General features: G+C 32.7%; 4 protein-coding genes across 4 annotated transcripts in view; 1 reads left to right on the top strand and 3 right to left on the bottom strand.

Moving 5' to 3' along the window:
* Positions 1 to 1,503, bottom strand: part of LOC145005862 (Ribosomal L5P family protein) — a 1,716-nt gene extending 213 nt beyond the window's left edge. The window contains exons 1-3 of the mRNA XM_078964979.1: positions 1,211 to 1,503; positions 426 to 626; positions 1 to 292 (exon numbers count right to left, since the gene is read on the bottom strand). The exon at positions 1 to 292 is cut by the window's left edge and continues 213 nt beyond it. Of these exons, the coding sequence (XP_078821105.1) occupies positions 1 to 292; positions 426 to 626; positions 1,211 to 1,462 (745 nt within the window). The 5' untranslated portion in view covers positions 1,463 to 1,503. The remainder of the gene's footprint in view (positions 293 to 425; positions 627 to 1,210) is intronic.
* A 4,196-nt stretch (positions 1,504 to 5,699) lies between these two features.
* On the bottom strand, positions 5,700 to 11,259 carry AN (NAD(P)-binding Rossmann-fold superfamily protein). Its single transcript, XM_078963649.1, has 7 exons — positions 10,584 to 11,259; positions 9,039 to 9,198; positions 8,801 to 8,931; positions 7,688 to 8,362; positions 7,564 to 7,611; positions 6,184 to 6,297; positions 5,700 to 6,098 (listed from the first exon to the last, which is right to left on the bottom strand). The coding sequence occupies exons 1-7, from the start codon at positions 11,199 to 11,201 to the stop codon at positions 6,024 to 6,026; spliced, it is 1,821 nt and encodes a 606-aa protein (XP_078819775.1). The 5' UTR covers positions 11,202 to 11,259; the 3' UTR covers positions 5,700 to 6,023.
* A 38,494-nt stretch (positions 11,260 to 49,753) lies between these two features.
* LOC145005327 (uncharacterized) lies at positions 49,754 to 53,883 on the top strand. Its single transcript, XM_078964406.1, has 3 exons — positions 49,754 to 49,904; positions 51,502 to 51,577; positions 53,219 to 53,883. The coding sequence occupies exons 1-3, from the start codon at positions 49,899 to 49,901 to the stop codon at positions 53,668 to 53,670; spliced, it is 534 nt and encodes a 177-aa protein (XP_078820532.1). The 5' UTR covers positions 49,754 to 49,898; the 3' UTR covers positions 53,671 to 53,883.
* Positions 53,884 to 67,647: 13,764 nt separating this feature from the next.
* Positions 67,648 to 71,810, bottom strand: LOC145003797 (RING/U-box superfamily protein). The gene is made up of 9 exons (XM_078962711.1): positions 71,502 to 71,810; positions 70,898 to 71,162; positions 70,715 to 70,816; positions 70,055 to 70,137; positions 69,837 to 69,953; positions 69,533 to 69,635; positions 69,038 to 69,455; positions 68,073 to 68,302; positions 67,648 to 67,910 (listed from the first exon to the last, which is right to left on the bottom strand). Exons 1-9 carry the CDS (start codon positions 71,633 to 71,635, stop codon positions 67,803 to 67,805), a joined length of 1,560 nt encoding a protein of 519 aa, XP_078818837.1. The 5' UTR covers positions 71,636 to 71,810; the 3' UTR covers positions 67,648 to 67,802.
* Between the last annotated feature and the right edge of the window lie 279 nt (positions 71,811 to 72,089).

Genomic DNA, 72,089 nt, shown 5'->3' with positions numbered 1-72,089 from the left:
ACTTCTTGCGCTTAACAACAGCGGTGGGTCCCGCACCCTCACGGAAGGGCATCCCCATTAAAGCGAGAAGTTTGTAGGCTTCTTTGTCTGTTTGAGCGGTTGTTGCTATGCAGACATCCATTCCACGTGGTTTCCCAAGGGCATCATAACTCAGCTCAGGGAACACACTTTGCTCCTTTAACCCGACACTGTAGTTACCATGCCCATCGAAACTGTTAGGGCTCACACCTTGAAAATCACGAGTTCTAGGAAGACCCAAGTTTATCAATCGGTCAAGAAACGCGTACATCATCTGTCAAGGGTAAAGTATCGTATTTTGCTATCATTACTTATCGGTAACTGTGTGTTGTTATTTATGGGTAAAGAAATGCAAGAACATTTTGTTATTAGAGAGAGGTTACACTTGAAAACTAAAGGAAACTTACATTTCCCCTAAGGGTGACAGCGATTCCAAGTGTTTGATTTTCTCTGATCTTAAAAGTGGCAATGGGATTCTTTGCTTTTGTTTTGACAGGCCTTTGTCCTGTGATGAGTGCCATGTCATTTATTGCTGCATCAAGACCCTTGCTGTTCTGTGCAGCATCTCCAATACCACAGTTCACTACAATCTTGGAAACCTTGGGGACCTACCAATACCATGTTTCACATATAAAATCAAAAACAATTATATACCACTTTCTTAATTTCAAATTTGTGTTAGATGACTGATGAACAATAAATAGATCAAATTTTGAATGTTTAGAGCTCCAAATAGATGTCAGCACTTCTGGATAACACATTACTCACATTAAACTAACAAATAATCTGAAATTCAGCCAAAACGCCTTGAACCTCATTAAGTTGAGCGAAATCAATATTAATTTTCAACAATCACACAAGTTTCAAAAGAAAACTACAGGCTAAGAACTTACACATCACTCTAAGTGAGTGGCATTCTCCCTATTTTCTGAAAGCGATTTCACAGGTAATATTGAATATATTGGCCCTAATGCACAACAGAAAGATAAACACATAGACTAAAACATCGAATACATGATTCCTCGTAAGCTCAATTAGGTAGGTAAAACTCAGTACTAGTTTTCATCATTAACACTATAATCACTCTAATCAGCATTATCGCTAGTTTATACAAGCAATTTCATAAGTAAAATTGAAGATATTAACCATTATGTGCAACAGAGAACGGAGAATAGAAATTATAATGATATACCTGAAGAATGTTAGTGTAATTAAATTCTTCCTTGAGCAAAGGAACAATCTTCTCGAAGTACGACGTTTTGAGACGATTAACCTTATCCGCTTCCGATTTGTCCACCAACACTATCCCAGCCGCCGCTTCCGCCCTGACCGACAAACCACCGTACCGGTTCCCGCACAGTGGAGATAAGCGTACGGAGTTGCCTGGAGAAACCGCCGGGAATTGAGAGATGAACGAAGAGGCTGAGGATTGCAGAAGCGCCATTGGAAGTATGTTTGTGCTATGCCGTGTGGATAGAGAGTGATTTTGATTAAATAAAATGTGGAAAATATATGATTTTGGTCCCTTAAGTATTATAAAATGACCTATTTCTTCCTTGTAATATCATTTGATCATTTCATTCCCAAGATAGAGGGAGGTTTTTAGTTGCTAAATTGTATTAAACACTAGTAGAAGCTGGAAGGAGCAAAAAGTCATCTGAGCGGAGTTTCAACATTTGATTTTGGGTAGAAAATATAATATATATATATATATAAACTGATAAGCAGGGATGTCGACGGGCAATCTTTCACCCTAATAAAGCTTCGCCCATGACAAGGATATAAAGATAGCCAAAGTAAAACCAATTGACTTTTAAGTTTGTTATTTTTATCATTTTATGATGTAACCAAGACTAATTGAGATAAAAAAAATCATATTAAAATTTTTACATCTAAGCAGAAGACAAAAGAACATAAATAATTCTATCAAAAAGCGAATCGAGATTTTAAAGATACAAATATCGAGCATCACTAAGAGTTGCAAACGAATCAAGCTTTTTTCAAGTTGTAGTAGAAATATGTATTTCGAAATATAATGAGTAGAATTGTATATTATAAGAACTAAACTTAAAGTCTTGAAGTATTTTGAAGCTTTTGGCCATATGGCTCATTGAGCTCAAATCGAACATAGTTATCATCTCAAGCGTCGTATGGTCGAGTTTGGCGATGCTTGATTGTATCCCTGATAACATGTCTAATCGTTTCATAAATAAGTCAATAGTATTGAAGCTTTTTTATTTAGGATCATGAGCCGATCTTTAAGAATAGTACGATACTCCACAAGAGACATATGTTGGTCAAGCCCATCTATATAGATAACTAAAAGAAAATCTTGAGCATGTGGCGCTCATTAGGGATGAAAGTGTGTACAAACCCGGAACCGGAAAACCCGGAACCGGTTAACAGGATTTTGTAGAATCAGAAACCGAACCGTTATATAGGAACCGGTTTCGGTTCGGTTCCGGGTATGGTTTCCGGTAAAGTGGGTCTAGAACTGAAAAACTCGGAAACATCAAAGTAGGTAGGTTGGAACCGGATAAAGTGAGTTTAGAACCGAAAAACATGAAAAACCCATAATTTTTTAGTAATTACTTACTACTTAGTGGGTTGAGCTTTGAAAATTTACATATTGATATCCTGAATTTGGGGGACTGTAACTCATTGAATGTGAAACTAAAATTAACAAAATTATAGTCTAAAATTATGTACAAACTCTAAAATAGACTCTGGAAAAAACCGCATGTCAATCTGACTTTAAATGAATGAGATATGCATGTGTTAACATTTTCACATAATACAAAGTACAAAAACAAATAGCTGAAAAATTGAAAAATTTTCAATTATTGAATGTTCAACCAAAAATGATAAAATTATAGTTTAAACTCATGTACAAACTGTAAAATACAAGTTGGAAAAAACCACATGTCAATCCGACTTCAAACGAATTAGATATGCATGTTTTAAAACTTTCAACGAATACAAAAAAAACTGAAAAACTAAAAACTTTCAGCTTTGATATCTCGACTTTGGGGGATTGTAAGTCAATGAATATAAAAATAAAAATGGCAAATTTATAGTCTAAAGTCATGTACAAACTCTAAACTACATGTTGGAAAAAAAACTCATGTCAATCGGAATTGAAACGAATGATATATGCATCTTTTAAATGTTTCACAAAAACCGGTTCCGGTCCTAAAAGTGGTTCCGGTTCCGAACACTGGTTCTGGTTTTTAGACCCGGTTTACCCGGACCCAATGGACCCAAACCCGGATAAAGCCAATTTTTAAACCCGGAACCGGAACCTGTTTTATATATTCCGGTTCTAACGGTTCCGGTTCCGATCCAGTTTTTCGGTTCTAAATCTCATCCCCAGTGCTCATAGACACTCGAAAACTGTTGTATATCGAACCGTAATGTCGAAATGCACTTTCATATCTTCGACAATTTTACTAAAAATGACACTCGCCAGTGTATGTTGAGATTTAGGGGATGTCCTTATTAGTGAAATTGTTAAAGTCAATGCCCGAAAGCTTGTTACAAAGAGAAGTCAAGGCACAAGCATAATAAGAACATACCACATATGTCGTTATCCCGTAAGATGTGGTCTTATATGAGGAAGTCTTTACTGTCGACTACAAACCCAACCCACCAAACCTAATGGGTATGGAAATAATTCATCATTGTATGTCACTGAAGAAAGGGTCACCACAAACCACGATGTCCTCAATCTCCCCACGCAGTCCTTTGTCAAAGAGCAATGTCATCTCCTCTATGTGAATGGGTTGACATGTCATCAACCCAAAGAAAATTTTAGCAATACCCCATAAAAGACCGAAGCAAAAAGGGTTCACTCTGGGGGTCAGACAATTGTGGAAGAAGGCACATCAAATTCACAGTGTTATCGACTCTCTTTATGGCTAAGATGGTAATGAAACTAACGTCTCTACTAACAACTCCCCCAAAAAGTTTCACTCCCAATGGCGAACTCCCAATGCCAACCAGGAAAACCCCCTTAGGAAGCTTCCTATCATCACACGAGGCTCAAAATAGCTCTGTTTTCTTGATATTCAACTAAATGCCCAATTTTGGACAAATCATCTTAATGATGTCCAACGCCTTGGCCATCTCCTCCGAATCTCCAATAATTGTTCCATCATCAAGGTACCATGCATGGAGAAGAAGTTTGCATTGTCTCTAATAGTATGTAAGAGCAGTTGCAACACAAGAGCAAAGAGAAGGCGGTCCTAAGGGGTCTCCTTGTTGAACCCCAATGGTGGACCAGATATGTATGCCTCCTAGATACAATCTTGTTGCTTGACTATATAAGAATTCTACCAACAAGGATATAGAAAGACACCTCAATTTACAAATCTGTCCACAATGTTAAAGACATTGGAGAAGTTAACGATAAGCATGAAAGAGATTCGTCGTCATGACACTCACTCAACACCTTGTTGACGCTATGTAATACGGTCTCAATTTCACGTGCCACTTCAACCCCGATCCGAAAATCATTAAGATACTTGATCATTTCTTTACCAACACCTTTCATAACCAACTTGAAGCTCAATTGCTCTAACATATTTAAATTACTGTGGCATTTGGTACGTTATAATCAAATAGAAAATGTAATATAACATTAACATGGAATGAAAAAAAAAATGTATTTGTTTGCCATAAAAACAAAATGGAGTAGATATCACGGGATGTGATTACTTCTACTTGCTCGATTTTCATTCCATAAGGAATGGTTTTTTCTCCTTCTTTGATGGAATGGAATGTTATACCATAATTATAAATTATTTTTACGTATATAATCTTTAATAACACTAATTCAACTATTAATAAAAAAAATTCCAAATGTAACCAAGTTTTCTTATAATTGAATTTCAAGATTTTATGGTATTTTTTTTTCATAAACAAAAGTTTAAAATGATACATAAATTTAACTATTTAAACGACATGAAATATGTTTGTATACAAATCTATTTAAGTCTCGTCGTGGATATAGGTGGTGCCCTCCTTCCCTGGGGTTAAGAATTCAAGTTTCATCATGGACATAAATGGAATTAAGTGTTAGTTTAGATGTAGATTATATATTTATATTTGCTGGTTCAAAAAAATACAAATCTATTTAAGAATATATCTTTACTTGATTGAATTTTTTTTTAAATAAAACAATTGATTTATCAGTTTAGTTTTATTTATCTTTCTACTATATATTACAAACAACTATGAATTAATCATTTTATTCCTTCAAACACTACAATCAAGTGCAAGTTGTTAGCCGCATGAGTACCACCGAACACACCCTTACTAAACACAACACAATACAAACATAAATACATCATTGTTAGGCAACCAAACGAAACGAAAATATAAGTAAAAAATCAAAAAATTAAAACCAGAATGGAGGCTTTTGCTTATTGCTGCCCTTTTATGACTTTTGGAAACGTGAAACTCCATTACATAAAGCAAAAGTAGAGGATTTTATTACAATCTTATATTTGGAAGTCTGAAACAACCCTGCTTTTTTTTTTTTTCTGGTTGATTTGATCGTGAATTGTCAATCGCAGGAACATAAGTTTAGGGTTTAACGGTTTATGTTATTAAGTAATAATCAATTAAGAAGACCCAATTAACAAAAGTAAAAGTTCATTTTAGTTACATAATACTAGTAATTACTAAACACTTTTAAGACTAAATTGAAAAAAAAAAGGTATTACAAACAAGCTCATGGCAAAGAAGAATACACGAATAAAATGATAAACAACTGGGTATGGGAGAAGAATGGTAATGAAATCAATCATACACAACAGGGATGGATCACAAGTGGGAGGGAGTAGGGACACTTGACAGACTTACAGCCTGTGACAACTTTTATGTATGTAAATGTAAATTGTAAAACATAAAGTTTCACAAATTTTACCTTCAAAATGGTAATTGGTAATTGGTAAGGTACAAAGAATGCACCAATCAAAGTCGGGTTGTTTACTTTGGTTAGTTTAATCAAGCCAGCGAGTAATTCCATCCTCATCTCCTACGGTTGCTAGAATCTCCACACGTACATCTAAAACAGCCTGCAATTTCCATACATACAAATACATTATTAAATTTAAATATTGTTGTGTTATCAGATGATGTAACATTTTTAGTACTACTTACAGATGGATTTCTACAGTTCACAAGTCTACATTCCTCCAAAGACCCTTCAAAAGTCCAGCTCTCCCACACGTCGAAACTATGACTAGCAAATACGAATTCCATTCTTCTGTTTATCTGTGCATGGTTGAAATTAAAGTTATATTTCTTCACATAATTTATATATAACCTTGTCATGGAACAACTTAAATTAATCAAGCTTTCATTCTCCAACCCAAACAACTCTCAAGTCTCAAGGGAAGTTCAATTATATCAACAAGCTATGAATATGATTGCTCCTTTTGTTTCGTAGCTGAGGGCGTGTTTTGTGCATAGATGACAACGGGAACTGAAATTTAAAACCCTATTCTGTGGAATATGAATTAATGATTCCATTAGAATTCATCTTCATCGCAAACCTTCAAGTTCCTTGTTTCACGGAATTCCCATTCCTAGGACTCCATTCTTCATTTTTTATTTTTTTTATTAAAAGGCCAAAATACCCTCACTATATATTAAAATGAACAGAAACAAAGATTCAGTTATAATAAATAACTTTAGGGACATTTCTCACCTTCCTTTGTTCCCAACTATCTAAACTTCCAGCTCATCCCCAAATGTCTCCAATTTAGGGAAGCTGAAACACCCTCTCATTTTTAGAAATCCTTAATGTTTACTCCTTCCTATTTAAATATTCAACTTGTGTAATACATGGGTATCTAAACTACTATCATAAAACAAAAAATTAAGTATTGCTCAAATCTGTATTATTGAATTTCATTCATTTCCAGCCAACCAAACAGGAGACAAATTATGATTATCTCAAGAGTAAATAAAAAATTTCCGTCTCTAGGTTAGCTGATTATTGCAACTTTGGTCCTAAACAGTTATTTTGAAATCTTGGTCCTTAAAAGTTCTCTTGCACGTTTTTGAGGTTCTTGTAACGTTTTTGGTCCCCAAGAATATCTTTTTTTGGCAATTTTGGTTTCAAAAATACTCAGTCATTTTACTTGGAAAAGAGACAAAAACATTACAAAAAAACTCAAACAAGAACCAAAATTGCAATAGGATAATTTTTTGGGGCCAAATTTGCTATACTCAGGGACCAAAATTGCAACTTACTCAATTTTACTTATATAAAAGAATTTGAAAAATTATAAAACATTAATTATTGAATTCCATCCTATTTCCTGCCAACCAAATGCCTGACAGTTTATGACTCTTTCAGACTCCCATTCCTTTAACACATTCCATTCCTTCCGAAAACATTCTACTAACACAAAACCCCCTAAATCTTTCTATTAGATTCCAGGCATTCCTTAGTTCCTTTTGTTGAAAAACTTGATATAACAATAGTTTAATCATAAGAATTACATTCTTGTTTAATTCAAAGTAGAAACACACCTGCAACAATTTTCCACCAGCAGTGAAAGATCTTAAGCCAATCGTATCCTGCACAATAAACAAATAAATATTAAGAAAAAAATCAAGTGACATCAATTAAAAAACACACTCCACAACCACAAACCTTGCTTCTAAAAACAACAAGAAACTGTGCTGCTGGATCTCTTTTGGTCACATTCAACATCGTGTCCAAAAACCAGCCACCACCTTGAGCTCTCTGCCTAGACACATGAAATGCAGCCCGATCTCTTGCTTGCAAAGAAATAACACACCCATCTTTTAACATCTCAAGTGACTTTTTACTACCAGATTTTACTGGTGTTCTTTTACTTCTTGATTCATCATCAGGGGAAGCAAACTGTGAACTGGAACTCATGGCAGTATCATCTTCTTTTTTTTCTAAACTTTCACCAACTTTATGCATGGATTTTTGACGAGCATGTCTTTTTTTAGCTTTTTTACTGCGTTTGACTTCGGATTGAGGGGAAGTGGTTTGTGATAACGTTGACTCTGGCAGTTGACTTGAAGATGCCGATGATTGCTTTTTGTTTATATTTAGATCATCTGTTAGTTGAAATGTGTTGTTGTCTTTTCCTTGTTTATCACTTACTTCGTCTTCATCTTCATGGAGTGTTTTGTCTTCCTCTTCATCGTTGTCTGAAACGGCGTCTGTGGGGATGACATCATCCAAGAAGAAAGTTTGTAATATGGAGACGGCTTTTTCACGAATTTCCATCCAAACTTCTTCACTGTAATCTGCACTACGCGGAAGTATCAAAACATTGGGCATCTCGCGTACCTGTATGTTCATGTTTCGTAAAAACTATAGTTAGTATCCTGTATTATTACAAGAAACATAGCAACATACTTTCATTTATTTGGGTATTATAGCAACCTACTTTAATCTTCTTCTATTACAGCTTTGTACTTTCTGTTTTTTTTCCTTATTAAGGTACTGTACTTTGAAAAGTGTACCAAATTATAGCATTTTACTTTCAATTTGTTTCGTATAAGGACATTATACATTCAGAATTTGTTTCTTATAGGTAGATTTTTCAGAGTGCAACGTTGTAATAGGAGGAAATGAAGGTAGAATGCTAAAAAAACAAATCAACGAAAGTACGATGCGATTTAGTGCATGCAAACCTTTAATTCTAAGCAAATTTTAATTGGTCAATACTTTTAGTTTGCATTGCATGTTGTGTGATTTCTCATACCCTATGGTTATTCATCTTACCCATGCTTCCATCCACTGAGGCCCTTCGGCTCCATCAAGAGCACACCCTGCAAGTGTGCCATCAATCAAAAGCTGTTTTACTGCACAATCATCCAATAATTGGCTACTACCAGTATTTACTAGAAACGCCCCTGTATAAAATAAACAACACCCTTGTAATTAGTCCAGAAAAAGAAGCATCCTTATATCCTTTTCAAATGATAGAATATTTTTAAAAGAAAAAAACAAAAAACAATACCTGGCTTGACATGCTGCAGGGCTTCGGCATTTAGAATCTGAATTGTATCGTTTGTTAGGGCACAATGGAGTGAGATGAGGTCACTTGCAGCAAGTAAATCGTTGAGAGTGTCCATCCTCCTGGCAGCAGGAGGAAACCTGCTTAATCTTTTTCCTTTTTCCTACAAAATGTAAATATGAATAAGAAAGAGGTAGAAACCATATTTATGATACCAAAATATCTCTATTGACATGGACTCGATTGCCTATGATACGACTATATATCCTTGGAGAATGTAATAACTATTCACAATAATAATAATTAACATCTAAACTGGTAAATTATGCTACAAAATTTGTAAAAGTAAGCTTTCACTTTGCAGCCTGCATATTATTATCAGTTGAATCTTGATTGAATTTCAACCCACACCCTTCTCTCTAAGATACAAAAATACTCATCTCAATAAATCACACACTTGTAATGCAGAAATGAGCCATATCACATTATCCATACATTATTCTTGAGCAGTACAATAATTCAGTGTCAAATTTCCAAAAACCAGGTAGGCTATCGCAATACTGCCATACCTAATTAGATTGCAACAGAAGATCTATCATCTATGCACTTAGCTACCTTCTCTTGTAAACTACCTATAGAAAATTCCATTATGTAATTCCAGGCACAAGTTACCAACATGTCATTAATCATGTATCATATAGATGATACATAAGGACAAGGCTAAGTGAAGCTAAGACCATTTAATCGGATCTTAAGTGCTTATCTTAGAAGTTGAATAGTAATATTAATACTTTTATATTTATGATAGAATTGAAGTTCATATGGTACGAGTAAGACCATAGTAGTATGATGTTGATAATTTGATGCAATGTCTCCTGTTACTTTTTCAAATGAAAAACTAACATCCATAATAAACTTCATGAAATCCTACTTAATTATCGTTCAATCCTGCTTATTATGGTTAAACAACTATCAAATAAATGAGAAAGATCAAAGCTGGATAGGCAACTCTGATAACTGGGTGGCTACTGGCTACACAATCTTACTTTCAGAACTCTGGAGTTTAGCTAAATAAGTCTATTTAATTGCAATAAACAAGACACTAGCTTAAGGAGCTAAAATAACATAATCGATTGCTAGTTGCTACAACCAAAATCTTCCCTCTGGTAACTAAAACAAAGAGGTCGCTGGACCCTGACCTGTGTCGGAGTGAAAGAAATGACACTTATTCAGTTGTGGGCTTGTGGCTAATAACAAATTCACATAACCAATCTACAGTGGAACAGCTAAAGGTTCCATCAATGCAGAATCTTGATTCCCAATTGACTCATTAGAATGAAGTGACGCAACGTGCCTATTTGATCTTAAGCAACCTAGACCTCTATTAACTTTATAGCTGAACACAAGCCTGACAATTGCAACATTGGAGAATCAATTACGCTCTGTATTAGTAAAAGTTCACAGTATATTCCAATTATAGAAGGAAATATAGCTAAGGAATGACTGATTAATGAATCAAATCCTAGTGTGATTATAAATAAATAATACCTCATTGACATCATGATAGAGCACACTAATCTTAAACGCCAAACTCCGAGTAGCCAAAGACTTGGCAGAAGCAGACCGGCCAATAATCCCTAGCACAAGGCCTCGGCACCGCCGCATTCCACGGCAAAGTGGCTGAACTGACCCGAGCCATCCAGATGCCGAAAGCGCATGGCGTGAAAGCAAGTGTGTGCGCCGAAGTAGCCCTAGAAACAAAGCCATCACAGTATCAGCGACCTCCTCGGCTCGCGACACGTCCACGTGTACAAGCCTACCAAGCCCTAGGTCAGCGGCGATAGCAGAATCTACGGAGCGATCAGACGAGCCGAGGCATAGCACGATCTGCCATGGTCGGAGCCGGCGCTGAGCGGCACGTGGTAGAAACGCGAGAGAGTGTAGAAGAACAGCTGCAGCAGACTCGATCTTCGCCTCTGCTAGTAGACTCAGAGGTACGTGCTCGACACGTGCGATGCCGGCCAGGTATTCCTGTTCGATGCTCGCGTCTTCGATGCAGTTGAGAGTGACCACCAATGGCAGCGAAGGCTGCGGTGAAGAATTGCTCCGGTATGACATTGTCGCCGGCGATCTGGTTTCCAGATCTCTCTTCGCCGTCGTCGACATTTTTGTTCGCTACTTGCAGTAGTGGGGAGAGATAGTGCGTGTTCTTCTTTTTGAAACCTATGTTTTTTCTAGCACAGGTCCTTGAATTATTGAATTATTTATTTTAGGCTCTCAAAGTTTTTCTGTTAATGCGAGTACAATAGAAACTTGGTTTGCAAACGGCAGTCTCTTAGGGGCATAGGTGGAATTGGACGTAACAGAATACAAGATCATTTGAAGTAATGTTTGACAGATATGAGACTAGAACTAAACGAAACAAAGAGCAAGTCAAATGGGACTAAACCTTCATATTTTAATCCCACCCAAAAACATAGAACAAAGTGAAACAACAACATTAAAAATAAAATTAGTGATGTCAAAAAGTCTCGTGGTACCCTTTTCTGTTTGGGAAAAAAAATCGAGGGTGGGGACAAGGTTAACCTCTGTTTTAATTTCGAGGGTGGGGTCGGGGATAGGCAACCTCGTTCCGAAATCCCCATTGGGACCCCTTCATTAATAAATTACACATATATTTACATATATTAATTATATAAATATAATAAACAATAACATGATTTTTTAGCTTCCAAAAACCATCAAAAAACATGTTTTTAAGTTGTTAGTATAATGTGTTTAAGATATCATAAGTTTTTTTTAACATGTAAAATTATGCTATAAATTATTATTTGTTATCCAAAAAATAATTTCTTTTAATCTAAATAACAACTTCTACTTTTCCGCTTCACCGCCCATATCCTTTTATCAGCATCATATCCCCACATGGTAATACCAGAATGATCACCATATTTATATGTAAACTTCTTTCCAGTTTCCCTGAAAAACATCTCTGGGTGATCACCTGGAGCATTTTGGTCTGAATATCACGAGCATTTTCCCTTTCAGCTGCTCAACCCTTATTTGCTTATCTCTTCCTTCTTGAGCAATAACAAGACCAGAATATAACAATAAATCAAGGTTAGCATCTGGAGCAGGTCTTACAACTCTTTCACTTGAAGACTGTGAAGTTAGATTGGTGGCACCTGAACTAGAAGCAGTGATCCTTTCTCCTTCATAGCTCAAAGGTTGAAATTCATCACCAAACTTTTGATGTAAATGTTGTTTCAGGTCAAATAATATAGCATTTAGACCACCAATATTTGCTTGAAGTTCTAAAATCTTTTCATCTTTAATGGAGTTCTCATTTTCAAGCTTACTAATTTGAATGTCATGCATTCCAATAATCAAATCATTTTCAGCAAAGCTTTGTTCCAAATCAGAAACTATGTTCCGAAGTAGAGCAACGTCCACAAAATCAGACTTAGGCAACTTGCTTTTGCCTTTGGAAATATCCATCTCATGGGCTTCAAAAGAGCTTCCAGAAGCTTAAGCTCCTTCTGAAGGAAAAACATATTCTTCAACAATATGGCTTTGAAAATCCTGATCCATAGGGGTGGACTCAGGTAACGGGATTGAAATCTCGTGTATCACTGGAAAGGACTCAGTAAATGTGCTTTCAATGTTTTGAGCCATAGGACCAGGCTCAATCAGTGTAGATATATTTTGAACAGGGTCTGTGATAAGCACTCCCGGCCTTGGATCTTTTCTTTATCGCTTCATGGGGAGTAAATCGTGGGCTGAATCTTCTTGATCGCTCTTAGACCGAGGTTTAGTTATGACAGGAACTGTTTGGGGATGCTTCCTCGTAGTTCACTGAAGTTCTGCAACAAGAGCATCTGCCTGTTCAGGGGTTGGTATAGAGGATTGCACAATTATGTCACGATCTCTTTCAGTCACAGTCGGAGGTATGACAGTTGCATCCTCTTCTGGGATTGAGATGCTCTGTTGAATAAATTCTTCAAACTCATTCTCTATCAATTCCTTTTCTTGATCTTATTCTTCTTCATCATCAGATACTTCAATTTCTTCAAAGGTTAATTGAAATTTTGACATAGGTGACACGTGTTCCTCGGCAATCTCAACATTAATTAAACTAACAACCGGAGTGTCTTCAAGCTTAGCAAACTTTCCAAATTTAACCAACTCCTTTAGTCCTTGATAGGCAACTTTGGCAACCTTTCTTGATTGCTTCATGAGTTCAAAGGTGTTCGGGCCCAAAACTTTCATATCCAAAGTATTAGACGACCTCTCGATTAGGGGATATTTTTCATTAAATATCATTTGAAAGAACTTAGGATACATAAAAAATAGGTCCTTTTTCTTCCCCTGGAGGTTGCTTTTCATTTCTTCAAAAAACAAACTTTGAAAAGTTGCAATCTAAGTTCACTGCTAAAGCGACAATAGCTGAGGTCATAATATGACCAATTTCATCATATCCATTTTTCCTTCCAGAAATGCAAATCACAAAGGAGTGTCCCAGGAACATCCAGTAAGGTGGCGGTAGCTTTTTGATGGTGGGAGGATAGGTCCCTTCATAACACATCTTCTCTAGAACTTCCTTGACTTTATCAGCAGAGTACTCAATTGGGAATACAGATGCATCACCAAATTCAAGTACCTCTTGGAGAACTTGTTCAGAAATAATTACTTGTGTTCCTTTCACCATCGATTCAACAATACCAGATCCATCTACCATCAGCTTGTTGATCGAAGCATTTTTCCCGAAATCAGTAATCAAGTCTTAGTGGATGACTGGATTAGCATGAAGGGCTTGAGAAATCCTGCAGTTGTTCAAACCCACCATCATGGATTTGAATTATTGATGATCAACAGGTAGATCCATAAGATATTCAACAATGTTGTGAAAGTCCACGAATTTTAGTTACCCTGCTAGTTATCTGCACCAAACTAGCCAAGTGAGAATTAAATAAAATTAATTAAAATGAGTTTGAAATCTGATTTCGGTCAAAGACAAAGTTTCAGTCGTTTTCGATTAAGGTCAAGATTTCAACCAATTTCGGTCAAAATTGATCGATTTTGGTCAAAACACTTGTTGACCAGATGATTTCGGTCAACGCTAGTTTAACCATTTTATTGTTTAATCCACTTTAGCACTTGCCTTGGAGCTTGAGATCGATTGTTGAGATTATTTTGACCTTAACGATCTTGGTCTCAAATTAGATCTCTTGTCAGACATGACCTTTTTGTTCTTGAGAGTCTGATCTTTGGTTTTTTTAGCATTCCAATCACCATTGCTTGAACATGACCTCTAAGAATTTCTTGTGAAATATTTCCTCCTTGGCACGTTCTGCCAACCTTTTTTATAGTAGGGAACATCTGAACGATGTGGGCAATTTCTAGCAATATAATCGGTAGTCCCACAATTAAAACAAGTTTGTATTTTCAAATAAATAAGATTGTGACTTGCTCCTTGTCCAATTGAAGTTTGTGACTTCCACAAGCATTTTCAGCAAACTAGAATTATTTTTGTTCTGCTCGAACCCATCTTTCACTGTTACTTTATCTACACATGAAGTAGAAGCATTGGAATCATTCACATCAATACTCTCAGTTTGGCCGAATTGTTCAGTCTTGATTGAAGCAATTATAGGGGGTTGACCATATTATGCAGGAGTCTCTATCTCTTTGGTTTCAAGGGGGGGGGGGAGTATAGTTAACATTGAAAATAGGTGGAACACTATGATACCCTAGACCCTCACCCTGTTTGTCTTTCCACTTTAATTTTTTTTTTCTATCATTGACTTAACTTTCTCACTTCGACACATTAAATTTCTTAAAATTAAAGTCAAGATCCTTAAATTTAGCATTTAATGCATCAACTTCAGCAGTTAAGTTTACAATTGTCTCCATGGCAAAACAGAGTTTTTACCCAAAACATGGTACTTGGAACAAATATTTACCAAAATGATGTAGTTTCAAATTTATTTACAGAATAGTAGTGAAAATATAAATATAGTTGATTGAATTTTTGGTTATTAAATAAAAGAAAAAGAGTAAAGTGGCCCCACCACAAACCACACTACTTCACGATTCTCTTCTCCGTCTCCGTTCTTACTCGTCGGAAAAAAATGGAAATATAGAAGCATGGATGCTTTGCTTGATTGCTTCACACGCTGCTCACCCAATGCTTTTCATTCCTCTCTTCTTCCTTTTTCCTCCATGTTTAAGCTCACCTCGTCATTAACATTTATTCTTCCATTTTTCCTTTGCGTTTTGCAAGACATTGGCTTTCCAAAGGTTTCCCTCAAGCAATTTCCTCCTTCACTGTTTCCCTCCTCTTGCCATATGCTACCGTTTTCCATCGAGTTTATTCCATCAACGTCATATCAGTGAGTTTTCTAGCAGTTTTGCATTTTATACCTAGAAAATAAAATATCTACTTCTGGTACATCATTGTGCACGTTTTCATGATGCCAACTTTTCCCGATTCAATTCCCCTCTACATATTATCAAACAAGTCCCCTCATATCTAGTGATCTTTTTTAAGTCCCTTAGATTTCTTGGGAATTTGTCAAACCGTATTGTATCAAGCTATAAAACTACGAACATATATTTTTTTTATGTACGATCAACTACAAGTTCGAAGAAACAGAGCATTGAATCGTTTGATGCCATGACCGGTTATGTATGCTTAAAACACACCTATGTAGTAATTCATGAGATAGAAGGGAAATGATTATAAAAAAACATAAGACCCATAAGAATTCATGCGCCATGTTGTTAAGTATTTAAACTATAAGCTAGGTACTTTGTGAACTTTAATTGCATGTTTAAAAATTTGGTCAGAGTATGCTACTAGTTTAAAAAACTGAAGAGGTTAGTGGTGTTCTATTATAGCTATATTAACCTAAAAATGAAAGTGCAGATGCGTTTAAGAAAATGAGGTGGTGCTCTAGTGAATTCCATGGAAAAGAACGAAACAATAGGACGGTGTAAAAATAAATTTGATTTTAATATAAAATACGTAGGAAGCATAGCTAAAACCAATTTCACTATGTTTTGGAATATATTTTTGAAAATACTAGAGAATGGTAAATATTTTTTAAAATTACCACACTCGTGTACAAAACTCTGGCAAAACGATGGTGAACACATTTGGTGTTGTATTCTTCTTTAATCCTATTTAAATCTTTAGTATGTGCTTCTAGTTTTTCTTTAAGCAGGTTATTTACTTCTTGATTTCATATATTTCATTTTTAAGGTCAAACACCTCTCTAACTAATAATTCATTTTGTTTACAATATTTATTTATTTTACCTTCGCAGAACTAAGGGTATGAGGTTTCATTAACCTCCTTGGTACTGCTGTAAGAACTCATCATTTACCAACAAAAAATAATTTGATTGTGTAGATTGATTTTGACTGAAAACCAAGATAAATACCATTTGAACGAAAACACCAATAGTCAACAACCTGCTGACCAAGAACCTTGAAGTTCAACAGTTTGACTGAAATCCCTTAAAGTCAATTGTTTAACTGAAAACAGTTGACCGAAAACGGGATATCTTGACTGAGAACTCTTCCAAGCCGAGAACCCAATACCTTTTTGCCGAAAATGTTATTCACCACCCGCCGAAAACACCAAAACCTAACCGAAAACGATTTTTTGATCGTGTTTCCTTATTCAATGAATTCCAAATTTGGTAAGTTACAAAAATAATTTCTCACGCAATATCCTCCAAAATTAGTAAAGAACACCAAGAAAATGATGAACTCGAAGAATAACAAAAATCCTATTTCTTTCAACACAAACCAAAAACACCACAAACTAAATAATGTTTCGAAAGAAATTGATACCCAAAACAACCTTAAGTCGGGTTTAAGGCTCTGACACCACTTGTAAGTCCCTTAACTCGGATCTATCAATGTATCAATGCAATTGTTTGAATTACAGTGGAATCTTAATCAAACAATGATACGAAGCAATCAATAAGATATAACAAGAACACGTTTCAAAATGAATGCACACAATACTAATGAATAATTGTCAAGTACATTCATACACCCTTCAACCGTGAATAATCTCGTGTTCACTCAAAAACGCATCTAACCCCAAACAGCTGTACACAGACTGTATATGCACTAAATCGATTAACCTAAAGCTCAAATAGAATAATCCCACCGAAAACACTAAGCCAACCGAAATCAACAGGAGATTCCGGTCCACAACCGAGAACCATATAATACATACAAAACAAATCATAAAACACAAAATATAGCCCAACAAAATTAAAGATCACCATTCACTCATGCCATTAGATAATTAAAAAAAAAGTAAAAGACCCTCATTCACTTCACTGATGCATGAAAACAATAATCTAAGGTCCTTCCAAGTTATTCTTGGTTCTTACACTGGTTTCGATTATATATATATATATATATATATATATATATATATATATATATATATATATATTTATTTATATATATATATATATATATATATATTTATATATATATATATATATATATTAATATTTTTATTGTTAAATTTTAAATATAATATGAAAATTTTATAACTATTACATGTTAATTCTTAAGGATGATTTGGTAATTTGACCATCATGGTTTATCCAATTCTAATTACACCAAACGATATATAGAAGTTCTCTACATTTCAGTTCTATTCAGTCCCGTCTAGTCCAGTTGCACCTTGTCCATGTATCAAACGCCACCTTAATGGTTGTACTGTATTATTGTTTGAGAGTTGTTGAGTAAGTCAGATTTGACTAAGTCACAGACCTGACTAGGTCCGAAGTCTGACCAATTCTACATCTAAAGGAAACCATTAACCCCTTATATTCTATTTGCAACTTAACATACATATGTTCATAAAAATAAAAAATAAAATAAAATACGAGGTGCAACATCATAACATCAAACAATAAAATTTCATATTTTCTACATATATTTAACGATAAAGGTTTATAAATTGTATACTTAATAAGTACACGTACAATATAAATGCCTTTGGTTCGTATTGGTAAGTAGGTTATAACTAAAAACCAAATTAAATAGACAGTTTTATCACATTAACATACAAAAGATAAGGTTCTGACTTAAGAATCACATTCGAGAATTCGCTAACACCCAAAATCCACTTAGGCTACAAGGAGTGGGGCTGGCATTGCCAAGCGCACCTCCTCCCAAACCCCAATCCACATCACACAAAGCTTGCCAAGAAGAGTGAGATTCGATGAGATTTTGTCGAGTTCCTCCGAAAACCTCAACATGTTGAGGTGAGAGGGTGGTGTTCCCCTCCTTACCGAGCTCCAGGTCTCCCTCCAACTCATCCTTGTCGAGTGCTTCTTCTTCCCACACCGTGTAGCATCATAAACCATCATGTAACATTTTGAAATTTAAGGGTTTTATTGTTATTCATTAGCATGCCAACATAGGTTAATTGACAAAATGTTGTGACAACTTGGCATCTCCAAGAATCCAACTTGGTCCTTCCTGCTGAATATTGTCTTTAATTTGGCATCATACAAAATTTCTTTCTTATTCGATGGGTTCTGCACAATGATGACAATAAAATTCAGCATGCATTATAATTTATATATATATATATATATATATATATATATATATATATATATATATATATATATATATATATATATATATATGAATTATAAAAGCAAATTCAGTTCTTGGGCATTTAGACGAAGATCACAAAGTGTAAAGATATGATAAAGTTGGAATCGCATTAGTGAATGACTTATAGATTATTACTCTTAATGTAGCCCCAAACTTGCCTCACAATGTTGGTTCAAGAAACTCCCCAACATGCAAAGAAACTTAAAAGAAACAAGATTACCATCATGCTATCAGTTTCAATATATAACTTACTTAATCATAATTATTGTAGATTATAATAATTGGCAGTTGGATACATTCTACAGCAACCACATTTTATGAAAGTATTTGGATACATACATGGAAGGAGGTTGGTGCTTAGGTAAAAGGCACTAAACGAAAGTAGCAAAGGCATCGTTCGGATAAGGGAGGAACATCGTAGATAGAGGTTGGAGGCACAGATGTTGGAGACGGGCAAGAGAAGGAACGCATCTATGGGAAGAAGAAGAAGGGAAAGGGTAAACCAAATCACATAAGGTTTAGTGTCCATTCAACCTTTTTATTGTTAGACTCGATAAGAGGATAGTTGTTAAAACCACAGTCGTTTACAGTTTAAGCAAATAAAACTTCACTGCTCGAATGCACTAAATGATAGCACGAGAAAGTAGGGTCGAATCCTTAGGGACACAGCCTAAAACTCAATGCCTCTTTGTGTAAGGCACATACTAGTAAAAACATAAAATATAAAGGGGGGTTGTTTATTAATTAAAACAAAAAAAAAGTTGTAGTGAAATAAACTAAACAAAATTCAGTAACGAAAAGCAGTTTTAGTTCTATTACGACTTTCCTAATCATGCAATCAATCCAGACTCGGGTATTCAAAATGTGTTCTAGATAAGCTGGTACTGTGAAAACCTAACAAGCTCTAGTAATTCCTTTTTACCTAATTAATTAACCAAAACAAACTCTTTAGTTAACCCTAACTATTTATTGATATAAATAAATAAGCTCTTATTTAAATTTAGAAAAGGTGCTTTAAGATTTGTGTATCAGTCCACTTATATCCAATACTTCCCACAAGTTGGGATGCGTAAAGATATGAAATTTTAGTTTATAATAAAGTCAAATCCAAACATAAAAGCAATTTATTAGTTGTTGCTTATCATTAGGGCTGTCAAATCGGGCAGTCGTGTCGTGTTTTTGTCTGACACGACTATATTTGTATAACATGAACACGACACGACATGAATACGACACGACACGATGCCGTGTTTTTTTCATTAACACGAAATTAAAACACGACAACACGACATGACACGACAAAGACAATATTACATAACTACTAGTTTATTTCATTCATACTTAAAGATATATAACATTACAAAAACGAAAAACACGACAACCACATGCTTAAGCGTGTCAATTTCGCGTTGAAAAACACCCCTACTTATCATTACCATATTGTAAAAAAAAAAGATTTCAACAACTAATTAATTGGAATGATTAAACACTAACTAGATAATCAGACTAAAAAGAATCAAAATCAAACATTCATTAAGCACAAACGTGAAATTACTAAATAGAATAATACAATAAAAATCGAATCTAACGATTAACCACATAAAAAATATTAATCTTTCAAAACTGAAATCTAGGGTTCTAGCCAGACATGGCTAAAATATGAAGAAAATTGATAAAAAGAGAATTCATACGATTAAATCTTATTAGACTAATAGAAAGAGACAATCCATGGTCTTCATACCTTCATAAATTAATGGAATCACCAAAAATCGTCTGAAAAAAAGGGTTTATTTCCTTCTTTGGTCGTCTTAGGTTCAACTGAGACAACATCTGGTATTTATAAAGCAGACTTGGCAACAAATATGGATTTTGGAAAAGCGTGCTTAGGGGACACGACCCGTGCTTGGGCTTCACAGGTTAAAATATCCAAAATAATGGCATCAAGAGGTAGGTATGGCTCGTGCTTCAAGACCGAAGTATTAAGATGCCTCAAAAAAATCAAAAAATCTTTTGGTTAAGTTCCGTAAGTGAAGAACGACCCGTGTTTGGTGATACATAGCTCACATTTGGTCTTTTAGCATTTTAGCTCAAAATAAGCTCCATATATGTTCCAAATATTCTCCAAAGACTTTTAAACTACCGCGTCGCTTCAAATTACCTAAAATAGACACCAAAACATGAGCACTACGAGAATTTTTACGAAATACATTAGATGAACATTATTTAAACTAATGCCCATGAAAATAAAGAGGCGTATAATTATTAATTCAATTCATTGAATACACAGGTACATAAATGGGGATTTGTACAAAAGGAAAGTCACAAATCAGAGACTATACATGGAATTACTGCAATCTAAATACAAAGAAATATATGCACAACTGATGCATGATCATAATTGGTGGTTCTCCTTGATACGCCCCCACAAGATGGAGGATTTGTCAGTGACTCTAATCTTGGACCTGAGTTTCAGAAAATGTGCCCGTCCAAATGGTTTGGTGAGAGCATCAGCAGGTTGATCAAGAGTATGAATGTGTCGAATTTTGAGGGTACCAATAGATTGTTCACGAACAAAATAATAGTCCAAGGCGTCATGTTTCATGCGCGAGTGATAGACTGGCACAAAGGTAAGTAGCACCTGTATTGTCAGAGTGGAGGGCTGGTGAATAGGAGATAGGTACACCAAGTTCACAAAGAAGATTTTTAACCTATGATAGCTCAGCTGCTGCATTAGCCATAACTTTGTACTCAACTTCGGTTAACGATTGAGAGAAAAACTTCTGGCAAGAATACCACTAGAAGATAATATTTTAACAAAGGTAAATGAGATAAGCTATTGCAAAGCACCCTTTGGTGTAAACTCTGTCCCAATCAGAGTCTGAAAAGGCGGTGAGCTCCAAGGGACAGTGACGATGCAAGCAAAGGTCATGGTGTATAGTACCTTTTAAATAGTGAAGCATACGTTTAAGGGCTTGCCAATGTACATCCAACAGAGCATGCATGAACCGTGATAGTTTGTTAACAGCAAAGGAGATGTTAGGACGAGTAAAAGCAAGATATTGGAGAATGCCAACAAGTTTGAGGTAGGTTGTAGGATCAACTTTAGGAGCTCCATCATCTTTAGTAAGTATAACATGTGTGCATAAAGGAGTTGTTACTCCCTTGGCGCCATCCATTTTGAATTAAGTAAGAATGTCGCAGATGTGAGCATGTAGTGATAGAAAAAGTTCAGACTTCTTGGGAATGATTTCAACCCCCAAAAAGTGATTGAGTTGACCAAGGTCCTTGATGGAGAACCCGTGACCAAGCATGTTTATAAACTTGGTGATGAAAGATAGATTTTTCCTAGTGAGAACAATATCATCAACATAAACCATGAAGTAACACATGATACTGTTATAATTGTAAACAAATAAAGAAGCATCAACTTATAATCTACGAAAACCATTCTCAAGGAGAAAAGAGGTTAGGGCTAAATACTATGCACATGGCACTTTTTTGAGGTAGTAGGGTGATTCTCGAAGCTTGCAAATGTGATTGGGGTAGTCATAGTTGATAAAGCCTGGTAGGTGAATCATGTAGACCTCTTCCTATAATGTTCCATGGAGAAATGTGTTGTTCACATCTAGTTTCCTAAGGGACCACTCATTTGTGAGAATAAGGGAAATAACTGTACGTATTGTAAGTTGTCTGGTTACAAGGCTGAAAGTTTCAAAGTAGTCTTTCCCATATTATTGTAGAAAACCTTTAGCCACAAGACGGGCTTTGTATTTTTCTGTAGTACCATCAGGGTGTCTTTTAATATGGAAAACCCACTTGTAGTCGATTGAACAATGAGAACTTGGAGGAGCTAGCTCCCACATGGCGTTGTGAATCAAGGCATTGCATTCGTCTTCCATTGCCTGAGGCCATAGAGGATCTTTGGAAGCTTGAGTAAGAGTGGTCAGTTCAATAGTAATCGGAATAGGATAAACAGTTGTGTTGTTGATAAAAGATGAATCAAAACATTTAGTGTTGGTGATTTTGATCATCAATGTTATTTAAGTGTAATGAGATTACTTTGTGTTGACCAAAAATGATCTTGATAAATATTAAACAAGTAAGGAAGGTGTGGAGTACACACTTGTTTAAGTTTGATCAAGTTTCAAAGTACACTGTCATTTAGGGGCGAAGCCCCTGAATGAACGGGGGTCCGGGGGCAGCGCCCCTGGGAGCGGGGTCCAAGGGGCAGAGCCCCTGGCTGGGAAATTTTTTTATATAGGGTATGCTACTATATTAAAAAATGCATCACAAAATTGATTTTCCAGATAATTGACCCTTGGTTTGACCCTTATCCATATATCCGTTTTATGATAGTTTTTATGGTTTTATGACAGTTTAAAACTGTCATATGACAGTTTTCAGACAAAGATATTAAAGTTGGTTTTGGTCTCATTTTCTGGTACATACGAAAATATCATCAAACATTCTCGGTTCTTGTCTCTCTGAGTCTTATCCAATTGAAGATTTGGGAGTACCACCAAATACTTCGATTGAAAGTGATAATCACAATTCTCAGAATTTCCAAGCCTTTCTACACCCAAAATTCTAACATTTAGAGTCGGGTGTGTGTAGGCGAGTGGTACGATTAGGAGGTTGATTTGGTGATGGAGGTGGCGATAATGTGGGGGAAGGTGGTGATTGAGGTTCATTGGGTTATTGGGGAGAGTTGAGGGCTGGTTCATGACGAGTTTTGATACAAAATATAAGTTAGTTTTTCATAAAAATCGGTTTACGGAAGCGTAAAATACAACAATTTTATTTTTTAGTTTATAACAAAACTAAACAATCTGGGATCCATTTATATAGAGATTAGAATGATACTAAAACAACCATATCGTGTTTTAGAAAGACAATTTTGGAGCCTTTGAACCCACTTGATTTTTGGGTGTTGATGAAGATAGAAAAATCAAAAAATATGATTTTCTTTACAAGTATCCACCATCAAGATTAAGGCATTTGGAATACTACTTCCTTATTTTATTCTTGAGTGTCTTAAGCCTTTAAGTACTTAACTCAAACAAGCACCAAATGAGACAACTCAAAGAAGCTTCAAATCACTAAACTAGCTTCAAAAGAGAGAGAAATGAGGATTGGAAAGGTGGTTTCTAGTGTGTCACGGTTAGTCCATTACAACAAATCTATAATTGTAGTTACTTTTACAAGTTAATAAACTTTTATGGACGTTTTGAACACTAACAATGGTGGATCACCATTTGATCGATCTAAATTTGAAATTGATTATGAAATTAGTGATCTCATACAACTTGGATGTAGATTTTAGTGTCATGTGTCCAAAATGATTGAAGAAAAATAATGATCTAATATAATGATCTAATATGATTAAGGTTATTTGGTTTGTTTAACATGATAGACCGAATAAATTTTAAATTCTACAATCTTTCCTAAAATGAATGTGGAATAAATCAAAGTAACATCAATTCTATAATCACATTTCTAACATTAGAAATTTTGCAAAGTGATTTCCATGTCTATTTTTATAACTTCAGGAAAGTTTTAACATTGACAACTCTCAAAATAATTTTCATGAATATTTTTACACGTTAAGGTATGTTTTATCATAATACATTTGCAAAGTAAAATTCATAGCCTTATATATAAAATGTAACAATTTTAACCTATATTTTTATTCATTTTATGTGTATTAATAAACTAATTGAATTCAAACCGAGAAATGTCATACTTATTCTGTTAATTAATACAAATCAACATACATCACTTTGTTCGAATTTAGTTTTCGGTTTTCTAAGAGACTCGTGATTAGAGTTGACAAAAACCGATCCAAACCGTCCACCCAACCCAAAATTAGCGGATTGGGTTGAGATTTTTTAACCGATTTAAGTTAAATGGGTCAACCCGTCTAATCCATTTAACTAAATAGGCTATGTTGGGTAAAACATATTAATCTGTTTTCAGTTTGTCAATCCATTGAACTTTTATATATATATTCAATTTAGTAATTATTTGAATATTATCATGTATTAATCGAAGTATTAATTTATAAAATATAATGTTGCATTATTATTTGTATTTTATAAAAATTCAATCCTAACTTCCATCATTTTTTAATACCGTTGATACTAATCACTCTCCAAAATCACATTAAAATTAAACATTTTCAATGTTATTTGAGCAATTTATTTGTATTTCTGAATAGAGATTGTTTTTTTGTCATCCTTATAAAGTTTTATTAATGTATGAACCTACATTAAGTGGTATATTATTTAATAAGTTGAGTCACGAATTACATAAACAAGTCAACCAGGTGAGAACCCATTTATCTAAAAGGTTGTGTTTAGTTGAAAATATCAACCCATTTAAATAAATAGGCTGTGTTGATTGAAATTTCCAACCTAATTATTAAATGAGTTAAACTTAAACTCAACTCAGATTAACCCATTACCGAATTCACTCTTGATCATGATTAATCATTTATTTTCCAATTATACAAATTCCAACAAGTATAAATGATACAACTAAAAAACCTCATCATTAATCACAATCACTATTAAGTTGTAACTCTTAAATAATTATTAACAAACTGTTTATGATCCATTTTTTGTCTATAAATAAATTATTTTTTGTTTAGAAATATTTAATATATTTATTAATGGGTTTTATCAGAGCTTGGATATAACTTAATCAAATTTAAACCGTTTAATACCATTGTAGAAGCTTCTGATTTAATTTTATAACCTCTTAAATGCCTTTAACATACATGAATTTATAATGATTTTGGACTTATTAGATTCAAACCGTTTAATACCACCGTTAGAAGCTTCTGATTTAACGGTCTTAAGATTTTTTTTCCGTGTAAGTTGTATATCTAAGTTTGGTTATAACTATTTTAAATAAGTAATGCCTTATCCTATTGCTATTGTATGACCGGCGTCTATAAATAAATTTTCATTTAGCATACGTAACAAACAACAATTTTCATTTATTATTTATCTTTAACAAAATTTATTTCAAACAATCATGTTTACTTTTAATTTATTACTTATATTTAACAAAATTTATTTCAAATAATCATTTCAATTTTCATTTATTACTTATCTTTAACAACATTTATTTCAAACAATCATTTTTTTTTTTAAATCCAAACAACTCCTACTAATAAAATTTAACAAACATTCTCAACCTCACAAATAAAAGATCATAAATTTATAATGAATTTGGACTTTAATACATTCAAAATTGAATCATACGCCTACGGCCTACCTAGTATCCTATAGTCATTGTAGATTGGTAGTAAAGATATTGTGGCCCACTTAAGCTATATATATATATATATGACGTGTCGTAGGCCGGTTACCTTGGGCCCAATAAGCTTATAATTGATGAATTGCCTATTATCAGATGATAAATGATAAAATAATAATATATAGATCGAATGTTTTTCAAAATGTAGATAAATGATAGTCGATACAATGCGAAAACGAGTAAATCGTTAGCTTGGATAACGGATAAAAATGATTTAGGATCATAAGCAGTCATTTTAGTGTGAGTCGGCCCTTTGTCGATGTATCTTTTACTACTTTTTGATTGTGTATCAGCCATTAACATATTAGTTGTCATAATAACTACCTGTATATTCTCATAATATAATGCTGTATCGGACTCATGGCCACCCACCAAACTTTCTAGTTTTTCATTTTAGCCCTTCTTTAGTTTATTTATTTTTATTTTGGTCCAAATTTCTTTATTAAAAACATTCAGCTTTATTTTAACATGTTTTCTAAAACTCGATCTGTTTTGATAAATAGTTTTTCAACTTTTTTTTATATCGTTTTTACTGTTGTCTTCTATGAATTTGTTTTTACAAAACTGATTTTTTTTTTAATTATTATTATTATTTTTTATAGAATTACTTTTATGTAAATATTTGCTTTTTATGTATATTCTTATTTAGATTTTACTTTTTTTTTTTCAAATTCATTTTCTTGTTTTTATACATTCACTTTATATACATGGGTTGTAAAAACATATACAGATTTAAAAAAAAAAATACTCGCTTTCACAAACCAAAATATATATGTATTTATAATTATTCGTAATCTTACTGTAAATTATGTTTTGCTATACTTAGTGGAGTTTTCAAATTACTGTGTTATAACTTTTTTGCATGTGTTTGTGGTTGTTTATATGATTGTGTGTGTTTACATGTGACTATGTATGTGTATATATGTGACTTTGTTGTGTGTGTTCGGATGTATATGTCTAAGATAAAAACATAAAATACATAAATATATATATTTATGTATTTAAACTCACGCTTCGACAAGATGTATGTGTGCGTATTTGTACCAAATATGTATTATTTTAAATTGACTATGTATATGTGCGTATTTGTACAAAATATGTATTATTTTAAATTGACTTTTAAAACTCTTTTATTAAATGTTCACAAAAGATTATGCGAACAATGCCCATATGAAGTTTGATTGAAAAATATGAGAGGAAAAAAGGTTTTTTTTAGAACAATCGAATCTACTATAATAAATGAAAGTTTTTTTTGTCACATGTCATCTTCTCATTCATTTGGATACATGACATTTTCTAGATTTTTTAAATTTTCTATTTTCCACTTGTTATTTTATTGTATTTTTCATTTTATTAATTTAAAATTCCACATTTAATGTGTAAGGTAGTACATATGTAAAGTATTTATTATAAAGAATTTATATATGTAATGTAATCAATACATTAAAGTCTCATTAATTTTAATAATTAAAAGTTTTCTCATTTTTCTAATAAATTCAAACTTTTCAAATTGTTAAAATTTTATATTTGTTTTTTTTTTAATTAAACTCATGTAATACATAGGTCTCACACCTAATATATTAATAAAAAGAAAAGTAGCAAGATGCTAGAGACAACATTTACAAAATACCGTTAAACAACAAAGGGCGAATCCAATTTAACCAATCTAACGAATTTAGCTATATTTAAATAAATTGAAAGTAAAAACTTGAATTTTATCCATTGTCATCATAATAGCGATTCTCACATTTTTAAACAATAACTCATTCCTAACTTTCCAAATATGTCACAAGAAAAAAAAATTATAAGTTACTTTTTAAAATTGTGTGTCTAAGCTATATCTAAGCTAAAATAAAAAATCTGAATTTATTATTATTATTATTTATTTTTGAAATTTGCATGTATGCACAATCAGCAGCCATAAAGACTGTGGATGTACACAATCAGCAGTCATATTGAATGTTGATATATATGTTTTAGACGTAACGTTTGAAAAAGACTGGTGCTTTATATATATATATATATATATATATATATATATATATATATATATATATATATATATATATGTGTGTGTGTTCTCTATTATTATAACAATCAACGATCACATGGTTTTGTTCTCTTTTTGCATGATGGTGTTCCTCTTATTACTTTTTCATCTTTTATTTATCAAAATTAAAAATATTTGAAATATCAACATATGATGGAAATATTTGAAATATCAACATATGATGAAAAATAAGAAGAAAATTCATACCATGGACATAGATATAAAAATAGAGATAGCATTAAATTAAGAATGGACTCGATGCATAGAAGTACAGGGATTTTTGCATTTATTTTATAAATACAAATTCGTTGTTGATTTGTTGGATGGTTGAAATTGCAAGTTTGCAACTAAAAAACGTCATTTCTATAATTTCCGTAATGTTTGTAAGCAAAAATGATAATGGACGAAAAAAGTCACCAATCACATTTTAAGCATTTGCATTCTATAACTTCAAGATAACATAATCAAAATTTCATTGTAATTCTTAAAAAATTTTGTGTTTGCCTTTATCACTATCATTATATTATTATCATTAAACTCACATTTACCAACACTAGTACACTACCAACATCAGATATCGGCTCATCCAGCCAACATTAATTTACATAATTTTATGTAATCAACATGATAGACCATGCATATATGCAACTCTCTTTTGTTGCATACAAACATATGATAATATAATTAATAAAAATTATGCTAACACTTCACGGGAGCATATAAATATACCAATCTACACATATCGACGTGTGTCCGCTACTAGAAAACATGAGCTTTACATACGGAAATTTCCATCGGTAATTACCTACGGAATACATATAAAATGGGATGCCCTAATTTAATAATAAAGTAATTACAGAATAGTAACGAAAGTAAATCTGTATGTATTATGTCGGTAATTAGCTATGAAATAGCGACAAAAGAGATTAGCTATATAATATCTACGAAATAACGATGGATTTGTAATTTCTATTATTATTATTATTATTATTATTATTATTCAAGTCCTAAAACTTTTTTTGGTTCGTTTTCTTTACATAAATAAAACACGAACAATTAAGAATTATATTAATAGTTCTAATAACAATACTTATAAACATAATGATAATATATAAGAATTGTAATAAATGTGCTTAACACACAAACAAAAAAAAAGTGCGTTTAACACTTCAATAAAGAAAATAATATATGTTTAATGTACAAATAATAAAAAATGATGATAATAAAGGAAAATATGTATGTATGCATGTATGTATGTATGTATATATGTGTGTATGTGTGTATGTGTGTGTATGTATATGTATATGTGTATGTATATATGTATGTGTATGTCTATGTATGTATGTATGTATGTATGTATGTATGTATGTATATATGTGTGTATGTGTTTGTGTGTGTGTGTATATGTATGTAATTGAATGGGTATGTGTATTTGGATGTGTATGTTTATGTATATGTGTATGTGTATGTATGTGTGTATGTGTCTATATGTATGTATGTATGTGTATAAAAAATAACAAGTATTAATAAGAATTACAAAGTTAAACCATGAAACGAGTAATGAATCTCGAATGTGCACACGACTTTGTGAACGATATTAATAGCTATAAGTTGGTGAAAGTATATATAGTCATGTATAATAGAGGTGCGAAAAAATCAAAGCAGAAAAAATGAGGTTCGGTGCCTGAAAAATCGAAAATAAGAAAAATATGTAGGTAATTACCTACAGACTACATACGATTCTTTTTTATTTTCGATTTTTCAGGAGTCAATCTTTTCTTTGCTACGTTGTTAGATCTTGGATTTGGCCATTTTTTCTTCATGTTTGGTGGGTTTTGGAAGATGAAATCTCATAAAGTTTGCAACTTTATGAATCTCGAGGCCATTTGGAGCAATTAATACTTTGGATCTCAAGTAGATTTGAGTTTTGAGGTCATGCATGGAATCTTGGCCCTTTTGCCCTTGTTTTACCCTAAAAATAGAAAGGAAAGGCATTGGACGTGCATGTCCCTAAAACTATGATATTTATGGTCCAAAAGGTGTTGGAAACCTTTCTGGGAACTTTGGAGAAGTAACTCTAAGGATTGAGTGCTTAATGAGTGGAATGTGATTTATGCTTCCATTGAGGAACTTAGGGTTTTGAATCTTGACTTATTGGCAAGGTTTAAAGTATACAGTTGGAAACTTTATCCATTTTGGTTATAGTTTGGACCTAGTTTGTGCTTAGGAACTCCTAGAAAGGTTTGGAAAATCAGCTTAAGGAATTAAGTCTTGCTGACTAATCCCCACGGCGTGGTGGAGCCCCAGCAAGGCGTGGTGGTTGGGTTAAGCATGTATGTTTTGTCGTATTGCGACCACGACATGGCTATAGATGGCCACGATGTGGCGGTTAGCTATAGGTTGACTTGGACCATTGACTTTGACGCAAGTTTGACTTAGGGGCGTTTTGGCTATTTTGATTAGTAGTTGAGCTTAAGTGATTGTGATTGTATTGGTGGCCAGTAAAGTCAACATTTGAAGCAGTGATCGGTGTAGCTATTTCTTCAGAATGAGATGTGAGTTTTCCTCACCGTACTCGTGGGGCGAAGGCACCAATGTTGGTCCACTAGGTTACATATCTTGGTTAAAGATGGTGCTATGCTAGTATATGTCTGATTAGTAGATCTGTATGATTATATGTATTTGTTGGTTATGTGTTTATGTTTATCTGTTACATATTTCGTCATATCGTGGTTGGGTTGAGGCGGTCTTGCTTTGTGCTGAAGACCAAGTATAACATACACGTTCTGAAATTCTGTATTGTTATTATTAAAAGTGAATAAAATTGAGTTTTGAGTTATAACAGCTAGTTTTTACTAGAAATGAAGTAAAACTATGTTTAGAATCACTCATAAAATATTGGAAGTCTTATGAGATTCCAATTAATAGCCAAATAATGAAAATTTAGCGAAAATATAAAATTTGAAATAAGTAAAATTTTATTATTTGATGTTGTAGAGAATCTCGTTAGAAACTTGTAGGCGAAAACCTCGTCGAAATCCGAGTTATAACGAAGAAGTTATGACTAATCGAAGATCCGCGACAAAACCGGCACGACGCCGAATGACGTAAAAAGTGAGTTTTGGTAAAGTACTTTTTAGCCTTAGTAATCTAAATGAAAGTCGCAGTATTCATTAAACCGGGAAATTCGATAAAAAGAACGCCAAAATCTGACTTCGTATGAGGAAGTTATGATTTTTCGAAATTTCAACTTAGCAGTAGACAACTAAAAACTCGAATTTTAGATCGAGCGATATTTGACCGATACATCCTAAATGAGAATCGAAGGTCTCGTCATTTGTAGTACAACGGTAAAAAGTCTGGCGAAAATGGATATCGGATGAAGAAGTTATGATTTTTTAACGGATTTTCCTGTGACGGCTTGTTAAAAATAATAATATTAAAAATAAAGTCAAAATTAGCCGACGAAATCTAAATGAAAGTTTTAGAGCATAATTTTTGCTACGCGTGCATATAAAGAACGTCAAAAACGGAGCTCGTATGCGAAAGTTATGGATTTTAGAAGTTCGGGGCTCAAAATCCGAGAATTTCGCATGAACAGTAACAACCACGAAGCAGCCACGTCACCTCGCACGAAGCAGGTGCGTCACCAGAGTCGTGGCCTCGCCTCGGAGCACCACCTGCCCCTATGCGTGTCCGAGCCTCACTTCGCCACCGTCGCCCCCATCTCGCATGCGAGCCACGTGCTCTGTTTCGCAGGAGCCACGTCTGACCCTCGCTACCCCTCGCTGCTGATGCCACTGAGCTGCTTCGCTGCTTGGTTCCTTCCTAGCCGACTTCGGCCTCGCGCCCTATATAAAGGGAGGCTGCAAGACTTGCCAACTAATTTTGGAAAATTGCCATTTTTGGCCCCTTTTCCATATTTTCTTCATTTTGACTTTCCCCGAAGCCCGGTTTCATTTTTAAAGCCCGGAACACGTCCCGAAGCTCCTGAGAAGCCCGAAAATTTTATCTTTTCGGTTTTGAAACCCTACCTTCACAGAGCCCAGTTTTCAATTAAGCTCCCGGTTTTCAACATAGAAAGTCATATTTAAAGCCGAAGTGCTGTCCAAATTACTATTTTAACCCCCGGTTAACTTAAGGTGAGTTCAATATATAGGAACAACTGTATGTTATGTGTTATATGTGCTATGTGCTTTTCAGTGTTATTATTCCGAGTTATTTTCCCATGTTATTTTATTCGCTATGTTTATAGCAAAAGTAATACCTTTGACCATGTGATCAGTGAAAAGACTTAGATTCACATTGGTAATGGTACGAAGCCTCTGACCATGTAGAGCATATTCCGTAAGTGAATGACTTATATTTAAATGGCATTGGCAGAAGATTAAACAGGCGTGAAAACCTGAAATCTACTGAAATGTTAAACAGGGCGTGAAAACCTGAAATCTATTGGCAAATGGTTAAACAGGGCGTGAAAACCTGAAATCTACCGAAATGCTAAACAGGGCGCGAAAACTTGAAATCTATCATATTGATAATCATAAATTATATGTCTTCTGTACCATTTGGGCCAAAGCTTTATTGATGCATATCGAGTATTGAAATCATTATGTCTCATTGAAAAGTATATCTTTGAATAAAGTCTTTGATTGATATGAACGTTTGTCACATGATTTCACATATGTCTTGTTGTTCCACTTTGCTTTTGCCACATTGAAGTATATATAAGGCATAAGATTACATTGTATCTATTTATTGAATTCACTAAGCGTTATCGCTTATTCCTGTCAAGATTTAGAATAGTTAATACTATTTCTCTGTATTTTTTTAAAAGTTCATGTATGTATATGAATAGTAGATTCCTTGGTAGACATGAAATGTAATAAAACTTAGTCGGTTTGTATCCAGTCCTTTATAATCATTTTATCAATATAAAATATTGTTTTATAAATATACATGTAGCATGTTTTGAGGAAGTAACTTAAGAATAATGTTGTGAAGTGTGAAAGTTTGGGACTTTCAGAAATACGAAAGTTGGGGTCTTTCACCAAGATACCCGGGAAGGTCCAGATCGTAGGCCCTGCAAGGCGGTCCAATCATGTCGAAGGCTCGTAGAGCGGTCCAGATAGGCTGTAGACCCTGTGAGGCGGTTCAATCAGGCTGAAGGCTCATATTTTCATGCTATTGTTTGATATGTTGTGTGATTGTACTTGGGGGAACTCACTAAGCTTTCAGTTTATTGTTTCAGGTACTTTATAGGATCGCGGGAAAGTGAAGACTTGATCATGTACATCTTCCTATTTTCATGATATTGGATTTTACGACACTCTGATATGAATTTACTTTTGAAACAATGGCTTTTCCTGTAAACAATTATCGATAATGGGTTGTTTTAAAAAAATTATTTTTTTGTGATTTTTTAAGTGTTACAAGTTGGTATCAAAGTCTTGGTTTGAGAGAATTTTTTGTGATTTTGTAAGTGTTACAAGTTGAAACAACGGCTTTTACGACATTCGTGTGAATCCAGAATTAAACTAAGGAATTGCAAGATTTTTAAAATGGTTTTCAAATGATTTTTCATAGTAACCAAGGAAGGATGCGATGTGTACGACCAACCGAAGTAAGAAAGTATACTCAAAGTTTCCCACACTGTTATTTGATATAATGTTTATGGTAGAATAGCATACTGGTAGTAGGATAGGGATCCTCAGGATTTTTTTTTCCAAAAAACCTTAAAATAACGACATCATCACCCCCAACAGATGTCTATAACAACTGAAGTTAACTACCATGGGGTTTTTCTTCCAAATCCGCTAACATATGATGGTGTTATATGTACTACTGTTACAAATATTAATTTTGATAATATGGAGTACCCCGATTTAATGAAATATCTTATTAAGTTGACTCCTGGTTTAGTCAAGAAAGTGTATTATTGTATATCTAATCAAACTCTTGCAAGGGGATTAAGGTTCTTGATGTGTGATGTGGATTTCAAACAATGCCTAGCTGATGGACATGAAAATGGTGGTCAAATTGTTTTATACATTGAACATCACGATGAAGATATAATGGATTGGATTGCAAAGGAACTTAGTGAAGATGTTATTGTAGAAGATGATGAGGATAAGGACACTGAATATGCATAAACTGATGAACCTTTGTTTGATGATATCTCATTTGAACATGAATCTGATGATGAAAAAAATATCAACAAAGACTATTCATGAAGATGAATTCTTGAACAAATTGTATGGAAATACCAATGTAACTGAACACAAACCTGATGGTCAGTTGTTTCCTACCCATGTCCCTACATTGGAATGGAAAAGAATGGTCCCAATTTATGGGATGAAGTTTCAAGACAAGGAAGAATTAAAAGAGTTGCTTACCAACTATTCGGTTGCAAATGGGTTTGATTTACGGTTTGAGATAAATGATAAAGAGCAAGTGCTTGTTTATTGTAGAAAACCCAAGAAAAATGAACAAGAATGCCCCTTTAGACTTTGGGCATCATGGATGAGCAATCAACGTACAAATAAAAGCTTTGGAAAGAAATCATAATTGTGCCAGAATATCTCACGGTGGGTTACTTGTCACATACAAATGAATTGCAAAACATTTCACGAAAGAGACACTAGAAGACCCAACAATTAGTACACGAAAAATGCAAGTTGATACTAAAACAAACTTTAATTTGAAGGCAAGTACGGGGCAATGCAAAAGAGCCAAAAGATTTGCTTTAGAGGAAACTGAAGGTTGTTTGGAAGAGCACTATGCAAAATTATGGAACTATGCAGCAGAATTGAAGAGATCAAATTTGGGTTCGACAATAAAACTAGATGTGAATGTGATGCCAGATGGGAAGAACTACTTCAACCGGTTCTATGTTTGTTTCAAAAGTGTTTGGGATGGATGGATAGAGGGGGTGCAGAAGAGTAATTAATTCAGACAAATGTTTTTTGAAAGATGTATGTAGAGGGGAGTTGCTTTCAACCATTGGTCGTGATGCAAATAACCACATGTATCCAATTGCATGGGCTGTTTGTTAGGTTGAAAACATGGATACATGGAAATGGTTCACAGAATTATTGATGGAAGATATCGGTATGGTCATAGGAGGTGGTAATGGTTTAACCATTATCTCCGACCAACATAAGGTATTATACTTATATTTTCAATAATTTGGTTACATTTTTGCTTTATGGTTGCATTCTTATGAATTATATTATTATTGTTTGTTACTAGGGACTAATGGAAGCTGTGAAGGAAGTGTTACCACAATGTGAGCATCGTCAATGTGTCTGACACATTTATGCAAACTTTTACAAAAGATTCAAAGGCGTGTTTTTAAAAAAAAGCTTTTTAGAATGCAGCAAGTTCAACAACTGAGGATTCTTTTGCATTATTCATGAACCAAATCAAGGAACTTAACGTTGATGCATAAAACTTGGTTGAAAAAAACCCCACAACATGGTGTAAAGCATTTTTTTTCAGGTGGACAATGCTTGTGATGCCTATGAAAACAGTGTGTCGGAAACTTTTAGCAGTGCAATTGTACATAGTCGTGCTAGGCCAATCATTACAATGTTGGAAGAAATTAGACTGTTTGTTATGCAGAGGACTTATACATTGAAGGAGCAAGCAAGAAAATGGAAAAATGATGTATGCCCTTCCATCAGTGAAAAAATTAAGGATCTAAATGAAGATCAAAGGTATAACAAGTTTTTAATAGTTTTAGTTCTTTTTAACATTTTCACAGATTTTTGATATTTTTACATTTTTTCTATTTTTTAGCTGTGTTTAACAGTTTTGACCTGTTTTAAACAATTTTGAGTTGTATTTAGCTGTTTTTTTATGTGTTCTTTAGTTGTTTTTAATAGTTTTGACATGCGTTTAACGTTTTGAGGTGTTTGTAACTGTTTTGTAGATGTTTTTAACTGTTTTGTGAATGTTTTTAGCTGTTTTTAACAGTTATGAGCTGTTTTTAATAGCATTTTGCTTTTTTAAATTGTTATTAATTGTGTTTTGCTATTTTCAATAGGTATTGGGGTGTGTACCCAAGTGGGTTGCAACAATTTGAGGCTAGATATAAAAATCAAGCATTCAGTGTAGATATTAGGAAAAAAAACTCGTAGTTGTAAAGGATGGCAGCTTTCTGGAATACCTTGTTTGCATGTTGTTGCAACATTGGCCCATTTGAACATAAGTATCGAATAATATGTATCTTTGTGGTATAAATCAGATATGCTTCTTAATGCTTATAGGTACAACATACAACCTGTCAATGGTAGTGCCATGTGGCCTAATACTGATTATACACCACCTCTACCACCCAAAAAAAGACATATGCCTAGGAGACCAACCATCAAAAGAAAGAAGGATGCAAGTGAAAGAGAGGATAGGCCTGGGAAGCAACATGTGAGTAGACAAGGATTAGTTATCAGATGTAGCATATACAAGCAAAAGGGGCACAACAAAAAAAACTTGTCACAACTCTTTTCCGAATGAAGGTTCATTAAGTAAAGCAGAAAAAAAAAGCAATGTGCAAGAAAGAAAACTAAAGTTGATGGTGTATGTGATCAAGGGATTCAACCTCCAAGGTATTATGTTGACCAATTTCATAGTACACAACAAACAATGGCACAAAATGAGGCCAAAGGTCTTAATATTCATCATGCTATGATTTTGGAAAAATTAAGGAAATCTGAAGCTAATATGCTTAGATGATATGTAGGTGCTTCTTGCAGATTATGAGCATGTGAATTAATGTTCTAATCTTTTGTTAAGTTATTGTAGACAAACTGTCTCATCTTTTGTTAAGCTTAATGTAGAAAAACTATCTCATAATTTGTTAAGCCTTTTGTAAACAACTTGATACTTTCACATGCAATTACATGTTGGTTATAAATGTTTGGTTATGCAAGCTAATGTATGGTTATCCGACTTAGTTCTACATTTGTTGTTACAACTAAGCAAAAGAAACACCAAGAAACACTCATGAGACTATCCCAAGGTCAAGATTGTCCAAAAGCAAAATTAATTGTAGCAAAACAGAAACAATTTATATTCTCAGCTTACTTGAAACAAATTGATTCAAACTACAACATCACGATACATACTTCTTCTAAATTGTACACATACACTGCTATTAAATTGACACAGAACATCAACATTTTACTTGACACAAAACATCAATACACCTACAATGACAAAAGCCATAACATACCAACTACCTTTTCATATCCTAGACTTCTACACAAACAATTGAATCTTAAACTCTTTAGTCTTCTCTTTATATTTCTGCAGTTTTAACTTGTATCGTCTGATCTCCTCCTCCATTTCTTCAAGCATCGGTTCTTGTTTCTTCATCGTTTCCTCTTGAGCAAGAGCTTTCTATGAACAGTGTATAAAAGTCGACGATACCAAGCTGACAACTCCCGATCAACCCACTCAAAAAACTTGCAGCTTGGCTCTAACGTTTAGAAATAAATAAAATACATGGAACAAAATAAGCATAAATTATAAACACTTACATGAGAACAACAATTCAGATTCTAAACACTTAACAAAACAATTAGGGCAAACATCAAATCTCCTACCTGGATTCTCTTGGTCTAGCTTGTTCGTCTTTTTGATTGCTTCCTACAAGAACACGTCCCTCCTTCCTTAGAGGAGTATTGATCCCCCAGATTGGAGCTCTTAGAAGAAGATGCAGACATGGAGAGGTAGATTTGAGAGGATATTTGAACGTCGATCCTCATATCTTTATATTAGAATGCCCTAATTTGATGTTGACATGTAATGCCAGCTAGGATGATGACATGTTATGCCAATTTGGAACAAAATTAACCACCCGATCAAGTTTTTGGGCTGTTATCGGTTACGGTGACCATAGCGGAAAAAAATATAAAGTTCAATGACCATTTAGAGCTTATATAAAGTATAATGATCAAAATAGCACAGTCAGAAGGTCAAGATACTTTGGGTTGGTTATGTGTTTATGTTTATCTGTTTCATGTGTCGACATATTGTGGTGAGGTTGAGGTGGTCCTGCTTTGTGATGAAGGTCAAGATACTCTGGGCGGTCCGAATAAGCTGTGGGCGTTACGAGGCGGTCCAATCATGCCAAAGACCCTTAGAGCGGTCTAGATAGGCTGTATGACTTGCGAGACGATCCAGTCCGACCGAAGACTCATATTTGCATGTTATTGTTTGATATGTTGTGTGATCTTACTTGGGGGAACTCATTAAATTTTGATTTACAGTTTCAGTTTATTGTTTCAGGTACTTCATATGATTGTGGGAAAGCGAATGTTTAATCGTGCACATCTTCATATTTTCATGATATTGGTTTTTGAGACACTCTGATATGAATTTACTTTTGAAACAATAATTTTTCATGTAAACAATTATGGATAATGAGTTGTTAAAAAATTGTGATTTTTGGAGTGTTACACTTTAGTTTGCAATAATTTCATGTTTGGTCTCTTTCTTTTGTTTTGTACTCAGATTGTCCCTATAGTTGTTTTCGTTTCGTTTTTCGTCCATAGCATAAGTGAAAAGACCATGTTGCAAAACAAAAGATAGAGACCAAAGATGAAATTTTTACAAACCATATTGATGATTTCAGTAATTTGCTCGAAAATAGAATAGTTTAAAATTCTGAAAATTTAAAGTATTTTTGGATTTTTTTAGTAAAAAAAATCTCTATGAGAACTATTTAATATATAAGTAGATGTTGAGAAAGACTGTTAGTATATATATATATATATATATATATATATATATATATATATATATATATATATATATATATATATATATATATATATATATATATATAAAAGGTATTTTAGTAATAAATATGACATGATCCACTTCTAAGTAGGATTATTTACCCACTAAAAATGATTTTTTTTAACCCTAACTTCAAATAGGAAAAGCAACACCGGATACCGTTGTGTTAAAAACCATTTGCCCACTAAAAAGAATTATTTACCCACTAAAAAGGACTGTCTCCTCCACTGCCATTAATGGCTTGATTTTGTTTCGTAAGTTGCATAAAATGGTTTCAAAATATATTAATTAGTAAAAAGATAAAATATTTTACAATTCTATGCGTCTATCCCTCAACATAACCTAAATGGACCCGTTTTTGTATAAGAGGATTGAATTAATATTAAAAAAAATGTTACATTTACTTTAAAGTATATTAAAAAAAAAACCATTGGTGTAGGATGCGTATTCTAAATGCATAGGCGGTACCAAACATAAATGGACAATGGAATGATGTAAAAGGAAATAGACCTAAACAACACCATCCATAAGTTTGTAAAGTATAAGAAAGCATCACCAAATTATACATTTTACAGGAAATAACTAAATAAATTAAATAAAATTAAAGAAAAAATATGAGTTGGATACATGCAAAAGCATGTAAAGATTCCCCCAACCAATTTGGATCGTGGGACCTAACCCTCTGTACTTGTTTTCTCACAAAGGTTTCATTTTACAATCGAGTACGTTTATAACATTTGAATATATATATATATATATATATATATATATATATATATATATATATATATATATATATATATATATATATATATATATATATATATATATATATCTCGAAAGAAAGTACCCACTTGATTTTTTTTGAACAACAAAATTATATGACACACTTTCAACAAGGGAAGAGCACCAACACAAACATTGGCCCCTAAGCTCGACATTCCTAGTTTATCTCCCATTCTCGGTATTATCTTGCAGTTGGATATTTTATGACCACTAATAAATGTGTATAAATAATGTTGTCATTAATATTATATTATCATGGAAATTATATAAAAGTGTTGATGGACCGATTTTATTAATAAATAAAGATATACACTTGTCATGTTTATCTTGTCGGTTGAGTTTCCGATTTAACCCAGGACCTCCTAAATCTCTAATATCTCTCACATCCAGTTATATCTTCATCTATATAAATACGTGATGAGATGCAGATTTACAATACACGAAAGACACATGAAAAATTCGTTTAGGGTTTGCTGAGGGATTTTAGAAAGAGTTCTTGAGATCAACTGGAAAACTCATCTTGTACTTTAAATCTGATAATCAAGCAGATATGTAATCGTTCTTTATTGTTTAAGTTTTCTTTTAATCAGATTCGAGATTAAAGACGCAAAGTTTATGCTTCCGCGTTTATGCTTTTGGTTATAAAAAGAACAACAATTGGTATCACAGTTTACTTGAATCTGTTACTAGAGTTTTTTTTTTTTTTTTTTTTTGGTCGAGTTAAGAAGTCTTGATTCTTGAATCGGTCTTTAGTGAAAGCATACATGTTTTTCCCCAATTAAGTCGGAATTGATTTTGTTTTGTTATTTGCCTTTTATTTTAATTTTTGACCGGCACGAGAGAACATAGGTCAGACCAAGATGAAAGTGTATTAATTTTTGTTTATTATTATTTTTTATTTTTATTTTTTTTACTTCCACGAAACCATGATTTTAAATGTTATTCGTATTTTCATCCAAATGTATCATTGGATGTAGTTTTTGTCTATATACATGATAACATGCATATTTATTTTTGTTTTTTGGGTTTTGTCTATGAATTATACCACTCTTAACTAATTTTGTCTCATGGACTCGAAGAGTGTATCAATGGAAGAAACTATTATATGTTTTTTCCTATAATATATATGTCTATTTCACTCTCCTATCGAATAAACATGTATGTGGTGATAAACATGTGGTGATTTTTTTTGTTCCATGTGATTAATAAGTCAATCCAAAGAGGGACTTGTTAATTGGCATGATTTATTGTCAATGTTTATCTCTAAAACAATGATATCTTTTGCAAGTTAGTATTACTGTCCAAAGATTTGATATTAATGTTGTGTTGATACCTTGTAACGATGTCATAAATTGTATTTATTGATTGCAGTTTATGGATTAATGAGCATAAAGATAGATTTGCTTATGTTTGAGTTATGGTATTATATCTATTAACATTGATCACATTTATGATTCATGTACTCAATGAGATTAACTTTAAGTAATGGAATGAAGAAATTATGTTAGTTCTCAATTGCATGGATATTGACCTTGCATTTTGGATATAGCAACTTTAATTGAGGATGTTGAGTTTGGGGAGAAACAATGTTAAAACATTGTCGTTAAGGAGGAATCAATCTTGATTTCTATTATTGCTTTCGATAATATGCAGATTATGAATCAGCGATCGACAATCTCCAATTCAGAATACTTAAACTCAACAACCTCAACTTTGGATTCTATGTGTGGTTCCAATGTTTCATCATAAATTTATTATCTCTTTTGGCTTTGAGATAAATAAAGTAGATGATTTCGCGTATCACATATTAAGTGGGACTAAATTTATCTTTCTGGTTTTGGGTTGATATCTATGCAACCCAAGTTTGGATCATAAGAAAGCAGCCAAATGGATTTTGAGATATCTATATATAACAAATGACTATATGCTCAACTATAGGAAATCAAATGTTTTGGAGATCATTTTTTATTAAGAATCCGATTTTATTAGATGCCAAAATGGTTACCGATCCATATCGGGATACTTTTACATTTTAGCATGATGAGTCATTTCATGGAATAGACTTTGGTAGCTTCTTCTATAATGACATCAGAATTTGTTGCATGGAATATGGTTGCGGAGATTTGTCACGAGGCTACACATTATTAGTATTGAAAGACCATTAAAGTTGTGATGATAAGTCAACAATATTATATTTTAACAACATAAGTTTTATTAAGTCAAAGCATATTGAAATCAAGTTTCCTTCTGTTAATACAATAGTGCAATATATATATATATATATATATATATATATATATATATACACACACACACACACACACACATATGAACAAACTCCATAAAAGCGGATCCGCTCATAAAGGGATTACCTCCCTAGGTCTTTCATGAGCATACTACACACGTTGGTGTGATATTTGATTTTAGTAGGAGTTTTATAGTGTTTTATGTGTTGTTTAAACAAAAATTATTTTTTTCTGTATAGAATTAAGAATTCAGTTAACTCCATCATTAGTTGCACTTATTTGAAGTTTGATCTCTATTAAAAAGGAACTCGTTGGAAATTTATTTAGATTTTAAAATTACACATCATGTTAAACCTATGTCGTTAGTCATATATGTATATGTGACCATTGATGGTTCAGTTGTGTAAATTGTAACGAAGACCGCTTTGATCCTATACTTGTATGATTAGTGGACGAAATTGTTTAAGGCTACCAATACTATGATAACATTCATTAAAATGCTTATTCAACTATATACACATTTATGCATTCGTGGTCCCACTAATAAATGTATATAAATAATTTTGTCATTAATTTTATATTATTATGAAAATTATATAAAATTGTTGATGGACCGATTTTATTAATAGATAAAGATATACACTTATAACGTTTATCTTGTGGGTTGAATTCCCAATTTGACTCAGGATCTCCTAAATCCCTAATATCTCTCACATTCGGTTGTATCTCCATTTATATAAATACGTGATGAGAAACAAATTTACAATACACAAAAGACACATGAAAAATTCCTTTAGGGTTTGTTGAGGGATTTTAGAGAGAGTTCTTGAGATCAATTGGAAAACTCATCTTGTACTTTAGATCTTAGAATCAAGCAAATACGAAATCGTTCTTTATTGTTTAAGTTTTCTTTTAATCATATTTGAGATTAAAGATCCAAAGTTTATGCTTCCGCATTTATGTTTTTGGTTATCAAAAGAACCAACACTTGCTACCACCATGGTCGGTTCGTTGATTTTAAGGGCCGTATACTAAGAAGAAAAATGGGGGCCTAAATACAATTTTTTAATATATATAAGGAAAACAAATTTAAGATGACGAATTATTGTTAAGGAAAACTTAAAACTAAATAAATGAATTAAAAAGAAACATATGAAATTTTATAAAAAGTTCAAAAGCTAATTATGTAACTTTTGTAAACTGATTTATTAAACATATTAGAATGAGGGGTTGATTATGAAATATATAGCATAAAGAAATTGCCAAATTTGTAACTTGGAATTTAAAACATCCAAAAATGCTAGGAAAAAGCATCCAAACCATGTTGATTTTGAATAAAGGAGGCGCATTTGCCAACTGGGCTACCCAAACTTTGTACACTATCTTGAATAAATTCATATATATTTAGTTACTAAATATATAATTTAATTAAAATTCGGGCCCTATTTTTTTTCTGGGCCCTGTGCGACTGCCCATCTTGCCCACTCAAAATCGGGCCTGTCTATCACTCTCTTTCTTCTCCCTCTTTTCTTCTCACTCCCTAACCATGACAAAAGTTTTCTCCATCCTTAGTAGGCTAAGGTTAGGGTTGAGCAAAAACCGAACCGATAAAATAAAAACCGCAAATACCGCAACCGAAAAACCGAAAACGATGCAATAACCGATGTTGCGAATTTTAATATTTTGAAAAACCGAATATATTGGCTCGGTGCGGTTTTTATCTAGAAATCGGACCACCAAAAGCAAACCGTACCACAAGCTTATTAACAATAAAATAAATCGTTAATTTATATTATACAGTTATACATATTATTTAAAAAACTAATAAATTCGAATTTATAGGTATAGTATAGATTGAACTTGACAATGATTAGTAATTAGGTATTAGGTTTAATATGTAAGTTTGTTACTCATTCGAAGGAACAAACAAGTTACGATTATTATCTAGGATGAAGAGATAACGTATGGAGTCATTATACAGCCCTGTTTAGTTGATGATTCCGGGATGCAATCATCCTAAGGGGGAGATAATTGTAACACCCGCAGATCCGGGATAGTCAATTTAGAGACGATGAGCATCAAAAATGAGTTTTTTGATTAAAAGATAATTTATAAGGATTAATCTTAACCAAGTCTTAGTATATGTTATAAGGGTTCCGTACATATAAAGAACGCCGAAATCCGAGTTATAACGAAGAAGTTATGGCCCGTCGAAATTTTACGGCAAAACCGGCACGGCACCGGGAGACGTAAATAGTGAACTTACGATAGAAGACTTTTTAGCCTTAGTAATCTAAAAAAAAGTCATAGAATATGTTAAACTGAGAGCGTCCATAAAAAGAACGCCCAAATCTGATTTCGTATGAGGAAGTTATGATTTTTCTAAGATTTAGCATAACAGTGCACAGCCCGGAAATTCAAATTTTAGACCGGTCGATTTTCAGCCAAAATAATCTAAACGATAAATGAAGATATCGTTAATAGGAGTTAAACGATAAAAAGAAGTAAAAAATGAGAATTAACTGACTGCATCTAAATGAAGAGATAATTATCTAGGATTATTATCTAGGATTATTATAATCGTAACAAACAAGTTACGATTATTATCTAGGATGAAGAGATAACGTATGGAGTCATTATATAGCCCTGTTTAGTTGATGATTCCGGGATGCAATCATCCTAAGGGGGAGATAATTGTAACACCCGCAGATCCGGGCTAGTCAATTTAGAGACGATGAGCATCAAAAATAAGTTTTTTGATTAAAAGATAATTTATAAGGATTAATCTTAACCAAGTCTTAGTATATGTTATAAGGGTTCTGTACATATAAAGAACGCCGAAATCCGAGTTATAACGAAGAAGTTATGGTCCGTCGAAATTTTACGGCAAAACCGACACGGCACCGAGAGACGTAAATAGTGAATTTACGATAGAGGACTTTTTAGCCTTAGTAATCTAAAAAAAAAAGTCATAGAATATGTTAAACTGAGAGCGTCCATAAAAAGAACGCCCAAATCTGATTTCGTATGAGGAAGTTATGATTTTTCTAAAATTTAGCCGGAAATTCAAATTTTAGACCGGTCGATTTTCAGTCAAAATAATCTAAACGATAATTGAAGATATCGTTAATAGGAGTTAAACGATAAAAAGAAGTAAAAAATGAGAATTAACTGACTACGTCTAAATGAAAGTTGTAGTACTCATAAATACCAACGTGTGGATATAAAGAACGTCAAAAATAGAGTTCGTATGAATGAGTTACAAATTATAATAGCATATTTACGTATTAAAATCAAGTATAAATCATATATACGTACACACACACATATACACACACACACACACATATATATATATATATATATATATATATATATATATATATATATATATATATATATATATATATATATATATATATACAAATGTATATATCATTAGAAAGGTATCGACGATGCGGTTATTATAAGACTAGTGTTGAGTACTTTCGACATTAGTTTAGTACAAATATCGTTAAATCTATTTAAAATAGTATTATGAATGGGTGTTTAGTCAAGTATATAACTATAAGGTCATTAAGTAATTATGGAGGGTAGTTTTTGTAAATTCAATTACTATAAATAAGAGGCTTGAGCTCTCATATTTCTTGCACCATTCTCTTGATTCAAGAGTCTTTCTCTTCTTTTCCCCCGAGCATTTCGGTCCCTCGTTATTCGACTTTTCTTTCGGTAGTTTTAGTATAGTAAGGTGAGCGTTGAAGCGCTTCGGCGATGAAGTTCTACCCCTGCAGAGCTCGACTCCTAGCTAAAACCTCCTTGTAAGTAAGTTATGCTTACCCTATTTTAATATACCTTATATTTAAAATTAGTATTGTTATTATGAACTTATAATAGACTTATATAAGTGTCGTTATAATATCTTTATAACTATTCGCGGTTCGAGGAATCTTGTTTAAAAGGTCTCATAGGGTTGTTGGATTTCAGAAGTGTTATATGCCAAAATGGTCCTGCCCTACGGTGTTTTATGTCTGGCCCCTGCCTGTACATAGTGGTTGGAAAGTATTGTTTAAATACTTATATAATAATAATAATAAGACTAATAATTAGTCACGCTAAATATTAGACTAAAATCTAGTGGTAATAATATTAGGTTTCGTCGAAGGAAATTATTTTAAAGTAAACTAAGCGTTGTCCGAGTACCGAGTCACCACCTTATCAAGTGAGTGCATTTTCCCTTTCATGAACATGATTTTAATACAAATATTGATTGAATTATTAATTATATGTTTATGTGCGAGTTAATTGATGTTGCTAGAAATATGTTTAAAAAACATACCTGATTATATATGATGATTTAGGATAAAGAGTAAACCTAAATTGATTATGAGGAATATTTGGTTGTATTTTCTTACGAGTACGAGTGAGTTATACTCAGAGAATAAAACTTTAGTATATGTCATTGATCCGGGAGCATGAATTAGACATAGTCATTGTCCCTAGTCCGAGAGTATGGATTGAACATAGTCAACTGTCATTAATCCGAGAATATGGATTAAGACATAGTCAGTTGTCCTTAGTCCGGGAGTATGGATTAAGACATAGTCAGTCGTCCTCAGTCCGGAAGTATGGATAGGACATAGTCATTCGTCATTAATCTGAGAGAATGGATTTACACATAGACACTTGTCCCTAATCCGAGAGTATGGAATGGGCACAATTATTGATCCGAGAGCATGAATTAGATCCGAGAGTATGGGCTAAGTAACAGGTAAAATTTAAGGTCCGAGAGTATGGATAGTCTCGTTGTAAGGATTAACGGGGTGGGGTAAGAGTTACTAATATATACATGGTGAAATTGTATATTTGGTGAGTTCTAAATTATATATATGATATAACATTGTGGGATCAAAATCTCCATGTACTCACCAGGTTTCCCAACCTGACCCACTCAAGCTTATTTGTATCACAGGTGTCGATACGAAGTTATATTACACTGAGAGATTAAATAAATGGAGATCACTAGTATAAATGAACGTAAGTTCTATTTATGCTTATGTTTCTGTATTGACGATGACATCCCAGATGTTTTAAAATGAATAAAAATACATTTCTTCGGAAATGTTCTCATAACGTATTTATCATGTTTTACTGGGAACAAATTCCACAACATTTTCACTAAAAGAGGTACTCTGATTTTTATAAAACATAAACAAAATCAGTCTTTTCTGGCCGTGAAAATGGGGATGTCACAGTTGGTATCAGAGCATTAGTTTAAGCGAACTAGGAATATGGATTTGTTTCCAGACTTAAACTTAGAATGCTAAGAAATGATTAGGAGGAGTGTGTCTAATAAAATTTAGGTAATACACCTGAATAGACACAAACACTAGCTTATTTAGGGAAAATACCTAACATGCTTTTATGTGATAAACGATTTATGATATGCATTATATGATAGGATCTATGGTCTGTTGCTGACCGGATCTGGAAACTTTATGTGTTCAGGTTTCTAAACGTTTAATTACGGTATTAGAACTGTCATATAACTTTTCGGAGTGATAGGGAGATTTACACGTCGACCATAAATAAAATCTTTCCTATCTTAATTCTCGTCGTTACATATCGAACGTCTGAATTGGTGTATAGATCGAAATGGCAAGAACCCTAAGTGGAGTCGGGAATGCGAACAGGCGATGATCCAAATGATGTTGGATCGTCAAATGGAGGAAACCATACGTTTGCTTCAACAGAATCGAGAGGAAGCTACAATACCAATCAAGCAACCCGAACTGAATGATGGGCAGTCAGAAGGAGGGAACTACAGTGGGAACGTTGGTCAAGCCAACCCACCAATAGTTCGACCAAACAATCAAGATGACGGAGACGAGAGGAACGGATGCAAGTACAAGGATTTTCTAACTTGCAAGCCATCGACTTTCACTGGAAAGGAAGATCCGATCGTAGTTATGGATTGGATCTTAAAGATGGAGTTGGCTTTTATGACGTGTGGTTGCAGAGGCAAAGTACATACCACATTTGTAGTGCGCCAGTTCAGAGGAGGCGCGGTTCGTTGGTGGAACACTCTGGGGAAGACTTTAAGCCCCAATGATCCCCTGCAACTGACGTGGGCGGAGTTTTTGGTGCAGTTCAAACGCAAGTACTGCTCGACCCAAAACCTGCTAGAGCTAGAAAACCAATTCCTAACCCTGAAGAAAGGAAGCATGTCTATTGATGAGTACACCAACAACTTCACAGAGAAAATGGAGTTTGCCTTGCGTCTTGTCCCAGACGAGCTAATAAAAGTCGATAAGTACGCAAAGGAACTTCCCTGGGAGTATGCAGTGCCGGTACGTCAGGCACCTACTCTAGAGGCAACTATCTGGGCTGCTAAGTTTGTTGAATATATGATCAAGGGAAGAGCCGCCAGCAAGGTTGAAGTTGGCAATAAGATAAAGTTTGAAGGATCCACAAGGTACGATGAGAAGAGAAAATTCTCAAAGTCTGGAGAAAGAGAACAATGGTGTGACAAGTGCAGAAGGAAGCACATTGGGAGATGCTCTAAAGAGATGACCTACTTCAAAAATGCGGGAAAACTGGTCATTATGACAGCGAATGCACAACCAACTAAAAATGATGTCAAACAGTTGTATGTTGCACATGAAGCTAAACATGGCTTCCAGGAATGCTTGGCATCATTGATTGTACACATTGGGAGTAGGCTCCCAATGCATGGCGAGGTCAATTCACACGAGGTGATCATGGTGTGTCGACTGTTATACTAGAGGTCGTTGTTTCACATGACCTATAGTTTTGGCATGCATTCTTTGGTATGGTGGGGTCAAACAACGACCTGAATGTGCTTGGAACGTATCCGATATTTAATGATATTTTGCAGGGTAAAGCACCAAACATGTCGTTCGTTGTGAATGAACATCAATATAATTATGGGTATTATCTTGGTGATGAGATATATCCAGAGTACGCTACATTATCAAGTCGTACTCATTTACGGCCGATGAAAAACGAAAATTATTCAAGTCAGCACAATAATCAACAAGGAAGGATGTGGAACGGGAGTTTGGGGTCCTCAAACAAAAGTGACACATTATCTCCGACACGGTCATGAGATAGGGAAAATTTGACGAATGTGTTGACTTGTGTTATTTTACATAACATGATAATAGAAAAAGAGGGTAGGACTATTTGTATGTATACTCCGGAAGATATGTTTAATTCACCTCCAGTAATACAAATCGGCAGCCCGACATATTTCACAAGACTTTTGGAAATACAAAACAATGAAAGACAACACGATCTACGTTATGATTTGACTGGACATATATTGCAAAGGCAATTCCAACAACACGATGACAATGACGACGACGATGATGAGGACACGGATGACAAAAACGGAGTCAGTGGCGACGCGAACAACAATAACGACGAGTAATATTTTCTATGTTTTTTTAGTAATTTAGGTTTTAAATGTTTATGTTTTTTTAAGTAATTTAGATTTTAAAATTTTGTTTTTTAAATTAATGTAAAATGTTTTTAATTAATATTTATGTTTTTATTTTTGTTTAATAATTATTTTATACTTTATTCTAATGCAACAGATATTAAAAAAAGAAAAAGAAAAATAATTTAGAATAATAACCATTTCCAATATCGATTTGGTAGTGAATTTGTAATGAAGTTGAGATCGCTCTTTCGATAGATTGAACCCCTAGCCTTACTTCCTTCTAAGTTCTTAATTCTTGAATTTGACTATTTGTTTCCTCCTACAAGATCAAAACAGCATTTTATTAATTCTCTTTCCTACACTGCAAATTTTTGTTTTTATATTCCTCCACCCATATCTTCTCTTATTTCAATAAAGCTTATTTATATATTACACTTTACCTTCTCCTCTCTTTCATATCTCTCACTCTCTTGGTTCCAACTCCAATCGCAATTCTCTCAACTCAGAGGACCCAATTCAAAAACATCCACATGAAGGTTGGATTCTATTCTCAAAGATATATCTAATGCATTTCTTCTTTTCTTTTTATGTTTCGAAGATTCTGTAATCCTTTTGGGTTATTCTTTTGTTTTCAGAAACAGTTTCCAAATGGGTTATTTGTACATATGAAATATTCGATTCCACTCTCAGAATGAATCTAACTCATTTCACTGTTTTTAAAGTTCTATTCTCTTCTGTTCATGTTTCCATGAATCTATGTTTCTATTTGGAGTTCTACGGTTTGAAAAACAGAGTCCAAATACGTTTTTTTGCTTCCTGAAATGAATCCGATTGTTTGCAAAGTACTCTGTTTTTTCTTTGTGTTTCTGTATTATTTTTTTCAAAAGCAGATTCTAAATGGTTCTTTTTTCTTTTCTTTTAAAAGCACTACATGAATCTGAATCTTTCTTCATTCCCATGTTTTCATAAAAGTTATTTTGTTCTTCATGCAGAGTCCAAGATTCTATAAATCTACTGTTCTTTTTGTTTTCAAATAAAATAATTTCAAATTGAGATCTCGTTTTATATGAAACCCATATGAATCTTATATTAAAAAAGACAGTGCACAAATGGGCCTCTGCTTCAAATGCACTACATGAATCCGATTCACTCTTCGTTCCCTTGTTTTCAAGATTTTTTTTTTAATGAAGTGTCCAAGACTGTACTTTTTCTTTCGATTTTCCCATTTCTAAAACAGATTTGAGTGTAAAAATTATGTTTCTAGAAAACCCACTTCAAGTTTGGATTCGTTTGATTCTAAAAATTGAAGCAACGCCTTCCTCTGTTTCGAAGAAAAAAAAATCTTTTTTGATTGATTTTTGCCTATTAAAAAACGAATTTTAAATGCGATTTACGTTCTTATTTCACTTTTGTACTTATTATTCTGCTTATAGAAAATGTTGACCCACCTTTAGTTTGCTCTATTTTAACATTTTGCGCATTCCAGCATAAGAACATTTTCTTGATCTCATATGCACTTTCAATACAAAAGGTTATAATTACGATTACGTTTTGAAATTATATGAATCGTTAGATCATTAGATCTCATAGGATCTTGTGTGTACGTTTGTGCGAATTTTATATATGTTCTCACCTCCCTATAATTAGTCACTCAATGGTCATCAATCCCTAAAAGTACCATGTAAATAAGTAATAATGATGTAATGAATGTACTTTATTTGTTGCTAATTTATTTGTACAATAGGAACTCTTACATGGGTCCCCCCTAATCTTATGGAAAGATACTTTTAGAATGAACATCATTAAACTTATAGGGATTTAAAGTTAAACATGGCACTTCGATGCACAAAAGCGAAATCTTGCATACGTATGTGTGTCAATTTTTATAAATATATGAAGTTGAATGGTAGATTTCGAATGAATTTTGAAACAATTACAATTATTGTAGACAAGAACTACTAGTTTACGACTGAACTTGTAATATGAAAAATTCGGACATTCCTTTCTTTTCTTCTTAACAGTTTGATTATATAGTAAGCTTATTTTTATTTTCTATAATATAAATACATCAAATAAATGATATTTGACTATGGGTTTGATCGATATTTACTTGAAATTGTATTGGATTTTCAGAAATTTATATTGAAGTTAGACTTGAATGACGAAAAAGACAAGAGGAAAGCTATGAAGACGGTTGCAGCATTTTCAGGTATCGGATTTTAATTATTGTATATGTAGTTTTCGTCATATATTCATCATCATATACCAAAAAAATGCTTAAATGCGTAAATTCAGGCAATTTTTAATAATTATTTTGCAATGAAACTATCACTACTGTAGTAAGTATAACTACATGTTTAAATTAAAACCACTAGTATGATAACTAAATAAATTGTCATTTTAATTTTTATATGAAAACAAAACCTTAATATTTTCTAATAGCATAAAAAGAAAAAACGAAAGAAAAAGGTAATGCAAACTTTCATAATAATGATCTGCATATCCGATTCTGTTTTGGTTTTAGCAATTGTTTTTATTTTTTTTTTATTTTTTTTTTTATTTTAGGTAACATACCTTAAAACTACAAATACTATGAAATCTAGAGTATATTTTTATTTCTGTAAAAAGCGGTAAAATCAAATAAACTAGTACGTGTTGCTATTACTTGTCTACTTTACCTAAAATAGAATTGACTTTTAATTCGTTGTTATATTGTACATTTAACTATTTTATATGTAAAAATATTTGGTAGTTAAATAAAATAACTTTTCTATAAACCCATATTTAGATGCAAATAATATAACTTTCATATAATAAAATAAAATAAAAGTAAAAAAGAAGCAAAGTTGTGAATGATTTCTATCTGTTTGTGTTCCACAAGGCAAAGATGATTCACTTCATATCTCAAATAATTCAAAAAAAATATTTGTCCTTTTGTTTAATGAATTTTCCTTTTTCTTTTACTCCACTAAAACTTGTCCTTTTTCATCTATCCATGTAATATCCAGTTGTACTATATGCATTATTAATAGTACATGTTTTTTCTAAATGTTGTAATAATAAAGCAACGGGTGGAAGAAAATGACACTTGATAAATTGTACCACCAAAAATGATGTGGCTAAATAATGTCCCATTTGGCATTCACCTTTTTAGAATTTACTGATTATACCTATATAACTTTATATTATTTTCAAATTTTAATTTGCTATATGTTTTAATGTAAACTCAAAAAATCTAATTATTTAGACCCTTAATTTAGAAAATCAAAATCTAATTTTTTTTATTTGCTTTATATTTTCTTTTACTAATTTTACTTTTTTTTTTTCAATATTGAACTTCAAAAATAGGTTAATATATGAATTTACGGGTATAGGTTAGGGAAGTGTCTGGATGTTTTGTGGTCCATAATAAGTGACTCATATGATGGCGGGGACTCATGCTTACGTGTAAAAAAGAATGATTGGTGTTGTTTCCATTTGTAATCAATATGATTTCGACAGTTTTTAAAAACTTATTTTATTAAAACAAGATAAATACATGAGATAATATGAGAATTGATAGAATTAGCTAGGTGCTTTTTGTTTGTTCCTCATCCATATCAAATTGATTGGGATGATTGCTTGAAAGAGGAAATATTATGTCCAATTCTTTTTGGCCATACATATATTTTGGAAATTATCAAAGTTGCAATATCAGGTTAATTGCCTTTATCATGTCATATATAGGAAACCAAACATCATACGTTTCAACCTCTTCAACATGTCACATGAGTAATGGACTCTTTTAACATCCATGAAAACACACATTTCAACTTAAAAACGTAATCATAAACATGAATATGATTTGTAGGGATTGACTCGATCACCATAAACATGAAAGAGAAGAACCTGACAATCGTTGGCACGGTTGATCCAATAAGTGCCGTTAGTAAGCTCAGGAAACTCTGGCCAACGTATTTAATATCTGTGGGACCCGCTAAAGAGCCTGAGCCCGAAAAGAAAGAGGAGCCGAAAAAAGAAGAAGAAAAGAAAGATGAGCCAAAGCAAGAGGAAAACAAAGAAGAACCCAAAAAAGAAGAGCCTAAAAAAGAAGAAGCCACAAATGAAGAATCTTCAAAAGAAGAAGCCCCAAAGGAAGAGCCTAAGAAAGAAGAAGCAAAGAAAAGTGTCCCACAAGAGCAATTTGTAGGGATGCTTATGCCCTATAAACCATATTACCCTCCGATGCATACCTATTACAACTATCAACCACCATTACACCATAGCATAGAGGAGAACCCAAATGCATGTGTTATTTGTTGAAATAATTAGTAATTAAGAAAATGTTTTTAAGGGGTTTTCTCCAAATCTTTTGGGTGTAATGTGTCAATATGCATTATCTTGATGCACAATTTAAGGCAAAGATAGCCCGCAAAAAGTGAGAAAACCTTTGTGTATAAAAGTGATATGCTTTTATTAGGCTTTTCATAAAGTTGTACACCATGATAATAAGAAATTTTGTTTATATTTTCCGTATATATATATATATATATATATATATATATATATATATATATATATATATATATATATATATATATATATATATATATATAGAGAGAGAGAGAGAGAGAGAGAGAGAGAGAGACGGTACAAGTCTGGAAAATGTATAATGAAAAGCTAAAGGTCGGTTTGAACATCAAAATTGTCGGCTAAAAAGATAAGAAGATAGAAAGAAATTTTCAATGGATTTATTATTATTATTATTATTATTATTATTATTATTATTATTATTATTATTATTATTATTATTATTATTGGATTTAACAGTATTACTCGATCTTAAATTGAAGATACAGTAGTGTTAGCTTGCGAGTTGCGACAACCACCCATATTGCCAAATCAATAAATAAATAAATATTGCCAATAAACAAAACGTGGGGCATTGTATTAAACTATATAAAACTGCATTGATATTTGTTTTCAAACAGCTAAATTTTATATATAATAACTACATTAATAATTAAGTTTAATAATAAGTAAATAGTTATTATTTTATATAGGATTTTTGTTAGATTTTTTTTAATGGTTTTTCAGATAAGTCATTAGATTTTCTTTTTGCAAGGTTAAGTCAAACAAGATAGATACCTTTCAAATACCCGATTGCTTGTAAAAAATGCATATGGTTTTATACAAATAGTGTGAAATTACATAAAAAATTTCAAATAAATTTTTGAAAAGTGCATAATTTTCATGTATTCTTAAAAGTCATAGGATTTAACCATTCACAATAAAATAAATAAATAAATAAAAATAAAAATTTTAAAAATTTAAAAAAAAAAGAGGAACCTCTAAGAGGGGGGGGGGGGGGGGGGGGGGGGGGGGAGGAGGAGTATTTATCATAAGGTTTTTATGTGTATAATTTTTTTGTTACCTAATTGTGCTTTTTAATATCATTAAATTTAGAAAGTAGAAATCTTACGCGACATACCAATCTATCTAATAAATAAAGATTTTTTTTGTCATATGTCCTCTTCTCCTTCAATTTGTCATATGTCATTTTGTAGTTATTTTGAATTAATTTTTTGTCCACATGTCATTTTATGGGTTTTTCTATTTATTATATTTCACATAATATTTTAATGTAATTATTGCAATAAATTTATTCATAAATGAATATCAATTTCATTAATAGATTTATTTTTTAATTTCAAAATTCTCAAATTAAAATTCATTAGTTTTTTATGTTTATTTGTTTAAATTTAAATGATTAAAAAAACATTTCACTTTTAAAAATTTATTATTTTTTTTCTTATAAATTCAAACTTCTCAACTTTTTAAATCTTCATATTTAACTTTTTTTTTAAATTAACTCATGTAATACGTAAGTCTCACAACTACAACTAGTATATAATATATGGTTGCCAAATGGTTGCAAATTATCGAGAAACTTAATGGTATTCAAAGTTTAGACATAGGACAACTTGTGATGATGAATAAAACTAAAGAGTCAACCGATCATAATTTATATGTTTTAGTTATTGTTGTAATAATCAATTCATAATATTTGATGAATCTACTTTTTCTTATAGTTGCACAAAATATATATATATATATATATATATATATATATATATATATATATATATATATATATATATAATTAATGATAATGATAATCCTAAACAGACTATACAATTTTCTTATAGTTGCACAATAACGTCACAACTTTTATATAATTTTCTTATAAGATAATGATTATCCCAAAAAGACTTTACAAAACAAACAACGGTCGAATGTTTAATAAAACAACGTAAAATCATTTTTTAGATATATAGGAGCGAATGTTTAATAAAACAACATAAAATCATTTTTTAGATATATAGATATAAAACATTACATATGATGTACATAGTTACATATCAACTATAAGCTCTCGACTCATTGAATATCACTAATTTCAATGATTGTAATTCTAAAAAACAAACAAACAAATCAGTGAATAATTAATTAAACCAAACGTATAAAATATTGTTTTAGTAAATCAAATATACATATATCATTCATGATCTAAAATATCGTTTGGTTAATGATTTGCGAGGGTTAGAAAAACTCGAACGTCGCAAAGAAAAAAATTACCAATCAAGTAAGTTTGTTATATGGCACACAATCATTTCACAATGCAAGATATTCAATCATGAAACACTTATTTTCAGATATTTACTTAAGTTTGATTACAAGTTCAACTTTATACGATATGATCTTTCAAAATCACGCAAAAAGAGTGTCGTTTGAACAGGAAAAACATCTATTTTACATACAAAATATATAGCATTATACTACTATTTTCCTATAGCTTTTCCATTCTTTAAACCCAAAAATACAACTCCTAACTTTCCTAGGTAAAGTTACCACCAAATCCCAAAATAGACTACCACCAACGCAACCAACTGTGTCATATGATAATGAATGTAATTGATCATCACCTCAGAAGTAGTTGTCTTGATCTCAGATACTATACCCTCTACTATAAGTCCTTTACACTCTGCTCTAACACTCCTATCTCAAGTTCTTGTGATTAAATCTGATCAAGAGCCTCCTCAATATGATCGTAGGCATGAACTCTCATCTCGTCAATATCCTGTCCTTACACAAGCTTACGAACTCTATAAGTCAGCAATCTAGCATCCCTCCTCAATGACCAAAGATCTTCCTCCATACGATGTATCTTATCTGCATGCCGGGCTATCCATGGAACCAATACAAATATCGCCTTATCGGTCAGTGATCTAGGATGTGATCTCATAATCACCTACCTCATAAACTCCATTGTTATCCTCCTCAATCCACTCATCGATCTGAGGAGTCCATATATGGGTGGGGCAAGATGACAAAATCACATTTCATTGGAACATGTGAAAAATGTGAATGGTTGTTGTACCTAATCCATATGGATGTGTGCGGCCCATTTAGATCCACCACAAGAGATGCTAATCGATACTACGTGACATTTACAGATGTTTATAACATATATGGTTATATCTACTTAATCAAACATAAATCGGAAACCTTTCAAAAGTTCAAAGAGTTTAAGAACGAGGTCAAGAATCAATTAGGCCAGAAGATAAAGATGCTCAGGTCTAAATAGGTGGTGAGTATCTTAGTATCGAGTTCCACAACTATCTCAAGGAATGTATAATCATTTCACAACTAACTCCTCCCAGAACACCACAACTTAATGGTGTGCCTGTGAGACGTAATCAAACCTTATTAGGTATGGTATGTTCCATGATGAGTCGAGCTTCTCTTCCTATTCATTTATGGGTGTTTGCCTTAGAGACAGCCACCCATATCGTGAATCTTGTTCCAACAAAAAAGGTTGCCAAAACACCTCATGAGATGTTGACAAGGAAAGCTCCTTCTCTCGCACATATCAAGGTATAGGGTTGTGAAGCACTCGTATGACAAGAGACACATGAAAAACTTGAACCCATAGTCGAGAAGTGTTATTTCATTGGCTACCCACAGAAGTCCTTTGGATATTTGTTCTACAAACCTAGTGAGAACGTTGTCTTCATAGCTCGAAGAGGATTCTTTTGCACTAGCATGCGCGCGCAAAAGAGAGAGAGAAAGAGAGAGAGAGAGAGAGAGAGAGAGAGAGAGAGAGAGAGCTCATATTCAAAGAGGATAGTAGGATTGCTATTGATCTTAAAGAAACTCAAGAGTCATCCAATGAATGAAGCCCAGAAAACACTAGCACTCAACATGAGGAAGAGGTTCCAGTTGAGCTAGTAGACTACTCATTACCCCTTCGTCATTCTAGTAGGGTTAGCATGTCATTTGAGTTCTATGGTTTCCCTATTACTGCAGATGGCAGCATGTTTGTTAGTAATCATAAACTGGTAAATTTTGATGAAACTACTAACTACAAGGAAGCAATGGTAGGCCTTGAGGCTACTAAACAGAAAGAGGCAATGGACAGTGAGATTCAGTCAATGTATGATAACCAAGTATGGAGCTTGGTTGATCATGTGCCTCGTTGAAAGACAGTCGGGTGCAAATGGATCTTCAAGAAGAAGACCAACATGGATGGGAAGGTACACACCTATAAAGCTAGGTTGGTTGCAAAGGGTTTTACTCAAAATTAATGGATTGACTATGATGAGACCTTTTCACCAGTAACTAAGATAAAGTTTATCAGGATCATGCTTGCCATAGTTGTATTTCATGATTATTAAATTTGGCAGATGGGCATTAAAACCACTTTCCTTAATGGGAAACTATTTGAGGACATCTATATGAGTCAGCCAGAGGGTTTTGTGCATACCAAGTTTCCTGATAGGGTGTTTAAGCTTGAGAAATCCATTTATGGATTAAAACAAACATCTCGCAGTTAGAATCTTTGATTCCATGAAAAAGTCAAAGATTTTGGGTTCTCTAGGAGCAAAGATGACTTTGTTGTATATGTTAAAGCTAGTGGGAGATAGTGACTTTCCTAGTCATGTATGTTAATGACATACTCCTTATAGGAAACGATATTCCAACCTTTCAAGAAGTTAAGTCTTGGATTGGGAAGTGTTTTGCTATGAAGGATCTGGGGGAAGCGTCTTATATTCTAGGAATAAGGATTCATCGGGATAGAAAGAATCATCTTATTGGTCTTAGCCAGAGTACATATCTAGATAAAATACTGAAGTGTTTCAGTATGGAGAATTTAAAGAAAGGGGAATTGACCATTCATAGTACTATCAAGTTAAGTAAGACTCAAAGTCCAAGTACCGATGAAGAAATAGTTGGCATGAGTCGAGTCTCGTATGCTTCGATTATAGGATCGATCATGTATGCAATGATATGTACTCCCCCTGATGTGTCTTACGCTTTGAGCATGGTTAGTCGGTTTCAGGGAAATCCTGGTAGAGCCCATTAGATTGTGGTGAAGAATATCTTAAGTATCTATGAAAAACGAAAGACATGTTTCTAGTTCTTGGCGGCAGTGATACTTTAAGAGTGACTGGTTATAGTGACAGCAGTTTATAAACAGACCAAAACAACTTTTTTTCGCATTTTGGTTGAGTATTCTTACTAGATGGAGAAACAGTTACATGGAAAATTTTCAAACAAGACACAATGGTTGATTCCACATGTGAGTCTGAATATATTGCAACGAGTGAAGCATCAAAGGAAGTGGCTTGGCTGAAGAACTTTATCGTATATCTCGTATTCGTTCCAACTATTAAAGAACCTACAAAACTGTTTTGTGATAATGAAGGTGCAGTTGTTTTAACAAAAGAACCAAAGGATCATAGTAGATCCAACATATCGAAAGAAAGTACAATTAAATTCAACATCGGGTAGAATAAGGACACCTTATGGTGAAGAGAGTATCATCAGATAATAATGTTACAGATCCTTTCATAAAGGCTCTGAGCAGAGTCAAACACTACCAGCATGCTAAGAACATAGGCCTAAGAGACAATATTAATTTTAGTAGTTAGGTGATATGTTTTAAACTTGTAACGAAATAAATGTAATTGATTTGGTGAATAAATAATAGAGAATTATTTATAAGTAGTGTATTGGCTTATTCAATTATTTATTCTTGTGTTTCTTTTTGCATGTTTACACTTCCTGAGTAATTTGAATTATTCAAACTTTCACAGTCGTTCATACTATTGGAAGTAAGTAGTGAACTAAGACTATCATAATTGATTGTAGATTGTCGATTGAGGTGAATACATTGAAATTTGAGTTGCTACAATATTCATGAGTACTTTGAAAATAAGGAATTTAAGTATTGGATCAATCCATGCTTAGAGATTACTTAACATCTACTAATATTGTCATGAATAATTCTAAGCAGAGATACCTTTGTTGGATTAGTGTCTAAGTCCATAACTATTTTGGTATGTACTTGACCCGATGGTGCATGGTCCTTTTGGGTTGCCTTCACCAAAGCAACTTGATTGGAGAAATGAATAAAGAGAGAGAGGATAATATGATTTATTAATATGTTATAAGAATAATATATTAAAGGAGAAATCATATTTGTTTAATTAATATTGGTCAATAATTAATTAAGAATTAGTTTTGTGATCAAATGTAATTAATTAAACTAGAGGGGCTGAATTGTAATTATGTGATAGTTACAAAATAAGGTAAGGATTATCTTATATATATGGTGAACGAATTTGAGGTGTAAATCCCTTAGAATTCGAGTATGATAAGGATTCAAGGATTATCTTATTGGTTGCTTAATGGATAATCAACTAGATAAGGATAATGACTGAAACCCTATCTCTACACCTATATAAACACCCCTAGGGCCATGAATTCGTGTATCCCTTCCCAAGAGGTCCTAGATACGAATTCTAACCTCTCACCTCTCTCCTTATACCTTCTCCACTTGCTTATGGTGTTTGTGAGCCATTAGAGGAGTGACACTTGTGACTCTAAGCCTTCCAAAGTCAATACAAGGAGATTTGGGATTGTTATTGCTACATAACAATCAAGGTAACACTATAAACTTATTCTCATGTTAATATGATTACTTGTATGCTAGAATTAGGGTTTATAGTCTTGGATTCAAAGCATGTACAATAGAGAAACCTAGATCTAAGCATTAGGGTTTGTATGAGCACATAGGATGTCTTATGACCAAAACCCAACAACCTTAACATCTACTAATCTTAAAGCAGAGACATGTAGTTCATAATTTACATATCAATTATGCATTGGTTGACTCACATGCATTTCGTAACTGAACGTTATAAAGGGTTATTTCATGTGTGATTTGATATGTACTTGTATGACTACATAGTCAAATCAATTTGTTTCTTTTGCCCTAACGGGAAAAGTGATATCATTGGGCCCCTCGATGATTTGATGTTAATTATATAGTGTTGGGCCCAGCCAGGGTAATTGATGTGTTCAATTTGAAGTCCAATTAAGTCTTTACAAATCGTGAAATCGAGAAATAAAATCTTGGACAGTGAGATTGATTATGATCCATGTCTTATATCCATACGATATCTTGAAGAACAAATGAATAGTTGATCACTTATCTTAGCGTAAATAGCTTATTTGAATCAGAGTTTGGAAGTGGCTTTGGAAAAAACTATTTGTTATTTATTTCAAGGTCTATACTTGCAATTGTAATTACAAACTTATCCAAATGGGAGCTTGTTAGATTAAGGTGTCTAAGTCAATAACTAAATTGGTATATTCTTGAATTAGAAGCAAAGTCATTTTTGAGTTGTCCTCAAAACTAGTATTTGGATAAAATAACTTTTTGAGGAAGAGGCTGATTTGTTAATTTATTATATGATTAATAAATTAATTAGAAATTGAAATAAATGATTTTATTAATATATTATATAATTTAATACTAATTTGAAATAATAATAATTAATTTGGAATTAATTAGAAGTTAATTGGAATTAATTCCAGGATTAACCGAATTAATTAAAAGTGTATGGACTTTGGTTGTTATTCTTTAAAAGTTGAGCAAAGGAAGGAATCTAGAACCTTCTCCATAGGAACGATTTTGTAGGGTCCCTAGATAGGGTTTCTGGAAGCTTCCTAATGATAAGGATATTAGATAATTATCTTGAATTTGAAATATTATTATTTTAATTCAAGATTAGGGTTTCTATGGTTATCCTAGAGCCTATAAATAAGACCCTTTGAGGATCCCATTTTCATCCACCACATAAACTCTCACAAGTGTCGAAATTTTGCCCAATCCTCCTCTTTCCTCAAGTCTTCTTGCTACTAGAGTTTTGGGTACAAGCCATTAGAGGTATCATACCTTTAGTGCTAGCTCTTCCAAGGTCTCGAAGAAAGATTCTACTTTGATTATTTACAATAATAATCAAGAGATATGTAACCCTAATTTGATATGAATTTGGATTTCATAGTCTCTCTCCTAGGGTTTATTGATAGTCATAGTTAGTTGTTATCAATAGAGAAAAACATAGATTAATTCTAGGTTGCATGTGAACTTAAGGGTTTAAGTATTTTTCCGTCACATGAGATTTTTTTATAACCTAGAAAACTCATCAGACGTGTCATACAAGGTGTTTGAATATGCTTAAAACATTATCATTTGAATTAAGATCATAAAAATTAGTTTTGTAGTGTTTTGATAGAAGAGTAATTACATGAAAATAATTTGATCTTGAAATAGATAAAAAGGTTTTATGACAAATGTGATTCCTAAGGTTCACATGTTTCATTTCTTGTATATAACTTGTTCTACTATTATAGTTTTATATTTATTTACGATTTTATTAGTTATTCTTGATAGTAAGAATTCATCAAACACTCGATCACCTAATTTAAATTATATAATACCATATAATTTTTTTTAAAACATATGTTTAAACGAGCCAAAATAATATATTGTTTTATCTGGTCATTGTGATGATGACATATGTAATATAGTAAGCGTCAGGGCCGGAACTGAGGATTTAAATATCCTCTAATGCCTTGGACAATCTAGAAAAATATTGTGGTGCTTTTCGATATTATAATATATATATATATATATATATATATATATATATATACTAGCCGTCTACCCGTGCAAAGTGGCGAGCGGCGAATAATTTGATCTCTTTAGAGTTAAAACCATTTTGCGTTCACTTCGAGAAATAAATATAAAATGACATCTACATTTCAAGAGCATTATCATACCATATTATGGGGGTGTTTGGCTAAGCTTTTTTTAAGACAACTTATTAGGTTCCACATCACTATAAGTTAAAAAGAGATTGGATTAAAATAACTTATTCCGGTGGGGAACCTCTAATACGTCATTTTTTCATAAGTTACCCTACACTTACTTATTAACTTATAAACTAATAAACTAATAAGCAATAAGTTTTTTTGCCAAACACCCCCTAAATGGTTATTATCATCTTCATTTATACATACCCAAACAACTTGTACTTTTTATCGTCCTCTTTTTTTTCGTTTTCCTTAATTCCTTTATTAATTTAATGTCTTACTAAGTAAAATGCTAAAATATATAAATAATAGTTTATAAAAATAAACCTTTAGAATATCGGGTATTGTGATTCAAAGGTCGATAAATAGGCCGTTGAGAAAGCCAAAATACTCAGGTATCAACTTGTTCATTGTGATTTTAAACCAAGTTTGGTCACAAATTAAAACATTTTCAATGATGGTATGTAATTCAAGGATTCATATTGATTTAGGTTATCGAAACCTTAAAATATTGAACAAAATCTATATAGAACCTTATAATAAGGACAATAATCACCGTAATCAGGAAGTCCATGTGATGAAACTTGATATTATAAGGACCAATGATGAAAAATGTTTCATTTTTAGACTAAACAAGATGAAAAATATACAAATTACCTTAATTATGTCAAATCTTGTGTTTAACCGTTCTTTATTGCGAAAGTAAGATGTCAAAATATAAAAACTAATGATAATACAATGCTCTAACTGGCCCTCTTGGTTGAGTTCTTTGAACCTGCAAAGCCAACACATTAAAGAAACATAGTAAAAACTTTTTTAAAGAGAAAGAACGCATGCATGGATATTCTGTCTGTCGGAGGTTCGATAATCTATGAAAGGATATTGACTTTCTAGATAAGGGGAACTAGCTGGGTGGTACCGCTCAGATTGCGGCCAATCTTCCTAACCGTGCGCGGGCCGGCCGCCCTACTACGGGCACCTGTAGGGATTAGTGTGTGAGACCGCGATCCACAAACTGACGCATGGGACGCCGCCTATAGATATAGATGGGAGGTAGGCGGGGCTAAAGCCTTCACCTAATATATTTATAAGATAAAAATAAAAAAAAAAAGTTAAAAATGATGAAATCAATTACAAGTAATGATTAAAATAAAAACTTGCTAAGAAAGAGTCATCTGCAGGAGGGATATTTGAATTAACATGTATTTTCTGATGGTTTCAAATTTTAAATTATCCGAAATTCAGGGAAGGAGATAGAATTTGTTGAGAAATATAAGGATTCAAAACACAGGTTAAAATTTAATATTATTTTATTGATGACTACTTGTACTATTAGCTTAATGATTTGAACGTCTTAAAAAAATATTATTATTATATTCAATTTATTTTAAGAAATAGTGAGATTTCTTTTATAAGATAATATATATATATATATATATATATATATATATATACTATAATAAATGAAGGTTTTTTTGCCACATGTCCTCTTCTCATTCATTTGGACACATAGCATTTTCTAGATTTTTTAAATTTTCTATTTTCCACTTGTCATTTTATTGTATTTTTCATTTTATTAAATTATAATTCCACATTTAATGTGTAAGATAATATATATGTAAAGTATTTATTTAAAAGAATTTATATATATAATGTATTCAATACATTAAAGTCTCATTAATTTTAATAATTCAATTTTTTCTTAATTTTCTTATAAATTCAAACTTTTCAAATTGTTAAAATTTTATATTTGTTTTTTTTAAATTAAACCTATGTAATAAATGGGTTTTACACCTAGTATATAATAAAAGAATAGTTTTATTCTGTTTTTGATATTTGTCATCTTGTTATCCCCCTAATTAAATGCATATTTTATTCTCCTTTTGCCATGTGTCACCATATTAAATTTATTAATTAATGCATGTCATTTGTAAACTTATTTATTCTCCATGTCAAATTTCAAATTTTAAATTTCATACTCTAATTACATTAAATTAACAATATTAGAATAAAAATTAAAATAAATTTAATACAAATAATAAAATCATATAATTTCACATATTTATTTAAATCAATGATTAATAACTAGAAAAATTGTTGTCTCTCCCTTTGTACTCCCATAAATATAGCCCAAAAAAATTATTTATATCAAAAGTTTTACGTGTCACTTGGGCACCTAAAGGATGGATAATGCAATTAATAATTTGAATAGACCTCATAATATAAAAATGTAAAAAGGCCTATTTATAACTGTTTAGTTAGAATGCTCATTTTAGATTTTTAGTCGGAGTAGCCATAGATAGGCCCATAGCCATCTTCTAACAGTTTCATAGTTACAAAGCTCACTTAAAACTTTTTATGAACACAAAAGGCCTCATGTGTCGTACATATTATCACAAGAAAATCAACAAAGATAACTAAAAAGCTACACAAGGTTAAATTGTGCAATAAAAACTATGCTCTCAATTATTTTTACTGTGTTATAACATATCAAAACCATGGTTGGTATGCTCAAAAATTTTATTATACTAATAAAAAATAATATTTGTGAACAAAATAAAAGGCAATGTACTTCAGATTGTAAGTAAAGCTAAATTAATTTGATAAATAAAATAAGAAAAGTCTTTTAACATACATGTTAAATCACTTCTTTGTATACAACATTAGAAGTTTTATTGGTCAAATTACGGTTGTTATCTACAATCAATAACTTCAATCATTTTCTGCTCTGATCAGTTTATAAACAATAGTCCTAAAAATCGGTTGGAATGTACAATTCATTAAAAAATTTCCATATCATCTATAAATAATCCAATAACATTATTTTTTTAAAAATACAATGCTATTAATGAACTAGGTGTGAAATAAAATGACAATGTACTTTCCATTAACGGAATTGTTTCCATAAAAATGACCGATTAATGAACTCTAATATACAAAAATATGAAACTTTTCCGGATTTTCTAAAAAAAATCCTAAATTTTCATTTTTTTTTTCAAAGTACGATGCTATTAATGATTTTTTTTTGCAAAGTTGAATGCTTTTATTGAAATTTGCTTATAGAAAACAGTACATATCAGTTTAAATGTACAAAAATTTGAAAGCTTTCCATATAAAGGGTAGAATGGTCAATTTACTACTATGGATGTGTATACTAGGGGTGAGCAAACCCAAACCAAAAAACCGAGAAACCGACTAAAACCGACAAAACCGAAACCGAAGCAAAACCGACGGTTTGGGTTTGATATTTTTAGAAACCGAAAAATCGGGTTCGGGTTCGGTTTCTAACGAGAAACCGACCCATCCAACCCAAGAAACCGACCCATACTTAAAACCGACAAACCGCCCCAAGAAACCGACCCATCCAACCCAAGAAACCACCCATACTTGATTGTGTTTTAGTTGTAATAGACTATTTCGGGCTTTAGTTGTAACTTGTAATTGACTATTTGTGTAAGAGTCATGTTTTTTGAAGTACTTAACTTAAATTTGTTATTTTATGAAGTATCTAACTTGTTGCTTCATTTATGGAAAATGGGTTAAAACCTTAAACCCATGGGTTTAAACCCAGAACCTGTGAGTGTATGCGTTGAACCCAAGAAACCGAAAAACCGCCCAAACCGACCTCAGAACCCAAGAAACCGAACCGATCAGAAACCGATCCTATTGGGTTCTAAAAACCAGAAACCGACCATTTATGGGTTGGGTTGGGTTTGAGTCCAAAACCGACCCAAACCGACCCATGCACACCCCTAGTGTATACATTTATGTGGGGTGTTCAATATTTAATTGCAGGTGTGTGTCTGTGTTTTCAATACCCTATTAATTATTAGGCAGAAAATCACACAAAAGTACATAGTAAAAGTACATTGCTATTAATTTTTTTTACAACCAGATGATTATTAGTGGTGACTGAAGATGGACCAACCTGATTTAGTATGATGTCTCTCTTGCGGAAGTCATGGAGAATGAGGACTTGAAAGCAAAAGATTTTTTTTGTCAATTAGACTGAAGGCCAAAACCGTGTGATAGCAACAAGTATTTAAATGGATAATCGCGTATAAAGAATGTATGTAGAGTAATATAATCTTGATTTTTTGGGATTCATTGAAATCCTTAAAGAGTTAAAACTTATTTGATTTGGTAGATAACATACAATATCGTTTTCAAATTAGAATAAGATTCAAGTTTGAATATTTAAAAAGCAATTGATATTGTAACCAAAATAATCGGATTATGAATTTATTTGAATGTTTGAATTAGAATTAACATTTATGGATTTATGAGTTATTAATTTCGTTAATGTTTTATGAAATAATAAATACCGGAAAAAAAATCAAACATCATTTGAATTGATGAAATTTGGGATAATTTAGATTTAAGGATGATGTGGCATATAGAGTGCTTATTTATTAGAAGAGAGAGAAGAGATATTAACATGCTATTCAAACGACAAACTATTGACATGCTTATAATTATTAAAACATTTGACATTTTAAACCTTTGTAACCATCATTAAACAACCAACATTTTTTGAAAAACCAATACTAGGGTTTTAGGTGGTTAGGGTTTTTGCTCATTTTTTACATGTTATTCCTACTATTTATATTTTATATTTATATCAACATTTTTTATTTGGTCCAAGAGCATTGAGATTTACAAATAGTGGCAATCGCATTTTAATAATGAATAACCCTAAAAGAAGACCATTTGGATGTAATTTGCAAGAAACAGCAGCATTCTTTATTTACTGTTTCATCAAGTATGGCAACATACTTTACTTTTTATTCACTCAATTCTTTACCAATAAGAAAGAACAATATGCAACTCATTATAGAAACATACTTACATTTACTTTAGACATAAAAACAAAGTCACATTTCTTTACTCATAATAGCAACATGCTTACATTTCTTTACTGATTGTAGGCTTATAGCAGTACTTATGAGTTATACCACACAAAATACAATGTCTATTTTGGTAGCAAAATGCAAGTACATTGCTATTATAGGTAAGCAAATAAAGAAACTATCTATTATCAGTAGAGAAATGTAAGTATTCTGCTACTATAGGTAAAAACATAATAAAGTGCGCATGTTAGATTTAGACATAACAACATGTACAAACAACATAAGCCATTTAAAAAAGGAAAAATGAAATATTTCACAACATCAAAAATGCCTGTTTTAGAGCAAAATCTACATAAAATACAGAGAGCTGTAAAGTAACTATTGAGCTGCTTTACTGAAGAAGTGGTGGATCCCACGAGACTGGAAACTAGTTGTTTTGGCCCCGAGCTTTCCATTTTTAGTAACAGCAGATGATTTCCTGGAATCCTGTTGGTATTAAAAGAAACTGTAAGTGGTAAAGTTCCAGTTGCACGAAACCAAACAAAAGGAAAGGAAAGGCCATTTTTAAATAGTATGTGAGAAATCTTTTGAAATGTGAAGTATATTTTATAAAGATGAAAGTGATTTGAGTGGGAATGTAGTTATTACGGTTGAGGATGATTTGAGAACTTTGATTGTTCCGCCTCTGCCATCGGATCCAACAGCGATAAGATCGCCTGATGCTTTCATGGGTGTTGGTGTTGAAGATGCATTTTTATTATTATTATTATTATTATTAAAATTAAAACCCTTTTTGCACCATTTTCCAAGATGTCTTTTGCTTCCATCTGGGCCCAACAATCCACCCGAGAAACAAAACTCTCCTCCTCCTCCTCCTCCTTTTCAAGATTCAACAAACATGATGTTAAATTATAAATCAACCTCTTCTTAAAAATTAAAACCAACTACATAACATATGCCGAAATGATTAGTCTAACAAACAGGTCAAAAAAGACAAAATTCTACCAACTAACTTTTTTTAGTTACTAGATTACAATATTTGGTCTCTATTTCTGGGTTACATAACTATTTTGGTCCCCCCATCCTATGTAGATTGTAGAATGCCTATTTTGCCCTTTATCTGATCTTTTACAAACTATTACTATTTATTTATTTATACCCTTTTCTCCAGGAATGGAGATTTCTGTGAAGCGGTGAAACCTGTAACTTTTCATTTCTAATATCTACATTAAAAATATAATAATGGTTAGTAGAAAAACAGATAAGAGGGACAAGATAGTCATTTTGCATGGTGACAGGACCAAAACGTTATGAAACCCTAAAATGAGGACCACAACACAAGGACCATATATGTAAGATAGTAATAACTAAACCATTATATATGAATCATTAGAAAAACTATTAGTAAAACAATAATCTAGCTTTTATTAATAAAAAACATTAAAGAGATCATAGACAACCAATATGCCCTGGGCAACTATAAACCCATTGGACCCGTTTCCATTTTTCTTTTCTTTTTTAAATTGTTTTTTTTACCCATCAGGCTTCAGTAATAAGAAATATAACCCAGCTTAGCTAAAATTTCACATCAAGCAAACAGCATAAATAGTTACCTTGTTGAGAATCAAGAAAAGGCAAAGAAGCTTCTTTTCTGATGTCAGGCATGGATTTATTTTGTGCCACCACATCATCATCTTTCAGTTTCTCATCATCATCATCATCATCATCATCATCAATTAAAATGTAAGAATTTATCTCAGGCATGGGTTCAGGGGTGGGCCCACCAACTCCATCTTCTGTATCATTCCTTTCATCAATATTCTCAGAGCCTCTAAACCTCTTTGTTTTTCTATCATCAATGGCTGCCTCTGATGCATATAGTGTACTTTGTGGTGTACATGGGTTGATATGGGTCAGGTCAGGGGCATTTAAGACATTTGGACAACTGTCTGTGTTCTTTGAAGCTTTTAGAGATCTCAAGAGTTCATTATCTTTGATTTCACTGCTTGTCTCCATTTCTTGGATTCTTGTCTGAAAACTAAACAAAGTTAGATTATTTATTCAGAATGATTGGAAAACGAAAAAGGGTATATTTGGAATGGAGTTACGTTTAATTTTTCTAGCTTCTCTTTGGCTTTTTCAAGCTTTTTACGTGCACGCGCTTCATCTCTCCCCAAAGTGTTGCATTTTGCAATTAAATCCTTATACATCCTATGGACAAACATTGTAATATATTATAGTAACTACAAAAATGTAGTAATCATACTGCATAAGATAAAATAGATTCTCCTTCCTACTCATAATTTAATTGATGTTGTGTATTTGACAACATTTAACAGTGATGTGAAGATAATCAGGAAGTTAGAAATTAATAACTCTGTTTAAAGAATGGTAAGTAGTAATGTAACTTACTTGTTGCGAACAACCAATGACTTTTTTAAAACATCTATATTCTCTTTACTATTGGCATGTGTACCCAAAGAAGCAAGCTTCACAATTTCCTCTTCATTTAAGTTCAAATCAGACATCCTGCATCATAAGTCCCATAATCATTAATCCAGAAAAAAAAAAAAAAAAACTAAACAACTAAATAAAAAACTAAAAGCTGAAGGTTTGCTTCTTCCACTTACAGCTTTAATGCAGCAAGTTCTTTGGCTAAAGCCATATTCCTCTCCTGCAATTTAATGCGCTCTAAATCTGATTTATTAAGTTCCTGTCACATGCTTAAATGTGAGACACACATCCGCCTTAGACAATGATTAAATGCAAGAAATTGCAATGTTCTTTCATTGATTTGTTTGTCAATGCATCCCACTTTCGTTTCTTCCTATTACATCATTTTACTTCGAAAAATCTACCAATCATAGAAATGTCATCCAAATTCAAATCAAATTTCACTAATACAATTAAGTGGATTTTTCAGAGTAAGATGACCTAATAAGAAAAACTTACAACTGCAATGCTAAAATTGGGTAGATTCTTTAAGGTTCAATGCATCAATAAGAACAAAAAAAAAACAGTACATTGTTGTAATAAAAAGAAAGAAAAGCAGTATGCTATAATAATCCAATTAACAAAAGCAAATTGATCTTTCTTGGTTCTAACCCTAAATGGCTAAATCTAAACAGCACTTGACTTTTCAAAACTACCAAATGAAACACTTTGCAGGAATGAGAAATCTTGCATACATGGAGTAATTGACGCTTCTAAAAGAGAATGATTGATTGACAACAAAATACAAAGTACGATTGTTGAAAAGCAAATCACTCTAAAATCAAAGAAAATGTTACCTGTGTTTTCAAGTTAAGTAGGCGGCTGACTGTGCGTGTTTGTTCCAAAACTTCAGTTTTCAAAGATGTTTCTTTCTCCAACTGCCCCTTGCATACACAAAGCTACATGCAAAAAAACATAAAATAATCAAGCAAACATAGTAGGGGGGAAATGAATTATTCTAGTAAAATATGAATAATTACCTCATTACTAATGTTTCTAAGATCATTTTCTCGACTTTCTAAAGCTGAACTGAGCCCCTTCACCTTCCCCTCCAGTCTTCTGCATTCTATCTTCAGTTCCTCTGGATCTTCTTTTTGAGTTTGCAGATTTTGAGATAGTTTAGGTTCATTAGAGTCACCAACTGACTGGAAATAGAGCCGACTCACATTGGATGCTGAACATGTTTGCTTGCATATGGGACATTTCTTCTTCCCTTTTGAACAGTACTCAAACCATTGCTGTATGCTACATTTGCCACCATTACAAGCACATTTATATCAATATAATGCGCAAAACTATTGGATTCATGGATTACAAACAATCACGCCTCTAGGTCAAAAACACAAAGGCACTAAAAACACTCGAGTGAAATATAACATTGCATTGAAAGAATATATTCGAATAACATAAAATGGAAATAAAGTTCACATTAAGTTTACACCAAACACTAAAAGTAAGATGTGGAGGGACACTGAAATTCATCAGATAGATACTAGGGTTTTACGAATTCCTCAATTCCGATTTCAATTGATATCACAAATTATGTACAGAAAAAGGATCGGCGAGTAAAAATTAGATACTAACCAGAGTTCATGGAAGACATGACCGCAAATTGAAATTGCTTGGAGGTCTTCAACAATGGGTTTGAGATCTTCGTAGCAGATTGAACAGATCGTCTTGGCGAATGGCTGTGATGCATCATTGCAGGACCCGGTCATCACTTTCAAAAACCCTAACCTTAGAATCTGCACTGGGTTGATTATATATGTATGTGTGACGGGTTTAATTGAAATGAAACTGATGAAATTATGTGAGCGGGAAGAGGAATAGAAGAAGCGCCAGGACGTTCAGCCGAGAATTTTCAATGTACAAGTCCTGCGGCATGGTGCACATGTTCTAATTCATTACGTACAAGTCATATTCCACTCTGTACAAGGCTCAATGCATTGCGAAAATACCCAGGCACTATGTACTGTGTACATTTGAGCAAGTTGTGTACGAAAAAACATGGGTTGTTTACGAACCATAATTTCAATTCACTGCCAATCGACAATAAAAATATTATATTATTATGATTTTAATTTTGACAATAGGAATATATATATCTATAAAAGGCAAACGGATAACAAGTTGCGTCGTAAGTGTTTTTTGGATGGTAAAATTAATTCTTTT

The sequence above is a fragment of the Lactuca saligna genome, chromosome 7, assembly GCF_052625555.1.
Source record: "Lactuca saligna cultivar CGN05327 chromosome 7, ASM5262555v1, whole genome shotgun sequence".
Lineage (NCBI taxonomy): Eukaryota > Viridiplantae > Streptophyta > Magnoliopsida > Asterales > Asteraceae > Lactuca > Lactuca saligna.
This window is presented reverse-complemented; position numbering and strand designations above follow the sequence as displayed.

Excerpts from the sequence above, each read along its gene's own strand:
- LOC145003797 (XM_078962711.1), bottom strand. The coding sequence starts at position 71,635 with ATGACCGGGTCCTGCAATGATGCATCACAGCCATTCGCCAAGACGATC. Across the intron at positions 70,138-70,714 it reads TACTTAACTTGAAAACACAG|GAACTTAATAAATCAGATTT; the intron begins GTAACATTTTCT and ends AGCATGTGACAG. Across the intron at positions 68,303-69,037 it reads TTTTCTTGATTCTCAACAAG|GAGGAGGAGGAGGAGGAGAG; the intron begins GTAACTATTTAT and ends AATCTTGAAAAG.
- LOC145005327 (XM_078964406.1), top strand. Across the intron at positions 51,578-53,218 it reads GACGGTTGCAGCATTTTCAG|GGATTGACTCGATCACCATA; the intron begins GTATCGGATTTT and ends TATGATTTGTAG.
- AN (XM_078963649.1), bottom strand. The coding sequence starts at position 11,201 with ATGTCGACGACGGCGAAGAGAGATCTGGAAACCAGATCGCCGGCGACA. Across the intron at positions 7,612-7,687 it reads TTGTTGTTTTTAGAAGCAAG|GATACGATTGGCTTAAGATC; the intron begins GTTTGTGGTTGT and ends TTTATTGTGCAG. Across the intron at positions 6,298-7,563 it reads CTGGTGGAAAATTGTTGCAG|ATAAACAGAAGAATGGAATT; the intron begins GTGTGTTTCTAC and ends AACCATGCACAG.